Genomic DNA, 72089 nt, shown 5'->3' on the forward strand with positions numbered 1-72089 from the left:
TATGATTTTTAGAAGCTCCTAACTGGTGTGAAAATGTCCATATTCACTTATAGGTCTGAATTCGTAGCTATAGTGATAGGTCGTATTGTAAAAATCACCATAAATTGTAGAAAGATCGTATGGACATGTGCAAGTAGTACTTTTAAAGGTATAAACCTGAACTATTTTCACCTAATACAGTTTTGAAAACTAAAAAGCTTAAGATGTCCAAAATAGTTCGTGATTGAACATTAACTTTTCTGTTGAAGGTTGATGTTTGAGTTTAGTTAAGTAGTTGGTGTTTTAACTTGTATTCTCCCCTAAAACTTGAAGAAAACATGATAATATGGGGGTATGAACTCACCTTGTGTGGTTTTAGTAGGTGGATGATGAGGAAAGGAAGTGTTCAACTCAAGAACACTTTAGAAGATGCTTGAACATTCGAAGATCTAACACAAATATGATGATGTTTGTGTAAGATATCCATGATTTAAGTAGAAATAAAGAGAAATAATCATGTGAGGAGTGATATTACTTACTAGGAGTAGATGAAGAACTTGTAATCAGCCTTGAATTTTCGAGATTAGAGAGGGATAGTGAGAGAGAATGAGTTTTTGCTTCTTGGTGGAGAATGAGTGAAATGGGAGGAGAGATAAGAGTTTTCTAGCCTTTGATCAAGAGTGTGGCTGGGAAAATGGTGGGAAAAGGATGATGGAATGACCAGGTATGCTGGAATAGTGACTGGGGATGGACATGGAGTGGGTATGGGAGGTAACTTGTGTCCTTGCCCAAAGGATAAGTCAACACTCCACCTAAATAACTTACCCACTATATTTTAATCTTAGATACTGATTACCTTCAAAATGTGATTAGATTATGGAAATATGGGGTCTTATATGTAAAAATATAAGTTTGGGTGAAAATTCTGCGTTAAAATCATGAAAATCGGGCTTAAAACGTGAAAGTGGTCGAAAACCAGGGAAAGATGCGAAATCTACGAAGTTCGAAGGGGAGGACCAAAGCTCGGTCCTTGGTTGAGTAGAACCGAAGTTCGGTTGCTGGTGAGAACCAAAAGTGGTTTGACCGAATGGTTTCGCAGGCGGGAAGGGAGAGGAAGCGAAGGCGAGAGTGGGAAGGAGGCGAAAGCGAGGCTCGGTTTTGGTCTATGCGAGGTTCGGTCTAGGCGAGGTTCGGTCCATGCGAGGTTCGGTCCTAAGCAGCTTTTGGTTCACTCTCTTGGTTTCGGTTCCTGCTGTTTCAGTTCCCTCCTCTTGGTTCGGCTTCAGGTCTTCGGTTCTTAGGGATTTGCTTCTTAGGGTTTCGGCCCTAAGAAGGTTCGGCCCTAAACGGGTGATTTTCACGTTAACTCCCCGTTTTGCATAGTTTTCGGCTAAGTTAAGGCTCGGGATGCCCCCAAATCATTATAGAAAGTTGAGGGAGATTATGAGAGAGATTTGGGAGAGAGAGAGAGAGAGAGAGAGAGAGAGAGAGATTGATAAAGAGAGATTGAGAGAGACTTCGTTTTTGAACTTTTTGGATGTTTAGCTTCGCAACGCAAGGTTCGTATGCCCCGTTAAGCGTCGTTATGATAGTTATATGCCCCCGAGGGGTATGGAATAATGTTTTATCGAATATTTTCATCACTTACCCCGGTTAGGGTTTAAAATTTCTGAACGAATGAACTTTCCAAGTGATAACTTCTTATTAAAATAGTGGGTTGTACAATAGTAACATAATGTAAACGCTAATATACAAGGGTTAGATGAGTGGACCGGTTTGACCTTTTGACTTATTTGACTTTGACTTGATCGAAAATTTGGGGTTGTCACATCAACAGAACTAGAGACTTCGGGATCTGGAAAGCAAGTTAATTATGTATATGATGATTTATTTCTTCCTCACAAGCTAGTCATCCAAATAACTGGTAATTTCTTCTTTCTAATTTCGTATAACACCCTACTATAAAATACATTTTTTTTATAATATAATAAGTCAGGTTAAACAGCCGTATTTATATCTATCTACATAGTGTTTTTCATCATTTATCATCACACATTATTCTTACACATTAAAGTTGACATAATCCACATTATTCATTAGTATCACTTGATGCTTTCATACTGTTTATGGTTAAATATTCATCATATATTTACCCGAAGAAGTTATTAGAAGAGAAAAAGAAAAGGAAAAACAAATTAAAAAATGTGGATTTTGGTTTTGTTTGATAGGGTCCAATGCATAATAAAACTATAAAACTCATTATTCCTAAAAGACAGCTGACAGCATAGTTATCAATAGAGATTTCAAATTCATTTAGAGGAACCAATTTATTGGATCTTAAACGGTCACTTATAATATTTTAACATGTACACAGCTTCGTTTAGATACACATATCTTACCATGTTGAGTAAATAATACCAAGTTTTTTTAGAAGAAATCATAAAAGCCAACACATTACATAATACACACCCAACACTATTTATAAGAAAAATTAGCCTACTAATTAACCCCCCCCCCCCCCCACTCTAAGTATTCAAAACATACAACCAAAATTTACCCTAAAAAGAGGTACAAATTTAAGCACAATTACCTTCCACCAAGCAACTTCAACATGACTATTGACTACTCTTACTATCTTGACTTCAACTAATTACTGGCATCTACCAATCCATTGTAATGTAAAAAACTACTATATCATAGAAGATCCCGTACAACAGTCCCTACATCCTCTTTCTCTTCTTTCTACCCTTTGACTCACTCTTTTTACCCTCGGTTGACTTTTCTGTAGCATCACCATCATCTGATTCTTTTTCATCAACATCTATTGACTTTGACTTTGACTTTGATTTGGTGGAGTCACTTTTACCCTTTGATTTGAAAATAAAATGTTTGGATAATGTCTCACCATCATCATCAGGGCTTTGAACTTCAGCAAGTTTCTTCTGTTATTTAAACATCACCCACATCAATAAATATTAAATAATATTTAAAGAAAAAGAGAAATTAACAAAAAAATCAGCATACATAGAAACAATACAAACTTTCTTGACTTTATTTACAAGTGAAGCTATATATATATATATATATATATATATATATATATATATATATATATATATATATATATATATATATATATATATACATATATATATATATATATATATATATATATATATATATATATATATATATATATATATATATATATATGTGTGTGTGTGTGTGTGTGTGTGAAGATCTGTATATTCATAGTGTTGGTTGACTTTCTTGACTTTATTTGCAGGTAAAGCTATTGAACAAACTTGCATCAGCTAGAACTTCAGGTCAAATTGGTGGAAGCTAAGTTTTGACCGATTTGGTGGAGGAACTACAGGAACGTATAGGGTGTTGCTGGTGAGCTTACATTAAAAAAAGATCAAAATCATGCAGATTTGAAAGGATGGTATGTAGACTATAGATTTACTTGGTGCATAGTGATTGTTAATTATATATGTCATGAGGTCTGAATGTATTCAAATGTTATGGTGTCTACATTTACTTACTATTGGAATGATTATTTGTATTTGACATATTAGTGAAATGAATTATCATTCTTACTTATGGTATTTTATTTTGTATTATGAGACTTTTAATGTGTTATTTAATTTGAAAATTAGTAAATCTATCAAAATATATAACTTTTAAAACATTTAAAATTATGACACGCAAAAAGGTGTGTCATCGTTTTTATGACAGGGGTTTTAATGATACGCAATGTCAGTCGTAAATGTGTGTCACAAGGTTACGACGCACAAATGTGTGTCATCTTCCTTTATGACAGGGGCTTCAATGACACACAATGTGTGTCGTAAATGCAATTTGTAAGTTTACGACGCACAAAAGCGTGTCGTCTTCCTTTATGACAGGGCCTTCCTTGACACGTATTTGCATGTCATCTGTGGCTTTTACGACACGCAATGCATGTCATTAAAGGGTATTTTTGTAGTAGTGGGAGATTCACGAAGTCAGAACCGGACAAGAAGAAGTATGGGGGTAGCAAAGAAGCCAAGTGGTGTGATAAGTGCAAGAAGAAGCACTTCAGAAGATGCGATGGAGAAGTGAATTGCTATAAGTGTGGGAGGATCAGTCACTATTCATGATATTGTACATTTGATAACAAGAAATGTTACGCATGAGGAGAGGGTGGGCATATTTCGAAGAACTGCCCAAAGAAAAACGAAGCAACAAGGAAAAATGTGACACCGAAGCCAAATGCAAGAGCATTCCAGATGATCCTTGATGAAGCAGGCGACAATTGCAAGGGATTAGGAGTAAGGATCTATATATTTGAAGATCGAGATATAAAGTAGCCATATAGATAGTATGATATGGTGTAGCCTAATATAAAAGGCATAGTGTAGGGTCAACTTGAATATCTATGTAATCGTTTCAAGAAATAATTTAAACCTTGGTTATGTTATCTGATGTGTTAAGTTGCCACATGATTTTTCTTATGTTGTAACTTGGAGAACTGAGAGGAAATACTTAGGACGAGTATGGGTAGGTGTGAAAGGTAGTAGAGGCCTTGGTTATAGGAAGCACATGACTCACACTTGTATCATGGAAAGTCACAAGGTTACCAAGGCGCTAGTAATTGATTCCGTTTTGTTCATGTCAGTCGTTACCATCATTTCAGTAATGACGAAGAAGATGATTGTTTTTCTGACCCTAGTTATCATATCAAATTGAGTCTGGCTAAGATAAGTATGTTACATGGTTTAGAGAACCAAGTTCGATGTAGCATCCAACTTAATCTCGAAGACTAAACTAAAAGATAATAGAAGCGATCAATAGAAGTATTGTAATCGTCGTTAAAGTAAGAAGCTTGTACCTAGAAATGCTACATGCTAGAAGGTGATTATATAACATTAGAACATGAAGGAAGGTATCTTCCATTTTGGAATTTGACTCAAAATGACTTGAGTCTAAGCGTTGCATCATACGATGATAGGTCATTAGAACATGACCCATCGGTCTGTTATGGTAATCAAAGTGAAGAACTTATCTTAATTTAAGTCTGCTTAAGAAGGAGCATAATTCTCTAGTAAGGATTGAGTTTGTAACTCAAAGGTTACGATTGAAAGTCCAACATTGGATAAAGAGTGGGTGCAAGACTGATTAACGTCGGCAGTCAAGAAGTCCAAGAGTTAGATACTCATTTAAATAAACATAATAGTTATTGTTGTTAGTTAGGATGAAAAGATAACGAATGAAATCATTATACAAGCCCTTTTTTTATGATTTTGAGACGAAATCATCCTAAGGGGAGATAATCGTAACGCCCGCAGATTCGGGTACTCAATTTAGAGATAATAAGCGTTAAAACTGACTTTTTGATAGAATATTATTTACGATAAATAATTTTAACCAAAGTTATAGTATGTTTCACAAGGATTCCATACATATAAAGAATGTTAAAATTCGACTTATAACAAAGAAGTTATGACCCGTTGAAGTTTTGCGATTTAAACCGGCACGACTCTGCATAACGTAAAAAGTAATTTTTTGATAAAATACCTTTTAGCCTTAGTGAACTAAATGAAATTTGTAGTAGTTATTAAACCGAGAGCGTGCACATACAGAACGTCCAAATCTGACTTCATTAGAGGTAGTTATGATTTTTCTAAGATTCAGTATAGCATTGTACAGCTCGGAAATAGAATTTTACATCGATCGATTATTAGCCGATGCCACCTAAATGAGAATTGAAGATACATTTATAGGAGTTCAATGATATAAATCTGGTAAGGCTTATCTTTCTTTATGCAAAGTGCTCTATTCAATTCTTTGGGAAAAACTTCCATTACTATCATCAAAGCCTTTCTGACTCGACCTGGCCCAGTCACCCTACGCGACTGGCGCTTCAAAGGCGAGACTCTCGTCGTACTTTGGAGATCTAAGGGGTGGACACTTCTTGTTATCTAAAGACGAAGACTCTGAAGTGGGCGAACACTCGGCCCAGCCGGCGAACATGCCGGGCTCCGGCTCCGCGCACCTGCTGACACCTTTCGAAGCACTTTCTAGTGTGCGCTTTAGTTTACAAAGGCAATATAGCTATTGATTCCATACGTCTTTTTCCCTGGCATTTCGAAACGGATTTTGCTATGGAATTTAGAAGATCGACTCAAGATCACGCTGAACAGCAAAGGAATCACCGCAATGAAGGTCGCTTCTTTTATAGTTATCCAATTAGTTGAACCAAGCAGGACAAAAGCAAAGAGCTAGTATAAGTCCCCTGCTCTTAAAAGGTGTGGATTATCTGCTCCAACTTGAATCGTATCTGGTCCGGTTAATGATGCTAGTAACTCAAATCTGGGACTAGGAAGAAGAGCCACGAAGAGACCTCTTTCTTTTTCTGTTGTTCGTGGAATTGCTTCAAGGGAAGGAAGTTGGATGACAAAGTTATGGATTTTTAACGCACTTTAACTGTCTAAGAATGTTAAAATATAAATTTTAAAAAAATTCAAAATTAGCTGACGGAATCAAAAAGAAAGTCGTTGATCTTGTCGATAACTACATGTGGATATAAATAACATAAAAAATAGAGCTTGTTTGCGAAAGTTATGGATTTAACAAGATAATTAATTTTCGAATTAACAAAAGGGTGACACGTGTTGTGATCTGCCACCACACCTTCCTCCCCAAGGCTTGTGATTTGATGGCGACACCTGGCCCCAGAATGCCCATCGTAATGTTTAGAACGTCTAGTGTAGGTTTAGGAACGCCCAACATTCGGGGCGCTGACCAACCTATAAATAAAGGTCGAAATTCACTCTTTTCTTGACACCTTTCCATTCTATTCTCTCCCAAAACCTCCCAAGGCCTCAATTCCTTTCTCTAGAACTTCCTAAGTGTTAGTAGTGAAGCTCCGGAGTGCCAGAAATCCCCGAGAAATAGAGCTTTCGGTTTAGAAGTTCTGATCACACAAAGTCTGGTTTCTCGCTAAACCACCTATAAGTTGAGTTATGCTTACCGTACTTTAAGTATAACTTATGTTTAAGTTTATTATATTTATTATGAACCTACAAAAAGATGTATTAGTGATTCCAATTCGTTATACTGATCGATCTGTTGGATTAATGTCTAAGTCCATAACTATAATTGGTAAGACTTGACCCGACCCGGCATGATCCATTTGGGTTGCATGGCATCATGCATTTGGATAGACTATAATGAGAGAAATAACACTTAAGGTTGGTTAATATATTATAAGTTCTAATATATTAATAAGGTTATTTAATTAGTATTGATCAAGAATTAATTTGGAATTAATTAAGTGATCAAAAAGGAGACTAATTAAATATATGGGTTGATTGTGTAAATCATTCATTCTTATATATGTGGGCTTGTGATCCAAGATTCCTTATGTTGGACTAAGTCCATGGGGTGACCCATGGATACTCCATGGAGGTTAAAATCCATGGAGCATAAGGAATGGGTAAAGTTATGAGTTACATGGTGTAACCCTAATAGCCACCATATAAAAGAATCCCATGGCTCAAGAAATCGTGCACTAATGTGTGAGTGTGAGGGCTAGACGATTTCAAGGAGTGTTCAAGTTTCTCTCAAGTTATTCCAAGTGTATTTGGTGTTGTGTGAACCATTTGAGGTGTCACACTTGGGGCACTAGGCACTCAAGCTTCATGAAGACATTCTACATCAAAGAGGTATGTATTCTATCTTGTTATATTTATTATTTTGTATGCTAGATTAGGATAATACCTTGGATGTTCATAATTGTATGTATAATAGAGAAAACATAGATCCAAGGTATTTAGGGTTGCATGTACACTTAGGAGTGTTAGAATGCTCATAACCCAACAGTGGTATCAGAGCGTAGGCTTGTTTTCTTGTTATACTTGCAAAAGTAGCTGAAAAATCGAGTTGGATGCATATATTCGATTGTTTTGGCTGGAATTGGACTAGGAACATTACCCTAAGATGTTTTTGTAAACTTTTTTTTGATGTGGTAATGTTCATGCTAATCCAATTTCTAAGATAATTGTCATAATTTCAAGATTTGTATTAGTTTGTATGTTCATGCTAATTTCTTGAAGATTGATGATTTGAATTATCTTGTTCTTATAAGGTTCTTAGATTAATAGAAAAGTTGTGTGAAATAGTTGTTTTCAATCCATTTTAATCTAAGAGTTGATTCCAAAGTGTGTTTTTGTAACTTGTCCTCAAGTTATATGAAAAGTCACATTTAAGAATCATAAAACTCATAAAAGTTGGCAAAGGTTACAAAATGAAGAGTCTAGTTCTAATTAAATGGTTTTATGACTCCATAACTTGTCCTCAAGTTATGGAGGTTCAAGAGTCTCTTCATTAAATTAAAAAAAAGTGTAACCTTAATTAGTTCCATAAGTTACAATAAAAAAAAGTTATTTTTTTTATTAATTAGTTTAAAGTCTTCCATAACTTGTCCTCAAGTTATGGAACTTGAAGAGTTTTTTGTTTTTTTTTAATTAAAACTACTTTAAACTCATAAGTTATGGAATTTATTAGTTTTGAATAGTTTCAAAACTTGCCCTCAAGTTTTGGAATTTGAAAAGTTTTCACTTATGAATACTTTAATTCCAAGTTAGCCCTTAGAATTTTAAAAGTTAAAATTCAACCCTTATACTTTATAATATTATAAGTTAATAATATTTATATATATGTATAAGAGTAAAGTCAGTCTTACCGTTAGTAGGCCTCATTCACGAAGCCGGTCTATAAGGGGGGTATAAGGTTACTGCCTATAAAATGGCAGTTTAATGGGTGTCCACTCTCACCCACCGCTTCCTTGACTGGTGGAGGGTCGTTAGCCGAACGGGTAGGACAAGGACTATAATTCTCCTTTCATTAAAAGTATTAATGATAAATACTAAGTAACTAAACTCTTATTAATACCCAATCTTAGTTACTTAGGAAAATGTGAATTTGGTGCTAACCCATGAAATTACACTTTGCACTTTGCTTAAGTCGTTAGTGGAGCGTGTGTGGTTAACCGGCACACTAACCTGGACTTAACAAGGTAGGCAAAGGGTAACTTAATATTTATCATAGTATCGGTGGAGCGTGTGTGGTTAACCGGCACACTGATTAAAGGGTAAATATTAAGGGTACCAAGTATATTTGCATGGTTATTCACACCTTGTTTTGTGATACTCGACATCCCAGTCACAAAACCTGAAGGGCACACTCCAGATTGACACATACCTTTGAACAGTTCAATGAATCTCAAAGATCTAGGACTTTCAAATCCAATTAAAACCTAATAAATTATTTCGTTTTTCATGGTGGAAATTGGTGAATCGTCATTCACCTACCTTCAAATATTTTATAGCTTGGATTACGGCATCCCTCTTCTAAGTTATAAAATAGTTTGTTGGGTCCTAGCCTTAATATTTCATATTGGGTGTCATATTAAGGACTTTAAATCAACTATCTTGAAATCTCCCAAAAAGATGTCTGGTCTAGACATTTATGATCTTCCCAAATCTCTTGAAACAAGCTTTCCTAAATGAAGATGATGTCCCATGGATATCATACTTCTTTCACCTCCTCCAATTATTCTCCCTAACCCACAAGTTCCTAAAAAGTTTAAGGTCACTCAAGCCCTATTGGAAAGGCAAGGTCTAGGTGTGATCACATCTTGGAGATGTAGTCACATATTGACAAGCCGGGAGAGTTGGGTGTCGAAGTCTTGAGAAAGTTGGTGGCTCAACTACTTTCTAAGTCACATAGTGAGTTCTTTTGGGAATCCTATGAAAAAGACTAAGACAAGACCCTTAATTATCTTATCTATTTGCTAAGATCAACTTCCTAAAACGCTATGGACAATGACAATGATGACATTGGATATCCAGTAAAGCTCTCTCTTCACAATGGAAAGGGATCGGCCATAGTCAACTCGGTTGACCCAATGGTAAAGAGAGAGGCGAAGTCTGAGATAGTCCCATTATCAAGGGTCCATAGGTAACTATTGCCAAAGGAAGGGGCATTGGTTACGAAGCTGCCAAATTTACCTAAGGATGTTAAAGTCAATAAGTTTGGCTCTACTTCAGGTAAAGTCCATTGTCTAACTCTATTAAGTACATGCTGATTCTGATCGCGAAGATGGATTTCAATCGCATGGTTCGGTGATCAGAAATTTGGGCTATTACTTAAGAGTTATGATATTTATATTGCTTAGGAATAGATAACAACAAGGTTTTCATATGGATTGTAAGGATAAGTTTTTCCGCAAAGTTTTAAAATAAAAGAAAAAGGTTTTGATTTTATTTATTTTAAGTATCCTTACAATGGCATTTGTGAAAAGTTGTTGCTTATAAGATTCCATTGATAGCAATATTGGAAAAATGGATTTGATTCTTTCGGTTGTGGTAGTGTCTAATATTACCAAATAAGGAAAGATTCTCATCACCCAAGGTTCAATTGGACCGAAACTTGGAATCATGCAAGTTGTATAGTATGATGAATGAGAACTTTCAGCTTGGAAAATTAAGACTAATTCCTTATGTGAATAAGGAAAGGACTAGGGATCGAGTACACATTCTTGTGCACTGGTCAAGTCCACCACAAAAGATCAAGAAGACTATTCGTCATGATTTACTTAAGTTCAGTAAATATGATTATACTTATAAGTTTAAGTATAAGTCTGTAGCATTGGAGAAGTTTCAATGTGAGACAGAACGAATAAGAAGAATCAAAGTATGGCAGAAAGATAAAAGTTTCTCAAATCTGAAAAAATGGGAGAGTACTTTAGTATCATGTTTATGATCATCTTAATGATTAAGATACCATATCACAATTGGTCCTCTAAAGTCATCTTAGTGCATTCTTATGACTAAGAAGAGGAGTCATGAATTGTTGAAATGGTTAAATCAAAAAGATGAGTCATACTTCGTTCCAAAACAATTCTTAGAGTCATACTCCAAGATTGTAACTTGAGTGACATATCTTAAAGAGGGTTTGTTAACACTAGTCAAATGTAAGAGTAAAAGGTTATCTACTCTTGTACATTTGAAATTGGTAAGTTGTGATGTTTTGGAGAAAACAGAGACCAACTTAGGCCAATTGTGTAAAGTGTTAGTCTTGATAAAGAATCCGCACTATCTCTTGAATATTTGACAAGGGAGTCTTATATGTCAAGAGGACAGTGGGAGTCATAAAGCTCTTGAAAGTTTCAAGACTTAATCAAGAATAAAACCTAAAGTCCTTCACTAGCACACGACTTGAGGTTTATAACCTATCGTGTTGAAATTTTTGTGCCTATTCAAGTTGGCTTTGCATAGGAGTTCTGAGAGTTCTCAATTGGTTGCACAACTACTTGGAAGCAATGGCAGGCACCTGAGCTGCCAAATGGCAAGAATTTAAGATTGCACAAGTTTAATCAATATGACTTTGGATTTGTCACTAACATTGTCTTGTGATTATGGTTTTGACAAATTCACATGGATAAGAACACATACACTATTAAATCTAAGTGTCATAAGGTTTCTCTCCGATTCATGAAAATGATGGTGAGGAAACACTTTCACTAAGTAGATTTTAGCTAGATAGCAATTGTGATATTTGCATTCTCAAAGTCGTTAGTGGAGCGTGTGTGGTTTACCGGCACACTAACATGGACTTGTGAGAAGTGGCAAAGGTCTAAACAATTGAGACTATGATTACGGCATCCCTTTTCATAGTTCTAAAATTGTTTAGACACACATGTGAGCTATCTAAGAGAGGTGTATGATTTTGATAAAGTTTTATCAAAACAATCTAGTATCAGAAATCTGAACTTTGGTAAGAAAGTCAGCTGATTTCTGAGTACATGTCAAAGCTAGTGGGAGCATAAGTGTTATGCTAATAATCATCATGTTAGTGGGAGCATGATAATTATGACAAAGGTTGCAAGTTAGCAATGTTAATTATAGAAAACAAAAGTTTCAATTCGTGAGGTTGCAGGGGTTGAAAAAGTTGTTTTGCTATAATTAAGGGAGAGGAATTTATACTTCATTTCAATTCTAAAAGCTTAGATTGAGATTTTAATTGTATTTAATCAAGGATATATATATGAATTTCATGTTGGAATGGCTCAACATAAGGAAATTCTATATATGGGTCCATTATTTGCGTTCTAAAATTCGATTATGATTACGGCATCCCTTTTCATAATCTGAATTTTGAGAACTTGGCAAATTGAAATGGAAATATTATAGCAAAAGACTGGTTTAGTCTTTATGTGAGACATCATGAATCGTGTCCCATATGCTTCGGATATAGGATCGATTACATGTGCTATATTCATCCTTTCTAAAATTTTCCAAATGCCTGGGGCATTATGAAGAGAAAAGGTCTAGAATTGGATATGACTAAAATGATTAAGCAATTGTCGAGGACAATCTAAGGTTTACCAAAGATTGGTTGCTCAAGGACAGTTGGAAGTATAATGTTAATTCTGGAAGGACCATATTGACATAATCTGTAAGGAGGCAACTCTTGTTCAGAAGTGATAGTCAAAATGGAATATGGAAATGTTTCAAAGTTAGAAATTATTCAATCTGTGTAAGATTAGGAAACTTAATGAAAGAAGGATGTTTCCAAGGAGTTGATCTCCTTTGGAATGCTCTGTAATGATTGTTGTCAAGTCTTTCTGACTTTGTGCATAATCATTAAGAGGATCAATGCATATAAGTTTAGAATCTAACAGATTTCAGTAAATGGCATGAATTTGGAATTCTTGCATTTGCAGTAAGGATTTGGGACTGTGAAAAGAGGATCATTGGAGTGATGTTCAATTGATCTATTTTACAAAGTAAAGATCATAGACAAACATAGTATGCATACTTGGTGTATGGCATGACTAGTGTTTAGAAAACATAGTGTACATGCTTGGAGCATGGGACAACTATTGTTTTAAATTCAAGTATAAAGTTGATAAAACCGAAACAATGAATAATGAGTAATCACTATGGTGATAAATAAAAGTGTTTATTTATATTCATAGGGTTTGATACCATATTTGATTCATTTATTCTTGTGTTTCACTTTGCATGTTTTGACTTCCAGAATAACTAAGTCGCTCTTCCTGAATGATTAAGTTATTCAAACCATCCACAGTCGGTCATATGTTGGAAGTAGATATGAATCAAGACTGTCATGGGTTGGTTTGTAGAGGTCCAAGTTGGTGGACAAAGTGGTGCTACAACACTCATGAGTGCTCATAAGTTTTGAGTATTGGATTCAACCCGCGCTCATTTGAATCACTTCATGGATTTTATCACGAGTGATCATGACACGATAATATCTTATATTCTTCAAACCTAGAGATATGAGTTGTTACTATGAGTTGGTTATACATTGATTGCACGAAAACGCATTGGTAACTCGATGTTATAAAACGTGCCTTTGTGTATGATTCAACAAGTAGTAGAACAAGTCATATGAGTCGAAGTTTATCCATTCCTTTTACCTTCGGGATAAAAGCGATATATGTGGGCCCCTCGATGATTTAAAGATTATACATGTGAGTGCTTGGCCAAGCCAGGACTGATTTGATTTGTTCAATCAGTCAGTCATCATGAATCGAAAATCGGGAAACAACAAATGGACAGAGAGAATGATTGATAATCCATGTCTCAGTCCATATGATATCTAGAATGGAGGAATATATGATCCGTTATCTAATGGACAAGTCATTGACAAAGGTCAGAGTTCATCGACAAGGTCAGAGTTCGACAGAAGCTTTTGAGAGCTACGATTGCTGATCGGTTCCTGAAGTCATACGCAATAATAGTTTTAGACTTATCCAAGTGGGAGACTGTTGGATTAATGTCTAAGTCCATAACTATAATTGGTAAGACTTGACCCGACCCGGCATGGTCCATTTGGGTTGCATGGCATCATGCATTTGGATAGACTATAATGAGAGAAATAACACTTAAGGTTGGTTAATATATTATAAGTTCTAATATATTAATAAGGTTATTTAATTAGTATTGATCAAGAATTAATTTGGAATTAATTAAGTGATCAAAAAGGAGACTAATTAAATATATGGGTTGATTGTGTAAATCATTCATTCTTATATATGTGGGCTTGTGATCCAAGATTCCTTATGTTGGACTAAGTCCATGGGGTGACCCATGGATACTCCATGGAGGTTAAAATCCATGGAGCATAAGGAATGGATAAAGTTATGAGTTACATGGTGTAACCCTAATAGCCAACATATAAAAGAATCTCATGGCTCAAGAAATCGTGCACTAATGTGTGAGTGTGAGGGCTAGACGATTTCAAGGAGTGTTCAAGTTTCTCTCAAGTTATTCCAAGTGTATTTGGTGTTGTGTGAACCATTTGAGGTGTCACACTTGGGGCACTAGGCACTCAAGGTTCATGAAGACATTCTACATCAAAGAGGTATGTATTCTATCTTGTTATATTTATTATTTTGTATGCTAGATTAGGATAATACCTTGGATGTTCATAATTGTATGTATAATAGAGAAAACATAGATCCAAGGTATTTAGGGTTGCATGTACACTTAGGAGTGTTAGAATGCTCATAACCCAACACGATCTACTTTCGGGATAGGTGTCTAGAATGATCACGTTGGCTTGGTTTTTGGATTTCAGAAAAGCTATATGCCGAAATGATCGTGCCTCCCAACTATCATGCATGGCGGATCCTTACTCGATAGATATTGACGTAGACATTAAAATTAATGATGAATCTACAAAAATAATTAGTCGGAACAAATATTAAACTAAGACTTAGTGATAATGATACTAGGTTACGTCAAAGGAAAAGACAGTTGCTAGAAGTGAAGCGTTGTCTGAATTTTGAATCCTCACTTTAACAAGTGAATGCATAGTTACTTTCATCTTACACATAGATATGAAGTATCTAGATAATTACATGCTTATGTGCTTATTATCTGTGCTGAGAATAGTATGTGTTAGACAAGATATTATGAGATGATGTTTACCTGATTTAATCATATAAGTATTATATATCTGTAAATATGTATTGGGTAGAAAAAGGTGATGGCAGATAGGAGATTATAGATAGGTGATGGTAGATAGGTGATGATAAAATAGGAGATCATTAGGAGATGCCCTAACCTTGACTTGCGATGTTGCAATGTAGTCATCTACAAGAGTATAGATGGTGACCACTAACTAATCTATACAACTCATGTGGAAACACCTGCAGGCTTATAACCTGTGTGAGATGAATTACAAGTTTAGGCGATGTAGTAACTACGTGTTCATGCGATGATGCTCTAACCTTAATGAACACATATTGGGGGAGTAATCCCCGAATCTGTGCTATCTATGCAATGATCCTTATGAAATGCCCTTATCAATAAACATATAAGGAAATGAGATGTAAGGCGATGATAGGTGAATGCAATGAAGGAGATGACCGTTAGGATAAATCCTTAGGGAAGAATAAACAAAAAAATGGGATGGGTTATCGGATTAATTGTTTGACATGAAATATGTGAAGAACAAATTAACTAAATTATTATGGGTTGAAAACCCTATGTACTGTTTCCCAACCTAACCCACTCAGCTTATTTCTATCATAAGTATTGATGTGAAGATATATTACACTGAGATATTAAAAGAGATGTAGATATTTATTGTCAATTAATGTAGGGTCAGTTTATGCTTATGTTTTGTATCAGTTATGACATCCCAAGTTTTGAAAAGATATCTATATCGAACATTTCTTTGGAAATGTTTAATGTTAATATTATCTCGCATTGAAATAATATTTTTGGGAGCAATTCCGAAACAAAAGAAATACTCTGTTTAAAATAAGAAAAAATAAAATTTTTAAAATGACCGTGAATTTGAGGATGTCGCAAAAATCGAAGACTACTTCTACCAGAATAACTTACATGAACCATGGTCTGAAAGTAAACCTGAAGAAATGAAGCAGGAGGATTTGGAATCATTAGATCGGCGAGCATTTGGTGTGGTGAGATTGTCCTTAGCAAAGAATATGGCTTACAACATTATCAATTTAATGACTACTCATAGGTTAATCAAGGCACTATCTAATATGTATAAAAACCCTCAGCAACCAATAAGGTTCATTTGATTCAACAATTGGTAAATTTGAAGGTGAAGGAGGGTGGAACAGTGATTGATCATGTTAATGAATTGAATTCAATCCTATCAAGGTTGATGTCGGCTAAGATTAAATATGAAGATGAAGTCATGACATTGCTACTATTATCATCTTTGCTTAATAGTAGGTCTGGTACAATGACAACAGTTAGCAACTCAGCTGGGAGTGCTAAGATGACATTTGAAGGCATTCACAATTTAATTCTTAATGAGGATGTGTGCAAACAGAGTGTCGGAGAAACTTCTAGTAGTCTTCTGAGTACTGAAGATAGAGGAAGGGAGTCCAATAAAGGAGGTGTGGTAGTAGAAGATCGAAGTCAAGAAGGATAAGTGGACAGAACAATAGGAGGGACGTTACCTGTTGGAACTAGAAAGAGAGTGGTCATGCCAAAATTCAATGCCCAAAGCTCATAGTAGATAAAGGCCAAAAGGAGATGAATATGGCAGTAGATTTTGAAGATGACAAACTTATTTTTTCAATTTGAAAACTCAATTGAATCGTGGATCTTGGATTTTGGTGCGTCATTTCGTGTTAGTCATTCCACAGATGTAATGCAGAACTTCAGGCATTAACAAGGGAAGATCAAACTAGAAGATAACAAGTGTATGGACATCATGGGTGTCGGAGATGTGGTTCTCAAGATGACTCTAGGTATGGATTGGACTTTGAAAATGTAAATTTCATTCCAGATCTAAATAGAATGTTGATATCAGTTGGGCATCTTGATAATGAAGGTCGTCATGTTACATTTGATGACCACAAGTGGAAAGTTAAGAATGTAAATTTGATCTTTAGTGAGGGTAAAAAAATAGTGTAACGCCCGCAGATCTGGGCTAGTCAATTTAGAGACAATGAGCGTCAAAAATGAGTTTTTGATGAAAGATTATTTAGAAGGATTATTCTTAACCAAGTTGTAGTTTATGTTACAAGGGTTCCGTACATATAAATAACGCCGAAATCCGAGTTATAAAAAAGAAGTTGTGGCTCGTCGAAGTTTTACTGCAAAACCGACACGACACCGGAAGATGTAAATAGTGAATTTACGATAGAGGACTTTTTAGCCTTAGTGATCTAAACAAAAGTTGTAGTATACGTTAAACCAAGAACATACAAAAAAAAAGAACGCTCAAATCTAACTTCGTATGAGGAAGTTATGAATTTTCTAAGATTTGGCATAGCAGCGCACGACCCGAAACTCGAATTTTAGTTCGAGCGGTTTTTGGCCGACACAACCTAAACAATAATCGAAGATCTCGTTAATAATAGCGCAACGGTGAAAACACAGACGAAAATGGACGTCGGATGAAGAAGTTCTGAATTTTTAACGGACTATTCTTGTCCCAGGCTGTTAAAAATATAACTTTAAAAATAAAGTAAAAATTAGCCAACAGAGTCTAAACGAAAGTTGTAGAGCATGGTTCCGCCTACGCGTGGATATAAAGAACGTCAAAAACGGAGCTCGTATGCGAAAGTTATGGATTTTAGAAGATAATTAGTTTGTGGGGTAATCTTCAAGTGACACGTGGCGCAATCTGGGCCACAGCTTCTTCCCCATGGCTTGGAACAAGATGGCGACATGTGGCAACGAACGCGCTGCGTTCGTCTAGGGAACACGTTGCGTTCGCGAACGAGCTGCGTTCGCACCGAACTCAGCCTATAAATAGAGGCGTAAATCACTGCCAAAACTCACACCTTCACCCTTCTTTCTCTCTCAGTACTCCAAATCTCTCCTCCTAAATCCCTAGCAACTTCCAAGTGCTAGAGGCGAGTCCCGGAGAGCCAGAAGGCTCCGAGAAGAAGAGATTTTCGGCTCGGGAACGCTGCTCCAGCGAAGCCCGGTTTTGCGAAAAACCTGCTGTAAGTGAGCTACGCCTACCCTATAGTTAGTATCTCTTATGTTTTAACATAGTAATGTTATTAGGAAATTATGATAAGTATTTGGGCTATTATTATGAGTTTTATAAGTGTCGTTATAATATCTTTTAACCAGTCGCGATACGGGGAATCTAGTTTAAAGGGCCGCATAGGGTTGTTGGATTTCAGAAGTGCTATATGCCAAAATGGTCCTGCCCTCTAGTGTTTTATGTCTGCCCCTATCTGTATATAGTGGTTGAGAAATATTGTTTCGTGCTTATATAATAGTAATAATATCAAGACTATTAATTAGTCTCGGTGAATATTAGACTCAACTCTAGTGGTAATGATACTAGGTTTTGACAAAGGAAAATTGTGTTAAGAGTAACGAAGTGTTGTCCGAGTGCCGACTCACCACCTTTTCAAGTGAGTGCATGTTCCCTTTCATCTTACACATAGATATGAAGTATTTAATATAAATTACGTGCTATGTGTGCATATTGTCTGAATACTTGCTGTCTATGTTGGGTGAAAGATTTTTATATAGGTTTTAAATGATTTAAACTGTATATGTATTTTATATCTACAAAATATGTTGGGTAAAACATGGGTAGATGTAATAGTTGTTGTGTGACCAAATAAAATAATGAGAGGCCTCGATATAGATGTTATTGATGCTCCAGTCATCTATCGGAGTGTAGATGACGACCACGGACTATTCTAGACAATTCAGTGGAACGCTAGCAGGCTTGCAACCTGTAGGTGTTTATTTGAACTGTGTCCTCACCCGCAGTACTCCATCCCCCAAATGGTTGCCTTTTTGACATGAATTTCTAAGGAACCCCCGAAGCATGTGTTGTCACCCCGATGAAAGTCCTTAGACTAGGTCCCTTGTGTTAGATGATTTAGGGATGTAAAGTGAGGATAACGGGAACAGGTAATCGGGTTTGTTTGGTTTGATAAAGTTAATAAACTTATTTATTGTGGGTTAAAAACCCTATGTACTCACCAGGTTTCCCAACCTGACCCACTCAGTTTATTTATATCACAACTGTTGATATGAAGTCACATTACACTGAGAGATTAAGGAGATATAAATCACTAGTGATAATGAATGTAAGTTCTGTTTATGCTTATGTTTCTGTATTGACGATGACATCCAAAATGTTTTAAAATGAATAAAAATACTTTTCTTCGGAAATGCTTTGATAACGTATTTATCATGTTTTACTGGGAACAAATTCTGCAACATTTTTATTAAAGGAGGTACTCTGATTTTTATAAAGCATAAAAATAATTGGTCTTTTCTGGACGTGAAAATCGGAATGTCACAAATAGGGTACACCATATATATGGTAGAGGTTTCTAAAGAAGAAGCACACAATGTTGAAGGAGTTGGGACATCCACTCTATTCCATAAAATATTTGTTTAAATAAGTGAGGAGAGAATGAGGAAGCTTGTATCCAATAGGAGAATGCCAAATTCGAAGATTGTTACAAATGCTTTTAAGCCATGTTCTATTGGCAGACAAAAGAAAATTAGTTCAGCAAAGATAGACAATTCGCCTAAGTTTGGGAAGTCGGTTTTAGTTCACCCTGGTGTTTACAGTCCCACTACAGTTTCTTCAGTGGGAGGATACCTTAATCATGCATGACCTATCACTAGTCAAAGGATAGGCACATGTTCAAGAATCAGTAGGAGATTTGATAAATCTAGAAAGAGTGGGCACTCTGATGATAATAGTTGTGAGGGTGAAATTGTAGGTATTTTAAAGATCAAACCTCTTATTATCCAGGGGACCACTAAGTAAAGTAATCCAGTGAGGTATTCTCCCTCAACCAACAACTTGTTGATGTATGAGAATGATTCAAAACCAGAGGCCTTGAAGATGAACTCAATATAGTATGACAAGGCTATGGATGACGAGTTGAGCAGAATATAGAACAGTCAGATGTTTCAAGTTAAGGATAAGATAGATGGTAGAAAAACTTGTAAGGGGAGATTGGTGGTTAATGGAATCCAAGAGAAGATAAAGGACGGTTCTCCAGTTGCAAAGATGACTACAATAAGTTCCATCTTGAATGAAGTGGTCTTTGATAATCTCCATCTAATGCAGCTAGATATTAATAGAACTGATCTCCATGATGATAACCTAGAAGGTGACATCTAGAAGGTACAACCAGAAAGTGCTCTTACAACTATTAATATAAAGTTGGTAATCAACAAGACGAAAAACATGTATGACATGAAGCTAACTTCTAAGTAGTGGTACTTAAAGTTTGATAACTTTATGAAAAGGAACATATTAAGAAGACGTGAGGTTGATCATGGTTGTTACTTGAAGAAGTTAAGCTCATCTTACATCATCCTCATGTTGAATGTTGATGTCATGTTAATTGATGGTTCCAACATGTAGAAGATTACTGTGATTAAGATGTAGCTGACCAAAAACTTCAAGATAATGAATAAAGGGGTTGTTAACCTAAAGAAAGTCATTTGTATGGTGATCGTAGCAGATGACTGTTTAAGGAGGATGTTTATCAGTTGAATATGTTCAAGGAGGATTCTCATCAGTTGAAGGTGCACAATGAGGACACTCATGAACTGATGATGCTCAAGGAGGACGCTCATCAGTTAAAGATGCTTAAGGAGGATGCTCATCGATGATTCTCACGGGTGATACTCATAAGGTTTAAGGTTCCAAAACTGCCTACATAGCATTCCATGATTGGTTGGAAATTACGCCATCCCCCTCATAGGCTAATTATGGATGGGAATGGCCCATCAGAATTAGGGTTTCCCATTCTTGCCTATAAGTTGCTTCATATCCCCATTCATTATTCTTTGTGAGTACATGCTTGTGTGTGTAAAATAATAGAGCAATCATTGTTAGGTTAAGAGCACATCCTTTGGAGTAGTTAGTAAGCAAGATATATTCTATATTTTTGAGAGCTCAAGTGAGGTGTAACCTTTATGAGTGATTGTAATCGTTCTAGGAAGTTTAGTAAAATCCCTCTCTCTCCTTCTCCATTGGACTTAGGTCACCTTGATCGAACCACATTAAATAATGTGCTCAGATTTGATTTAAGTTTTTCAGAAGTTTTATTCCATAAGTTTCACCAATGTTTGTTTAACATTTTTCTTAAGTGCTTAACTTGTTTTGTTGTTATCCTAACTCCCATAATTATTGTTCATGGAAGAATCACTATTTTCATTAGAATCACCACATTCGTTATATTGCTTCATTCTACTATCCCCTCTTGAAGTTGATTGTCTATTAGGTAATCCCGTTCTTCGGAATTTAATTGAAGTTGATTGTCGATTAACTAATCCCTCTCTTCATAATTTAAAGAAATTATGTCTGACTTTTCTTATTTATCATCTTTACCATGTGAGTCATTTCAATTTGCCAAATGTCAATGTGTTCATTTGGGACCTATAGTCAATATCATATGGGACCTATAGTCAATAAGAGGGTTACTCCTCCTTTTTAGTTAGTTAATTTGGATGTTTAGGGTCTGTATCTTATTACTTAGGAGAGTGGCTTTAAGTATGTTGTTACCTTTAATGATGATTATACCCGAACCACCTTGCTCTACTTTATTAAAAATTGATCAAAAGTGTTTACACATTTTGTCCCTTTTCTGTTGAGATTAAAACACTCTTCAAAGGTTCCATCCAAACTCTACGTAATAATAAAAAAAAGAGAGAATATTTGCCATGCGCCAACATGGAATTCTTCATGAGTCTTCATACGTTGACACACCAACTCAAATTGGCATTTCAAAACGGAATAACATCATTTAGTTGAGGTAACGAGATCTTTTTATTCCAAATGGTTGTTCTTAAAACCTTTTGGTATGATGTTTCTCTCCTCAATTATATGCCTTCTGTTGTTTTGGATCGTAGAATTCCACTCTAAACTTTATTCCCTACAAAATCATTATTCCATATATTGTATCTCACAAAGATACGCTTCATGAAAAATTACCCTTATTTCCAATTTACGAATCACAGATGACACCGGTGGACATAAATGACTTTTTGGTATATACCATACTAGTTCTTGATCTGTGTTCACCTGAGGCATCTAGCCTATTTGTCTCTACAAAACCTAAAGAGTCGGCTAAGATAATAATTGTTCAAGTATACCATGGCGATAACGTCCTACATCATATTAACATATGTTACCATCTTCGTCAACAGATTCACCTAACAATGATCCTTATTCCCTTGGTTATCCATCACCCTAATGTTTACAGGTCATGGCCTTAATTTCCTTATTTCCTTGTTTGTTTTTTATGATAAGTTATCTACAAATTATGATTCTTTGTTTTCTACCTCGACTGGCCAATCATAGATGTTGGATTGTTATGATTGAAGAAATTAATGCACTTGATCGTAACAGTATATAGGCCCTCATAGATTGGCATGTAGGTAAACAGATGATTGGTTGTAATTGGATATTCGATCTAAATGTTTGTCCAGACAATTCGGTGGCTTGACTAAAAACACAGTTAGTTTCCAAAGCATGTGCTCAAACCTACAGAGTTGATTATTCAAAATCTTTTTCTCTAGTGGATAAGTTATTATCCATTTATGTATTTTTTTCTCTAGTTTCTACGTATTATTTGGCCATCATCGGCTAGATGTCAAGAAAACATATATGCATGGTTAGTTACATAAGGAAATTTACATTAAGAAAGCAATCAGATTTCTTGGTAGGGGGAGTATGACAACATCTGCGAATTACAGAAATCTCTATCTGGTTTAAAGCAGTCCCCTTATGCTAGGTTTATGTTAGGATCGAGACACTTAACACACGACTCTAAACACACACACAGCTCACGAAAAACAAGAACACAAGGATGAACACGAGGGATTTAACGTGGTTCGGTCCTTCTCTGACCTACGTCCACCGGTAACTAGGAATTTATATTTCTTGGTGCTAATCTGCACTCTTTCTGTGTTACTCTAGATACAAGCTTTTACAAATACAGATGAATCTCTTATATAGAGATGGAAACACACATGGTTCCTGGTTTCCTGCCATTTTTGACCAGTTGTGGCTTCACACATGGTTCCTGGTTTCCTGCCATTTTTGACCAACTTTTCTATGGATTCACACTCAACAACCTCCGTGGATTCACACTCAACAATCTCCCACTTGAAGCCATAGAAAAATCTTCACCTGTGCTTCAACTGTGCATCTGTATTTAAAAAAAAAAATTGATCTTAACTCCTTCCTAGTTACCCTGCCTTCTCTTCAATTTACCTGTTCTCTGTCTCCACCGGCTCCCACTGAAATGAACTGCCCGATCCTGGAACATCCTGAGAACAAACAACACTCTCCATGTGAAGCAGATAATCTGGAGAGACTTTTACAGATGGAATACTGGTTCTCTTAACCCACTGTGTTCTGGGTATTCTAGCTGAAACAAAGCCCATGCTCCCACTGCTATGAATGCCGTTGACTGGTTTTTCTGAACCGTTCCAAACACGTTCAACCTGAATCTGACCTGTGACTCTGGGTTTGCCATCTGCAAAGCAAACCTTCTTCTGTCCACGAGACTCTATGAACCGGATTTTGTTTTTCTTCTGAACTGGGACGGTTACTCCCTCAGATGGTAATCTGACCATATATAATGAACCCTTCTTATGTCCACGAGCTATCACAAGATTTCCTTTGACAACCTTCCACTGCCCATTCCTGAACTTAACCTCGTGTCCCTGTTCATCCAACTGCCCAACAGAAATCAACTGTTTCTTCAGACTTGGAATTACCCGGACATCCTTCAAAGTCCATGGACCGACTGGAGTCTTCAGATCTAAGTCACATATGCTCGTCACATTAAGAACCTCATCGTTCGCCAGTCTTACCTTACCAAAATCCCCTTCTTTCAGATTCCGCAGTGCTTCACGGATGTGGGTAGCGTGAAATGAAGCACCCGAATCCATAACCCAGGAATCCACATTGCTCTCCACACTACAGATCAAAACATCATCATCTGAATGGTCTACTGCAACGTTAACTTCTTTCTTGTCTTTTGGACATTGATTCCTGAAATGTCCAACCTCTTTACAGTTCCAACAAGTCACATCATTTCGAGTCCTCGACTGACTCCTTCTCCTGTTCCCGCTCCCACTACCTCTGTTATTTCTTCTACCTCTGACCGCATTCAATTGTTCACTTGATGATTCCCCGGAATTTCTTCGTCTGACGTCTTCGCCTAGAATTAAATCCCGAATTCCCTCAAAAGTGAGCTCTTTCGATCCTGCGGAACTAGTAACGGCTGTAACTGTTCCGGACCAACTGTCAGGTAATGATGATAACAGTAGTAAAGCTTGAACTTCGTCCTCAAATTTTATTCCCACTGACCCAAGTCTGGATAAAATCGAGTTCAAATTGTTGATGTGTACTGTAACTGAACTTCCTTCCCTCATCCTCGTGTTGACTAGTTCCCGAATCAGGAAGACTTTATTTGCTGTCGACGGCTTCTCGTACATATTAGACAATGCCTCCATGATTCCCTTTGCCGAGGTCTCCTTCAAAATATTGAAGGCAACATCCTTTGACAACGTCAGTCTAATAAATGCCTTGGCCTTCTTATCCAAAGTCTCCCAGTTTGCCTGTGTCATCGCCTCCGGTTTTTCACCTAAAACTGCGTCCAAGTGTTTCTGCACGAGCAAATCTTCAATTTGCATCTTCCACCAACCAAAATCTTTCCCATCAAACTTCTCAATCTGAAGCTTACTGCTTTCTGCCATTTTCTGAAAGAACAATGACCTATCTTGCAATATTCTGGAAATTCAGGGGCCAAATTGCAAATTTTCAAATCTGCTACAGTGTTGCTACAGTGCCTGCTACAGTGTCTTCTCCGGCGGACTGCTACAGTGTCTGGTGCTACAGTGTCGTCTTCTCCGGCGAACTGGTTTTCCCGGTCACTATTCCGGCAAACCTTTGACCGGCGATTTGGACGTCTTCCGGTGGTCAAAAAATTCAGAAAAAAATATTTTCGGAATCTTCGGAACGAGACCTTTCCAACGGTATACACCAAAATCGTTTTTGACGAAAAAAAAATTTCGACCAAAAAACAGAAAATCACCCTCTGGAGCTAAACCAAGGCTCTGATACCACTTGTTAGGATCGAGACACTTAACACACGACTCTAAACACACACACAGCTCACGAAAAACAAGAACACAAGGATGAACACGAGGGATTTAATGTGGTTCGGTCCTTCTCTGACCTACGTCCACCGGTAACTAGGAATTTATATTTCTTGGTGCTAATCTGCACTCTTTCTGTGTTACTCTAGATACAAGCTTTTACAAATACAGATGAATCTCTTATATAGAGATGGAAACACACATGGTTCCTGGTTTCCTGCCATTTTTGACCAGTTGTGGCTTCACACATGGTTCCTGGTTTCCTGCCATTTTTGACCAACTTTTCTGTGGATTCACACTCAACAACCTCCGTGGATTCACACTCAACAGTTTAGACAATCAAACATGGTGGTAAATGATTTGGCTTACAACGAAGGTCAAACGATCACTTAGTATTCTTTAGTTAGGTATGCTTTTCAGATGCACCTTGCTTATTATGTATCTTGATGATATAGTGATTAGGGATAGTAAAAAACTGGAATTAAGAAGTTAAAAGATTTAAGTCTCTCGTGCTCTAAAAGGAATTTGTTTATCTCAACATAAGCATTTCTTGGATGTATTTATCATACATTGATGATATAGGTATGCTTTCGGATGCATCTTACTTATTGTGGTTGTTGAGGATATAGTGATTAGGTAGTAAAGAGCTTGAAAGTAAGAAGTTGAAAGATTTTCTTACATGCCGATTTCAAACAAAAGATATAGGTCCTTTTAAATATTGTTAGGAACTGAAGTATCTCGTGATTAGAAATGATATTTTTATCTCAATGGAAGCATAGCTTGGATATATTGAGTAAATTTGGTATGATTGAATAAAACCATGTGAAGCTCCTAGGATTTCGAATGTTAAGCAGCACATGATGGAGATCCTTCGAGAATCCGGAAAAGCACAGAAGAATTGTGGGAAAGCTGAACCATTTGACAATTAAACAACCAAACATTACTTTCCCAGTGAATATTGTAAGCCAATTCATGCCATCTCAAATAACTTCACATTGGGATGTTGTTGCCCATATTTTAAAATATCTAAAAGGTGAAATAGGCTTTTGGAATTTTATACCAAAATTATAGCCATCATGATATAGATGCTTACTATGATGGTGATCCTACAAACACGTGGTCCGCTACAAGATACTATCTTTTGGGGGGGGGGGGGGGATCTAGTTTCTTGGAACTAGAGAAAGAAACTAAATGTTAGTTAAGTATGGAATATGAATAAATGATTATGATCCAAACCACCAGTTAACCGATATATATGGTTATATCACCTACTTGGTGAGATTGGTTGCCCTCAAACTAACCAATAAACTAATGCCGTGACAATCAAACATCCATTCACATTTCAAACAATCCTGATTTTCATGAAAGGACCAAACACATTGAGGTTGACTGCCACTTTACTCGCGAAAAGATTGAAGATGAAACTATCACTATGCCTTATGTTAGAATAGAAAGTTAACATGGTGTCTTCACTAAAGCGTTACTTGGTAGCAGAATTTCTAATATTTTTAACAAGCTAGAGATGGTTAATATTTATGCTCTACCCTGAGGAGGCATATTAGAATGTATATATGTAATATTTCCTAGTTAGGCTTGTTTGTGGGTCATCTTTTCCTAGATTATGATTTCCCTATGTCTATATTTTGTATCCCTTATCTATATCCATATTTATATATACTTATAAAAGAGACATTTTTACTTGCAACACATACATTTGAAACCTCCTAGACTTTCCATTTATTTCTAATAATTCTTATAAATTGGTTAATAATGTTAAATTAATGGAAAAACTAAATTCTAATTATAAATTAACTAAACTATAATATTAAAATATCATATTTTACTTCTATTTATAAAATTATGACTTCAGCTTTTTAAAATATTATAATTAACTTATTAGTTTAAATATATTCTTGTATATGAGCAATTGTCATTTTAAAATTACAATTTTTGTATAATTTATGATTTTATGAAAAATAGCTAAATTAGAGTAAATTACATGAATGGTTCCTATGGTTTGGGTAATTTGCACGTTTGGTCCCTAACTTATTTTTTTAACTTGGAAAGTCCCTACTATTAGTTTTTGTTATGCGTTTGGTCCCTACTATTTGTTTTTGTTACGCATTTGGTCCATGTCTTAACTAAAAAAAATATTATTTAAAAAGGGAAAAATGATGGGGTAAGTAAGGTAAGGTGAGAGGGTGGGCTTGGGAGTGTGTTTATTTAAATAAATTAAAAAATCAAGGGCAAAATAGTCTTTTTAGGTAAGATAGGGACCAATCGCATAACAAAAGCAAATAGTAAGGACCTTCCGAATTAAAAAAATAAATTAAGGACCAAACATGCTAATTACCCTAAACTATAGGCACCATTCGTGTAATTTACTCTAAATTATTTTATTAATAGTTATAAATTATAGTGTTAAACCTAAATTGTAATCCTTAATTAAAAAAAAACCATGGAACCATTTTTTATAATCATTAGGAATTTTCAAATAAATAGTTTAAAAATAATTTACAATAAAAATAGTTAAAAGTAATATTATATAAGAACAAAATTATAATATTATCTTTAAAAACAAAAACAATGTTTGTTGTTTTAAATACTTACAATAAAAAACACTAACAATATTCATCAAATGAATTTTAAGAAGTTAAATTTCTGAAACCAAATTAATATAATTAAGAGTTTTCAAATACGTTATTTTAAATAACTTACAACAACAACAGTTAAAGGTAACATTATATACAAAAATTATATCGTTACCTTTAGAAAAACAAAAACAATTTTTGATGTGTTAAATAAATACATTGATAGAAATTAAAATCTTAAACAAATAAACTTTTTAAAATTAATTAATCATAACAACAGCTATAAATATCATTAAACCATATATTATATCTAATTTTATTCATGAGTAACCAACAGTTAGAGGTCATTGAGAAAATTGATATTATAGAATTTTAAAAGATGTCTACATTATCATATAGTTCATAAAAACAATATTTATACCTAACTTTTTAAAAAATTTATTATATAAGGGGTAATAACAACATCATTAATATATTAAAAAAAAACATATATTTGTAAAGATTTCAAATATACTTTTATATTCTACGCAACGTATGTATATTCGTCTAGTTTCATAGGAGTATAATGATAAGACACACAAGAGTTTATGTGTCTTTGACTACAAGTACTTAGACTCCATTTTCGTTGGATGATTCAAAATGGCTTCCATGGTCATTTTCATATATCTAATATATAGAGACCTCTAGGCTCTAGCCACTTCAGTTCTAATCATTCTAGTTCAAAGAGTGGAAGCAAATATTATACTCCTGATTAGAAGTGTCAACTACTTCCTTTCTTTTTTTGGACAACGATCAAGGTAAGAGGATTCTATTCATATTGTAGTGATTTAGAGAACTTGTAACTCACGAATCGATTCTATTCATATTGTAGTGATTAAGAGAACTTGCAACTCACGAATCGTTCATGCAGTCAGATAAAATATCTAAAGTATACTTTCAAGGTATTCATGTGATTCATACTCACAATGGAATCATTGCTAATGGAATGTGTTCTCCACACTTTTGACGAAACAACGATGCTCGACGGTCTATGTGACTAGTCAAGGACACACGACACTCTCAAGTAGCCAGGTATTCAAATATCGATCATGTTATATGTGCTAACAGTGGAAGATCCACTAAAAGATGGTGCATGCCCCTTATTTGGTAAAAAAAACTTTGGAAAAACAAGATGTGGGTTTAACTAATAAGCAAGTAGCCATAGGTGGTCCTTGTCTAGGGAGAATCTAAATATGGAGCATGGCTGATATAACATGCCGACTAAAATGAGTATGATGGGAATGTAAAGTGATATTTTTTTTTGAAGTAGCAAAGTGGTTAACCTACTCCTAAATATCATTTATATTTCCTAAGAGACTTGAACTATGACCTCTAGAGTCACTTCTTACGATCAGGTCAAAGGCCGTTTGGTGAATGCAAAGTGATAACGAGGCTGAAACTTAGGTAATATCAATCATGTTGCATGTCCCAACACTTTAATCCTTATGTAATATTGAAAATTACCTTCGTTAATGTATCACTAAATTCAGAAAATGTGGCAGATTTCATTTTCTCCGCAGGTGTGTTGTATTTGAACTGCAAAGTTTGATCTGCCGAAGATAATTTTGACATCTCTGCAATCTTGTAGATTTCCTCCTATTTGATTTCCATAAACACGAGATCCATATTAGCACAACCCGATAATTACACCAAATTAGCATTAATTACCAAAAGGTGTAAAGGGTTGATAAATCTTTTGTCATATGTGAACTCATGTAATATATTTTTTTTAAAATAAAAAATAAAAAAATAAAACCCGACAGACTTTTCTATCGAACATAATTGTATCATATAATGCAATAGGAATGGGGATTTGAGAAGTATATCAATTGTAATTGAATTATATAACCCCATTGGGTTTAATTTTTATCAATGGCAAGTAGTAAGAATTGTTATGATGAACCAGATCACAAAGGTCCTATTCATCTTATACCAACCGCAAAGGCCGGGTACTCGAGTAGAAGACAACTGTATAGGCCCTTCATATTATTAATCATGCAATGAGTTCATGCGAAAAAAAACAAAGCTTACCAATTCCGGACCATGGACGATGCATCTAACTGTTTTTAACTCTGTAAATGATAGATTCATCTGCTTAGGTCGACCTGTCTTTCTCCATCCTTGTACCTCTGTACGTAACAAGGTATCATAAGATGAACTATCTCTGTGTGCAGCATAAATCTTACTACTAATGCGTAAAATTAGTTTGACAAGATTGACATACCTATAAACTCAACAGTATCACCAACTAGAATTCTAAACCAGTCAGGAGTCAGTCTGTCAACCTCCATTAACCCAAAGAAATCACGGCGACAAAGATAGTATGATCCTGTGCTTAGTTGAAATCCAGACAAATCTCCTCCAAGAATTTCTACCCATCCCTTGTTATTTTCCAAGGTTTCCTCAACTACTTTATCATCAGCGTAAATAAGGCTTACACCACATTCGTGTACCTCCAATCCACCCTTTACAACAATAGAGACATTTACTGTATCTCCAACATCTAAAGTGTTTCCAATTGGCCAATAGCTTAACCATACACCAACTTTATCATAATCAGATTTGCCGAAAACTTTGGGGTTGTACATGAAATCAACACCACGAGTCGTACAGATTTTACAGAACCATGCGCAATCATCACCATATACTGTATATCTGAAAGTTACATCAAGTCCTTTGAGCTTCCTATTCCTGGGATCCGAAGGCACGTTAAAATACAAAGACGATAATTCTGATACATACTTAGGCTTCATGTTTGGATCCTTTATGTCTGGCAGAGATGTGCTCATTATATCGAATTCATACAACATCTGTGCCACAAAATGTACTAACGTATACTCAGTTTGTATATATGCATGTGGTATGTGTCGATGTGCTTGTGTGTGTTTATGCATGTGCTTGCAAAAGATTCAACTAACCTGGACACATGAACTTCTGCCTACAGTGAGCTCATCATCCCCAACCAGGCACACCTCATGATTTTGATATTCTTTTAGCCACTTCATATGCCCCAAATCATATTCTTCAAGTTTAGCTACAGGCACCAATTTTATAAAGCCTTCAACTTCGTACAAACTTATACAGCCTTCATAGCCAAACTCTTGCAATGTGAATCTAGGTGATTCGAAAGTTATTCTCTCCAGTGATTTACAGTAATATACATACAATTCTGCAAGTGTACTTGGCAGACAAAGAAGCCATTTAAGTCTTGTGCAAAAACTCAAGTCCAGGACCCGAAGATGTTTAAGATGATTATAGTAAGGCAAAAACTCAAATAGACTATTGCATAAATTCAAGTACTCCAAAGACAGTTGCACGCTGAAGCTCAGAGGAAAAGAATCAGTACTCTCAAGATTACAGTCCTTGAGGAACAGCTGTCGTAATGAATGTGGGAAGGAAAATGTAGGTTGTTTGGCAACTCCTCCACGAAAAGTAAAAGCCTCTATCCCTACTAACATATTTGTTTGCTCCTTCTTGAACAGGTTTTTACACCCTGTCATGTTCAGTAGTGCAAGAGACTTCAAGTCTCCAATGGCTTCACAAACACGAACCAATCTGTGACAGTTCCAAAGAATCAAAATCTCAAGATGAGGGATCCGGGATATGTTGCGGATTTCAAATAGATTGTATGAGTCTTTAAAATTCAGAATCTTTAGTGCTTGAAGAACCTGTAGCAAAAGTAAGAAGATTTATGTAGCACTAGATGTCTGCATAAAGACCATTAAAAAGTAAGAAGTTAAATGGAGAAGCCTTAAAAAGAGGATACCAAATTCCCTACCATAGGTGGTTCAAATACTTCCAAGTTGCTATAGCTCATATCTATGGCCACCAACTTTCCCATGGATAAGTCAGAGGGTATGGTTTTTAAATGGAAGCCAAACCAGCAGAGCCATCTTAAATCTGGTGAAACATTCTCGTAGGACCCGTCAAGATACACAAATTTTAAGTGGAGCAATTTTAATTTATCCATCTTGTTAAGTGCGTCTGTCTTGAGCTCTGTTGGCTGCAAATTAAGCAAGAAGAGGGATACTAAGCTTACACCATATTTAAAAATAAGTTCGGCTAAGATTACATTTGTTGGGTACCAATCATACATTTCCATTTCTTAGATGGTTGTATGATGATTGGGGTTATAATTGGCGCTGCACACACACATAATTGGCGCTTGTAGTACACACACAAGCACGGTACGCGCGCGCACACACACACCTGTGTGTATAAAGAGCAAGGTTGTAAAAAGCGTTCGACTAATCGGTAGACTGGGCTTAAGGGAATAATCGGTTAAGCGGAGATTAATCGGGGGCCACTAACTGCTAATTTGTTGAATTTAAAAAAATTAAATATGAGTAATATCATCACAAAGTTAGTAAAGACCACTAATATCGTAACAAAATAGGTTAATAAGATTAATACAACACTAATAATTCGTCAAATAGTTTCTATTGAGATAGAATTTCTTCAAAATATTAAAATTTCATCATTTTCTATTGCTTCACTTATTGCGTATACAGTGATTAATCGTTGGGCGCCCTCTAATCAGTCGAGTAGCACCTAAGGATTAATCGGAGATTAATCAGGACCTAGTCGGAATTTTTACAGATAAAGAATGAGTTAATTAGAATCAATAGATCATCTTTGTACTACATATATAATTATCATAACTATGTACATACAAAACAAAATTAGTGAAGTTTATTCGATATGACCTTACGCTTTCATACAAAGTTAGACTAGGTTAAATGTTTAAAGATATCATGTTTCAACCTTGCATTTTCATCCATTGCACATTTGTACAAAATTTGAAGAAGAATTGTGTACTAAAATCACATCACCGGTATAACTAATTCTTACCATTTTAGAGTTTGATTTGGATATTGGTGATCCAATAAATAACCTGGGTTAATAAAACAAAATTTCCAATTAGGGATGAGAATTTGGCCCGAAAACCCGAACTGAACCGAAAACCGAACCGAACCGAACCGAATTAGACCCGAATAAGCAATTCGATTCGGTTTTCGGGTATCTTATATAAGGCTTATTCGGTTTTCGGGTTATTCGGTCCGGGTTACCTGAATAAGGGCTTATTCGGTCCAAAAGGACCGAACCGAATATGAAAAGTCACATTTTTTTTTCCACTTGCACGATTGCTTATTTGGTCTTGTGTTCTATCGATTGTTACCCCAAATACCCACGTAATGTTTAATGTTTAACTTATATACTTATAGATAGATTTTTGGGTGTTTTAGATGTTTAATGTTTAGTATTTAATATGTTGCTTAATAACTATATCTTAAGAATGTGGTGGTTGAATTTTACATTTTATATATCAAGAATAGTTAATCTGTGTTATTTGTGTTTATCATAAGCTACAAAAGTCATACAAAATACAATATTTATAATCACATTGTAAATGTTATTTGGGTTATTCGGGTCCTTAATCATCTTGTACATGTTATTTGGGTTATTCGAGACGGAACCGAACCGAATCGAATAATACCCGAACCGAATCGAACCGAACCCTTATTTGCTTATTTGGTTCGGTTTTCGGTTCATATAATTACCCTAATTCGGTTTTCGGTTTATTCGGGTTCGGGTCGGTTCGGTTCGGTTCGGTTCGGTTCCGACCCGAATAACATCCCTATTTCCAATTATACACTTTGGATTGGAATATATGGTTCAAATATTCACATTTTTTATTGGTTTTCAGCAACATTGAGTTATTATTTTATTATATTATATTCATTTTGGTTTATAAAAAAGTGAAGCAACCAAAAAACCAAAATTTCATAAATTTATATTTTTTATTTTGTATCTATACTTTTAATCATATATTGATTTACCAAATCATCTTTGAATCGACTAAAAAAACTCAACCAATAATAAACTTTAATATACTTCTCAAAAGTTTTTTTTACGTATAAGAAAACTGAATTATAATAAAAATATCTTAGTAGTTGTTTATGTATTTTAATTCAAAAGATAAAGTATTTGTTTTTATATCGTTGGCTACCATTGAATTTATATATTTTTTAAAATGCACATGCTCCTAAAAATTGAATTGTAAAAATTGTAATTTGGGTGGTTTGGATTGAATTTAGATTTTATTTGGATTATTGATATTTATGTTTTGAAAACCGAAACCAATTGGATTCAATTGATTGGATTCAATCGTACTGAACTATCCAAACGAACACCGTTAAACAAGACAAAAAACAAAGTGATAAACTTTGAATGACAATTTTTAAAGGGATAAGTGTTTGGAGTACGTCGAGGGTCGTTAGTCCCGAAGCCGTCCACGACAAATACTTGTCCTATGGGGTGAGGGGGTAGAGGGTCTGTCATTTAATTACAAGGGTTTACGATTACATGTATTTGTATCTCATAACTTTTTGTCAATAGTCGAATAGTATAAAAGATCCCCTTCCCGATTCCTGTGGAGGTAGGTCACATCGACCACACAATGTTAATCACTTATGTCGTTTTTCTTGATTGCACTACTTGCTTGCACACCAAGTGGTATGAAAGCTAGGTTATTGCAGCGTCTAGATTTCTTGGTTGATGTGATATTGTCTTACAATTTTGATTTGGATAAGTTCAACGGATCAAATGACTACACATTATGGAAGTTGAAGATGAAATATCTTCTAGTTCAACAAGGTTGTGTGGCGGCATCATAGGGAGAGGTGCGCCTATCAAAGGAGACGATTTCGGATGCAAAGGACAATATTCTGGCAAAAGAGCATATCACAGTTACGTTATGTCTGTCTGACTTATGAACTGCTACAAGAGGTTCTGGATCAAACTACTATTATTAGGAAATGTACGTACCAATTTATGTGCATATCATAATAACTATCTCACAAATCAGATGTATCAAAAGAAATATTTGTATACCCTCCCGATGACAGAAAGTACTCATTTGGAAATTTTTAATCATATTATTCTTGATTTATCAAGCGTTGAGGTTAAAATTAAATATGAAGATCAAGCCCTAAGTTGTGTTCTCTACCTAATTTATATGAGAATTTTGTTGATTCCATGTTACATGGTAGAACGATACTATCAGTGATGTGAATGATGCTTTACTCTCCAAGGAACTATAATGAAACATTTATGGTAGCGACGAGGGTTCTGTTCAAGTCCAAGTCTGTTTGTAGGGAAGGGAAGAAGACAAGTTAAAGAGGGTAACAACATGGGAAAGTCATGTTCCAAGTCTAAAGCTTAAGCTAAGGTTAAATGCTAGCAGTGTTAAGAACGATGTCATATTAAAAGAGATTGTCTACAATAAAGAAAAGGAAGCGGTAAGGCAAGAATCAAGTAATGGTTTCAGTGTTGATGTGATTTTATAAGATAATTCTTACAAGGGTGACATAAGTGATATTCTAAATGTACTTGTAATACTAGTTCCGGATACACTTGGATCTTGTACATTAGTGCATCTTATCATATGACTTTTTAACAAGATTTATTCGTTTCCTTTTCGAGGAATGGAATGGTGAGGTAAATTTAGGTGATGAAAGGATACGGCGTATCAAAGTAAGTGGCACGATACCAAAGGGCTCATAATTAACCTTGTGATATCAAGCGTTTGAAAATATGTCCTTCCCTAAATGGTTGTGGGTTCAAGTCTCATAGTGGAAAAAGGTGTTGTTTAGGGGTAACATTTATGAGGTTTGTATTATTCGGTTCTGGAAAAAGGGAATGTGCATATTAAAATGCATGAATGTATGGTTAGAAATCTACTAAAAAATATTGATAGTATGTTCCTGATCTTAGGAAGAATTTGATGTATCTTGGAACTTTAGTCAAACATGCACTCATGTATTCCAAGGAAAATAATTGGTTAAAGTCTCAAACAGTGCTCTCGTTATAATGAAAAGGAAACTACAACATGAATTTTATTTTCTAAACGGAAGTTCGCTAAAAAGAACGTTGGTTATTTCTCAATCTTTGGAGAGATGTGATTACAAAACAGAGTTCGGATATCGTGTATTGGGTCACATTACCAAGAAGGGAATGTTAATCTTAAGTATACAAGGATTACTTGGTGGAGAAGTAATTAGGAAGATAAATTTCTATAAAAGAGTGTCAAAGGAATGTAATGCAAGTGAAGTAAATACACTCGCAACACTTAATGGGTTAGAGTTTTGCAATACACTATTTGGTAACTTCTACAAAAGGAAGGTATAGTGAGGCACCGCACTATACAACACACACCACAATAAAAAGGGATTGCAGATTGAATGAACCATTTACAGCAAGATGTATATGTATATATGCTAGTCTGTCGAATTAATTAAAGGCAAAAGCAGTGATGTTGAGAAAGAAGAAAGGGATTCAAAATCTATAGCAAAAGGGAAGCAAAAAAGAAACATTTAAAACCCCTCGGATATGCAATACAGGATGTGTTAATACTTGTCACATTGTTTCAGTTATGTATACATTGACAGTTAGAGATGATATTGGTTCAAATGAGCCAAGATTATATAAAGAGGCTATTGTGAATAAAGAAGTATACGATTGCTTAGTTATAATGAATGAAGAAATGCATTCGCTTAAAGAGAATGATGAGTTCTATCACCTTTACAAAATGGAGCAAAACTAGAAGGGCGTAAATGGGTCTTCAAAAGAAAAGAAGGGGTTTTGGTTGAATCAGTGAGATTTAAAGCAAGTTTAGTGGTAAATGGTTCTCACAAAAGGAATGGATAAACAAATAAACTATCATGATGTTTTTTCATCTTTTATGAAACACAAAAAAATAGGTTTTATTGGCCCTATTGAGTGCATTTAGTTTGGCGCTTGAGAATCTTGATGTAAAAACTTCATTTATGTATAGTAACATAGAAGAAAACATGTATATATATCTCGAAAGGGGTTCCTTGACACCAAGAAAGTCATGTGTTTGTTAAAGAAATCTCTTTATGGTTTTAACAGTCTCTAATAAAATGTTACAAAAGGTTTGATTTATTTACCATTTTATCATGGCTAAATTCAAAACAAATTTTATAATTTTGTGTACTCGAAGGAAACGTCTGATGGTAAGCATGTATGTTGTGGTATATACTAGACCTAATCTGCCTAATGAAGTTTGTGTGGTAAGCAAGTTTATGAGCAATTTGGGGAAGGCTTACTAGTAAACAGTCAAGTAGATTATGCCTACTTGAAAGGAACGCCTAATATCTGAATAGCTTATGATGCTAGAAAATGCAGTGATGGTTTGGTTGTCTATGTAAATTCAGATCACGGTGGAGGCTTGGTGAAGAGACAATCACCTACATGTTATATTCTTACCTTGTTTGGATGTACGTATCAAGGATATATAGCCCAATCCAAAGTCGCAGCAGCCCAAATGAATCCCAATAGCCCAAAGCTATACAACACGTTTCCAATTCCCTGTATTCAATTTATGTATTCAAATATATAGTCAAACAGATCCTATAATTTCTCCTGTAGATTCATTCAAATTAGAAGCTTGTAATATGTTGTAATCTGCCTATACAAGGCATGTAAATCTGGGAATACAATCAAGTCATTCAGTCACAATAATTTGCCTTTATATGGTATCAGAGCTATAATAGCTACTAAGAGTCTCAATTTCAATCCAACTTATCCTCCATTCTCATCCCACTTTCAATCACCCTGTTAAATGTCGTTGAAGTCACAACCCATACCCAATTTCCAATAAAACTTACTGCCAATAATTTTCCTGTCTGGAGGAAACAAGTCATTACAACCCTAACTGGGTTAGGTCTCGAAGACTATGTCGACGAGTCTACAGTAGCTCCATCCAAATTTCTAACCATCGAAAGCACATCAAAGGCAAATCCTGTATATACCTCTGGTATGGACAAGATCAAATCATTCTTGGTGCACTACTAGGAAGTTGCTCAGAAACCATTCAACCTATTGTCTCCTCTGCTGAAACTACACATGAAGCTTTCAAACGCCTCACAGAAAGTTAAGCAAGTGTTTCTAGGTCTCGAATTATTTCATTAAAATCAAGATTAGCAAACAATCCCAAAGGCACACGTTCCATTACTGAATTTCTCCGTGACATGAAAAATATCGCTAATGATCTTCCATTAGCTCAAAGTCCTGTAGATGAAGAGGACTTAATTGTCCATATATTAGGTCAGCTAGGTGATGACTACACGCATATTGCTTCTGCCATTAAAATTCGTGAAACACCCATCAAATTTCTTGATCTCTTTGACAAACTACTTGACCATGAGCGAACCCTAAAAGAAACCCAAACCTCATCAGTCATAGCCACAGTCAACAATACTCAAAAATACTCCAATCGCTATCCACCAAAATCAAACTATGATAATCAAAACCAAGCCAGGTTCAATAACAACAAAAATTCAGGCACTAGAACATCTCGTTCCCCGGGAGAAAACAATGGAGGTAACAACTACCAAAGAGGCAACAGAAACAATAGCTACTGTCAATACTGTAATATACCTAGACATGAGACTAAAGAATGCAGGAAGCTTTCACGGTTTCTTAAAGAAAACAATATCAGCATCTCCATGAACTCCACAACTAGCCCTATGGTCAACACCACTACAGCAAGCTCCGCCTCCACCACACCACCATGGATGTTTGACAGCGGAGCATCTCATCACATGGCATCCAACCCAGCTTCATTCCACACTCTTTCAGAATATGGAGGACTTGATGAGACCGTGTTAGGAAATGGTAAAGGACTATCCATCTCTCATACTGGTCACTCTATTCTTCCCACCTCTTCTCTTCCTTTAAACTTACATAATGTTCTATTCGTTCCTCAGCTGCGAAAGAATCGTATTTCAGTGGCTAAACTCTACAAATCTAACAAAGTGTTTGTTGAATTTTTTTTCCTTACTTCCTTCTTGTAAAGGACCTACGCACGGGCACAATTCTCATGCGGGGAGTGAACATCAATGATATCTACTATGCAGCTATCTGCTCACTTCAAAAGCTTCCAAGAATAAACTCTATTGTCTTCTCAAATCAATCCATCAACTCCTGGCACCACAAGCTTGGTTATCCGTCTACCAAAATTTTCAAGTTTCTTTTAAATCATTTAGGACTATCATGTAATAAAAATTCAGCAATTTCTTTTCAATGTGATTCGTGCTCTATAAATAAAAGCCACAAATTACCCTTTGGGCCAAATTCTTTTACACCCACCAAACCATTACAACTGGTGTACTCAGATGTATGGGGACCAGTACAACCTTCAAATGATGGTTATTCTTATTATGTCACAGACACATAGTCAAAATCGGACTCTCACTTCTCCATCATGCAAATCTGCCTCTCACCTTTTGGACCCATGCCTTTCAAACTACTGATCACTTAATCAACCAACTTCCTACACCAGTCTTACACTTTAAATCACCATATGACAAACTTCACAATACACCTCCCATATATCACAAACTCAAACCTTTTGGCTGTCTTTGTTATCCATGGTTACGCCCTTACTCCATGACCAAACTTCATCCAAGATCTACGAAATGTATCTTTCTTGGTTACTCATCCTCAAAATCAGCTTAAAAATGTTATGAACCAACTTCTCATAAACTCTATCACTCACGCCATGTAGAATTCATTGAGCATATCTTCCCTTACCAAAATGAAATCGCAACTACACTTCCCAAGACTGATGATTTTTGTTCCTCACCACTCTCACACATCGATACTACTACCAGATCCTTATATTTCCCATGTTGCCCTATGCCACCCATCACTCATACAATACCTATTGACACTCAAATACATGCATCTACATCAGACCCTATGCCCAATAATCCACCCTCCCCACCATCTGGTCCATCCCCACCACTCTCACCTCAAATTGCTCCATCTCCGCCACTCTCACCATCTCCGCCACCTTCTCTTGTCCACTTAAATTTCCCATCTCCTCCTCCATCCCCTCCTCCAACTCATCATTCCTAAAAACCAAATCCTAAATACTTCAATGAAAAGCTTGTTAACCCCACTACTATTCATCCTATACCACCTACACTTGAACCTTCTACTCATAACCAAGCACTCAAAGATCCAAAATGAAATAGTGCCATGGATTCTGAATTTAATGCACTTCTGCAAAATCAAACCCGAGATCTTGTTCCACTGTCATCTCACACACACATTGGTTGCAAATGGGTCTTCCGCATCAAGTGCAACCCGGATGGCTCTATATCCAAATACAAAGCTTGCCTTGTTGCAAAAGGCTTCCTCCAACAATACGGGAAAGACTACTTTGACACCTTTAGTCCAGTCACTAAACCTGTTACCATTCGCACTATCCTTTCCATAGCTTTATCAAACAATTGGCCCCTGCGTTAACTCGATGTCAATAATGCCTTTCTACATTGCACCCTCCATGAAGAGGTTTTCATGTCACAACCACCGGGATATGTTCATCCTCAATATCCCACTCACATTTGCAAACTCAAAAAATCTATTTATAGCTTAAAACAAGCTCCGAGAGCTTGGTATATTGAACTCACTAAAAACCTCTAGCCGATGCCTCATTATTCATTTACAAACATAAAAATACTACCTGTTACTTTATGGTTTATGACGATGACATAGTGCTAACAGGAAACGACACCAAATTTCTCAACCACTTTATCACAACCTTAAGCACAAAATTTTATCTCAAAGACCTTGGTATGCTTCATCACTTCTTAGGAGTTGAAGTAATTCCCACACCTACATGTCTATTTCTTTCTCAACATCGTCATATCCAAGATATTCTAAATCAATTTCACATGGAAGGTGCCAAAGATGTTACAACACCTTTAAGTGCAAGTGAACCTTTATCTATCACTAATCAATCACCCACAGTTGATGCAACTCCCTATCGTAAACTGGTTCGTTCTCTTCAATACTTAGCCTTCAATCGTCCCGATATCTCCTTTGTTGTAAACAAACTATCTCAATCCATGCATAATCCTCGCCAAACTCATTGGCAAGCTCTCAAACGTGCACTACGTTATCTAAAAGGCACGATTCACCATGGACTAGTTCTTAACCAAAATTCCTCACTCATGCTCTCAGCCTTCTCCGATTCTAATTGGGGTGGAGTTCACAGTGTCGGACGCTCTACAACAACCTATTTGTTGTATCTAGGTACCAATATTGTGTCATGGAAATCCACATGCCAAAAGACAGTCGCTCGCTCATCTATAGAAGCAGAATATAAAGCCTTAGCCAATGCTTCAGCTGAACTTATTTGGCTCAAAAACTTACTACATGAGCTCGGTGTATCTACAACCACTACCCCAACACTATTTTGTGACAATATCAGTGCTACGTATCTCTGTGCAAATCCTATCTATCACTATAGAATGAAGCATGTGGCCCTCGATTATCACTTTTTCAGGGAACAGATTGCCTCGGGTCTTCTCAAAGTATTGCATGTTCATTCTCAATATCAGCTAGCAGATATGTTAACCAAGCCTCTTACTCGAGCACCATTTCTGAAAAACAGATCCAATATTGGAGAGTCCGATGGATCCTCCATCTTGCGGGGGCGTATCAAGGATATAGAGCCCAATCCAAAGTCACAGCAGCCCAAATGAATCACAATAGCCCAAAGCTATGCAACACGTTTCCAATTCCCTGTATTCAATTTATGTATTCAAATGTATAGTCTAACAGATCCTATAATTTCTCCTGTAGATTCGTTCAAATTAGAAGCTTGTAATCTGTTGTAATCTGCCTATATAAGGCATGTAAATCTGGGAATACATTCAAGTCATTCGGTCACAATAAATTGCCTTTATAGTACGGTTAGTTGAAAGTCAACATTACAACCAACAGTTTCCTTATCCACAACAAAGGCAAAGTACATCTCAATGACCGAAGAGATAAAATATTGTTCAGATGAATTTCAGTTGTGATGCACTTAAAGAAGACAAGTTCTCTATTGAGAAGATAGTTATTGAAGAGAACTCATCAAATAGAAAGAGCGCAACTACCAACAAAGAAGTACAAACATTGCTTGAACTTGTTGAATCTCCGCAGGAGGTAATTAGTTGAAGAAAATTCAAGACGGGATGGAGATTGTTAGAGTGTTACTTGCATTTTGATGATCCGAATAAATAACCCGACCACAAACAAAGTAAAGAAACCTGAATGGAAATTTTGAAAGGATAAGAGTTTGGAGTAGGTCGAGGGTTGTTAGCCCCACATTTGCACACGACAAACACTTATCCCATGGGGTGCAGGGAACAGAGCCTCCTGCAATATGGGCCTGTTTAGTTATTTCAGATTTACATGTATATGGGTTGGCCTTATAATTGCTAGGGTTTACAGTTATAAGCATTCGTAACTAGGGATCCCGATGTAACCATTCATGTAAAGAATCAAATAATAGAAGAGTTCTCCATCATTTTTCTTTCTTTTTTTGCTTGCTTGCGCAACATACCATGCATTACTTAGTTTTATTCTAGAGCGAAGTGCAGATATATCCAACTTAAAATTATGTCTCTTTTACTTTCAAATAAGTCTGTAAAAGTCATACTCATGTTTAAAACATTAAAAAGTTCCTCTTACTCGGTGAAGTAGGGCATGTTATGTGCCACTTAATATTACTTCTATCATTTAATTTGTTACAAAAGTATATCATTTACAGCAAAAATACTTTAAAAAGAAACCTGCTTAACTTAAACAGATTTCTTCATCTTCCTTTTGGACTTCATTTTTCATATATATGCATGAAATAGTATAAAATCAAAATAGATAGATAATTAAAAAAATAATTGGATCTACACCAAAAACAAAACTAAAATCCAAAAACTTTAGTTTTTAGTTATTCTATCTTACCTTAACGGGAAAATCCTCTGTCCTTAACATTTCCAAGTCAAGTGCTAGACCTTCCACTGTTTCTGAACCCTAAAATGAAAAAAAAGGATAAACTTAAGAATTTAAATGAAATAGGAGGGTATGAGCATAAAAGTAGGCGTAAACATACAATATAAGAAGCATATTACCTCTTCTTTAGTTAATATCGTATAAGAGTCACTATTAAGCCAGACTCGACTACGTTTTGCAGGGAAGTTTAATGCTTCTTGACGAACAATGTCTTTCCCCATCTCTTGAAGCAAGCTATGCATCATCAATTTATTTTTTGGTGAAACAGAAAGAAGGAATCTATTGGATAGGATTTTGATCCCAGAGAATGCATAGTAATCGGGCTCCAATATCTTTTCCACATAATCCTTGTCTTTACCAACAAAGAAACAAGCAATATGCAAAAACAACTGCCTATTAGACTCATGTGGCAACGAATCGTAGCTCCTAAGAAGTATGCACTGAATTCCAGAAGCAATTTGTTTTTCCAATGACCTCAATGTACTTTCCCAAAATGGGATGCTATTATCCTCTGCTAGCAATCGGCCCAACAATTCAAGAGCCAGTGGATTCCCTTCACAATAACGTACTGCCTGCAATGCGTGCTTCTTGAAACCTTCTGTGGGAAATTTGGATATGAAGGCATGACCACATAAAAGCTCAAGTGATTCGTCATCATTCAATAATCTCATTTTGTATTTTCGACACCTCCAAGATCTCGACTCAAACCATTGGTCTGAAATTAGAACTCGGGATGTTATTATAATCTTACTTTGTGCATTAATCTTCCCAGTTCCAAGTAAAGTGACTAAGTGCCTATGATCAATAATGTCATCAAGAACAATAAACGCTCTTTTTGTTTGTAAGGCTTCCTCAATCTTACATGTGACTTGAGAAACACTGGGTATTTTTCTATTCTTGCCCCCTAGAATATCATTCAAAAGTTGTTCCTGTAGCTGAAGCAAATCATCATATCTTCTACATCTATCACCAATCTCTGCAACAAAACTCGTGTTTTCAAAAGATCTCCAACTTGAATTATAAATATACTTGGCTAATGTTGTCTTACCACTTCCACCCATGCCGTAAATTACTAAAAAATTAACATTCGGTTCATTTATAAAGGAATTGATATCCTTGTATCGAGTGGCCATTCCTGTTAGATTGGATGGAAGATGAAGTTTTTTAAGATCCAGTTCATCGTAAACAGTATCAACAATTTTCTTCAGACACTCTGTTTCAGGCCTGCAACTACACATGTAATTTGAACTAGTTCATGCGCTGACATTTAAAGATGCTTTGATGTAACTTTCTAAAAAAATTGAATAATAATTAATATCCAAATGTTAATATATGTTCAAATTTGATTACAATTAAAGTTTTCCCAGAGAGGAGGGTGTGTGAAATTTTATTTTTGATTTTTTTAATTAAAATATCCTAAAAGAAAATTTAAAAAATTTAAAAATAATTAGTTAATGACAAATTCGTCATTTTAAGTTAGATATGAACTAAAACTACAACAAATGCATATTATATTGACCAAAACCATATAAAATATCTAAAATTGACCTCATGTATCATCAAACATTTTTAGACTTATAATTTTGACAAACACATACTATTTTTACAATTTTGTCTTTTATAATAGTATACCTTCAATATTTATAAACCCTCTTTAACTCTTTAAGAGATTAATATATACGTTTTACTTAGCACTCCTTTGTTTATTCAATCTATGTTTACATGAATTCATTTGTCATTTATAAATAATAACATTTTATTGAAAAAAAAATCAAAACATCCATTAAACATAACTAGTGAAATCTACTACAAACTAATAAATTCAATTAATAAGAGTTCATAGGTTCAAGTCTCTTAGGAGATATAGATAGTATTTAAGAATAGGCTTAGATAATTTGCCGTTTAAAATAAAAATAAAAATAAAAATAAAAATAAAAATAAAAATCAGTTAATAAAGCGTTGGACTAATATTACTTGATTTTCTTATTCATCACGTCTAAATCAACTCAACATATATTCAACCAAATAATTTTTCCTGTTTCGACCAAATTTGTGGAACCAGCAATGTTTCGTCAAATTAAAAAATAAACTTTATTCAAAAATAAGTGAAAACATTTTTTATGGTTGTGATTATACTAAAAAAACAAATATCAATAATATCTAGGGAAAATGACATTTTAGTCCTATAAACAATTGAGTTTTGTTTTAAAGATCACCGATGTCATTTTAGGGCATAAAGGTATGAAACCTTTTTTATCTGGTTTCATAAATAAATAAAGGTGATGCTAACATACACGTGGCATCTTCTTCGGATCCTAACTTTTAACTCTAACCCTACTACGAGAGTGTTTGAATGATCATCTAAAAAATCTTTATTAACTTATTGACTTTTTTAAAGTTAATAAGTAAAAAAAAATGTTTGGATATCTTACTTTTAAAACTCCTTTTTATTTAAAGGAGTTTTCAAGAAATAAAAAATTGTGACTTTTTGAAATAAAACAAACAAAAGACAATTTTCAGCTAAATAATTTTTGACTTATTGACTTTTGCCACAAAAAAATTAATCCAAACGTTTTTTAAAAAACTCATTTTCCCACCTTCATAAATCAATAAGTCCTTTTTGGCAAAAGTCATTTTCAACTTCAAAATGAAATTCAAAACACCCTCTATGTACTCTCACATATCTATCTTCTCTATTCTTTCCTTTCTTCCATCGACCAAGACATCGAGAATCCTAACCTTTCCCCTTTGTGTGAACTAAGACACAAGGGTGGATGAAAAACCAACCCGCCCTCACATCGTCCATTGTCGTCCCCTCAAACCCTCAAGACCTTAACGGCCACTGCCTTTGTTGGAGATATACTTGGTCTTCTTGCCATACCTTAGCAAGTTGCATTTGTTGACCCCTAAGTTGATTTTGAACTTGAATCATGCTTCAAGTTAATCGTTCCTTTTAGTCCTACTATCAACTTCGTCGAGCCCTGCTACATCTCTCTACTCTGCTGGAAAATCTACGTAGATTGGTGATGGGTTAATCGAGGGTTGAGAAAAGAAGATTGGTGGTGGGTTAATTTTCTTGCTTTAGGTTTGATCTATTTTTGTTTATCCTTTCTGATGGTGATACTACAAAGATACGCATAAGAAGACGTCGACTATTGATTTTTCTGATTTGCATCGAGCTTTCCGATGAGCTAATATAATATATTGTGAGCATGTATGAATGGATTTGATGTTTCTAGAAAGAGCATAAGTTTATTGGATATTTATAACAAAATCGTTTGGAGTTTGACAGGGATATAATGTGAGATTAATTGTGTGTTTGAATGTGTGTGTTTTGTTTTTGTGTTAAGGTGATCCATTCAATTGAAAACGTAATAGAAATTGAAAAGGTAATTAGATAATGATATAAGATGATGATGACGACATTGTGGGTTGTGATGACAGTGGTGGCAGTTGTATACGAAGTTAGTGTGAGATGATTAATCCAATTATTAACAACCTTCCCAGTCAACTACTAATGTGCTAATTAGGCGTCTAAATTTTCTAAAAACTTACCTATGTGGCAACAATACCGTTATAATAGGTTAAAAAGATTTTTTAACAAGTAAAATTTGCAAATACGCCTGTAGAATGCCAAAAAAATAAAGTTAACGACCTTCTAAATAAACAACTCATATGCATCCTATTTTGAAAGTAAAACTATTTTTTCTAAAAAAAATCCTATTTAACAGCTATTATAGCTATATCAAGACCTCAAAAAATTCAAACATAAAAAACTGTATAGAATTTTGACATCTTGTAAATTATATACATAATAAATCACATTAATATTAAAATAACTAATAACAACTTATATTTTAGAGTAAATTACATGAATGGACCCTATGGTTTGGAGTAATTTGTATGCTTGGTCCTTAACTTTCCTTTTTAACTCGGAAGATCCTTACTATTTGTTTTTGTTACACGTTTGGTCCCTACTGTTTTGTTTTTGTTACGTGTTTGGTCCATGTCTTACTTAAAAAGACTATTATTTAAATAGGAAAAAACGGTAGGGTAAGTAAGGTAAGGTGAAGGGGATAGGTTTGGGGTTGTGTTTATTTAAATAAATAAAAAAAACCAATAGAAAAATAGTCTTTTTAGGTAAGACAAGGACCAAACGCGTAACAAAAATAAACAACAGGGGCCTTCTGAGTTAAAAAATAAGTTAGGGACCAAACACATAAATTACCCCAAACCATAAGGACCATTCGTGTAATTTACTCTATATTTTATCATTAAAAAGATAGATTAAAATTAATCTAACCATCTAATAAATTATTTCTAACTTTGGTTATTATTTTAGGATTTAAAATATGACTTTGGTTATTTCAGTCCAATCTCCGTCATCATCGTTGATGGCTAGCAACACCGCCGTCGGAGGCATCGTCGTCTCAGTCGGAAAAGAGAAAAACGTCAAGAGTGAGAGAGAGAGAGAGAGGAACAAGTTATGGTAATCATCGCCGACAGCGAGCATCACCACTGTTGAAGGGATCGTCTAGCTCTCTGCTGTCGGAAAAGAGAAAATATGGTCGTCTTGGCCGTCATCACCGACGGCGAGCATCACTACCGCCTCAGACAAAGATGGATAGTGGCTATCCTCTGTTGACCGCCCGAAGAAACGGATAGAGGAGAGGTTCGTGGTGTCGTCGATGCTCCGGTGGCATGGACTCTACGTCGGAGGTCCGATGTCGGCGATGCTCCGGTGTCATCGAGTTTTCGGCGGTTGTTGTGCTCCGGTGGCAGTTGTTGCATTTTCACAGCAAAGAGATTGCAAATAACAATATTTTGTGGATTTAAGGTTTTTAGGGTTCTAATTGGATAAATGAGTTGGACATTCTAAGTGGGCTAACCTTTTAAGTGGTTTGAACACTTAAAATAAGCTAAACAATTTTTTAAAATAAATCAGTTTTTTCAAAATACCAACTTTATTTTAAATATATCGGTTTTTTAAAATAAATCAAATGTTGTTTTTGGGTTTTTAAAATAAATTATCTTTTTAAATAAGTGGACATTTCAAGCCGACGATGGCTGTGGCTTTTGGTTTTTTAAAATTAATTAGCTTTATATATATCAAAGTAGGCCTGTCGAAAAAACCCGAAACTCGTTCTATCCATCCGACCCGTTCCGAATTTGGGTAGAATGGGTAATGGGTATGAACATTCAGGTAATAGGTTAACCCGGTAATAATATAGGGCGGGTTTTAGGTATGAATACTTATTTTCGGGTATACCCGAATTCGTTTTTTAGATAATACCAAATATACAATGCAGTCACGTACGCACACTTCAAATAAAACAAAACCTTTTGTTTCCTTCTTATGAACGACGGCTCGACAGTCCACGCAAACTTGCAAAGGGAATACGACGCTGAAGAAAAAGAAAAACATCGAGCTTTTATTAAAAAAAACGTTCGTAGTATTTGTTTGACCACCGATACTTGGATTTCTACACAACAATCAAGTTATATGTGTCTCACCACCCACTTTGTAGACAACGAATGATAATTGAAAAAAAAAAGTGTTCAGTTTTTGTCCTCAAGAGAGTCATGGTGGGGTTGATATTGAATTAGTGGTTGAGAAATGTTTAATAGATTGGGAAATAATTTATTTTTTTTCATAATTTCCGTTGACAACGCAAGTGCTAATGACGTGACAATTGAGTATATATGTACTTGTTAATTGTATGGAGTATTTTCCTACCCAATTCTTTATTAAACCAACTAACATGTAAAAATTAAAAAAAAAATTATCAATAAGTGTCATTTAAGAAATTTTCGGGTATACCCGATAATTACCCGACCCGACCTCAAACCCGAATTCCCGAAACCCGAAAACCCGAATTACAATATAGGTCGGATATCGGGTATTATTTTCTTAAGGAAATACCCGTTCTACCAGACCCGTTTTACCCGAAACCCGAAAATTTTACCCGTTCGACACCCTATATCAAATGACTTCTAGTCCAACGGTATCAAATGGTATCCTTCCTCCTTAAAGAGGGTTCAAGTCCCGTCGTGGACATAGGTGGATTTAGGTATTAATTAAGAGTATATTATATATTTGCCGGTTAAAAAAAATTATATATATATATATATATATATATATATATATATATATATATATATATATATATATATATATATATCATTTTAGTTTTTTAAACAATTTTTTTGTTTTGTTCATAGTTTTATCGAAAAGATGACGAATTTTTACGGTGAAAACTCAAATGAAGGAAATAAGTTCTCCGGGATATCACCATTTTTCACCGAACGGATATAATATTTATCATGATATTAATTTTTTTTAGTCATTTTAATGTTCACTAGTTAATAACAATTTTTTGTTTTGGTTACTTATTCCTGAAACAACTATCCTCATAGCCAACAGATTTGGTGTAGTCCTTACTTTTTTAACCAAACAAGCCACTCTCACTTTCTTTCCTCTTTGGAAAGGCCCGAAAGAATTTTTGTACCATCGTGTTATTACGATTTCACTTTTATATGGTATTCATTATGTGATGGTACAATTAGAAGGAGATTGTCTGTTGCCTACCATTTTAGTTTTCTAGATCCGCCATAAAGCCCAATGTGCAGCTGGATGAGAAACTATATTAATGTTACGTTTGAAACTTTATAGACAACTAAAACATTAGAATCCTGAAACACCTTTTATAACTATAGAGGATTGTTAAAGGATATTAATTTTCTCTCGAATTATGCATTTATGTAATCATGGAGGACTGTTAATGCTATTTTTTTGCATTATATTTTTGTTTTTGTGTATTCATTTATATTTATATTTAATTATTAAATAATATACAGATATATATGCTATTAATCTATATTAATTAAAAAAAATAATTAATATTTATATTTAATTATTAAATATATAAATTATTTTCCTAGTCGATCGCCTTACTTTTGAGTCTAGGGCTTTCAACAACACGGAAAAAATCCAAAACGACCACCAAATCACAACTATGAACCATCATTGTTTTGATTTTATTTCGAAAACGAAGCCATTCGATTTGCAAGTTCAGGAAAAACGAGCCCATTCGATTGACATTTTGATTTCAATTTTGTGTGAATATTTCTTTTGATTTCTATTGCTTGGAGATTTGATTATGAGTCTACCCTGGGACAAACTCTAGTTCAATCGATGTTTGAATTTTGATTGTTAATGATCTCTATCTATCTCTTCTGCTTTTCTTTTGTTGAAATTGATGTTTCATGTTTGAGTTAGGCCCGGTCCTGACGGTGGGCGGCCCGGGTGGTCGCTCAGGGCCCACGACTCTAAGGGGCCCAAAATTATTGGGTTATATATTGTATATGTTCAAAAAAAAATTATGTATATGTTTCTTAAGGGTCTAATTTAATCAAACCTGAAATTAGCCCATTAAAATAAAAAACAGGCCTACACGCCTACACGCCACGTCTAGGATTCTCAAAGTGGGAACGAAGAGACCAAAACTTCGGGTGTTGTAAAATGTAAATCAATAAACAAATCGTTATCCTCCATAATTGAAGCATCATCTACAGCAGGCGGGAACGCTTGAATCGATAATAAACATCCCCTTGTGAATAGGCATCATACACTATCCAAGTATCATCAATCACATTTAGTCTTTTGTTGATGTTCCTAAAAGGATCAAAAAACTAAATCAACTATTCAAGAATCTTTTTTTCTACCATTCTTGCCTTCTGCGTCGACCATATCTGCTTCTCACTCTCATGAAGCTTGACAATTTCGCCTCCGACCTTCCCATTTGCTGACTTTTGGAGTGTATCGATCATAATTTCTAAACATATTATGAGTTTCTGCCCTGATTTTGTTAGGATCGAGACACTTAACACACGACTCTAAACACACACACAGCTCACGAAAAACAAGAACACAAGGATTTAAGGTGGTTCGGTCTATTTCTGACCTACGTCCACACGAGGGTAACTTGGAGTTTATATTTCTTGGTGCTAATCTGCACTCTTTCTTTGTTACACTAGATACAAGTTTTACAAATGAAAGGAAGAAGCCTATTTATAATATTTTGAGTCGTAAGCCTTTTCTTCCATTCACATACATGTGAAATTGATAAGGCCACCATTGTTGAAATTCTGCAGCCGTAACAATTTTTCCATGTTCACATGAGAGTCCTTGTTTCCTGCCACTTCTTTTGACTAACCCAATGGCTTCACACTCAACAATCTCCCACTTGAAGCCACGAAACAATCTTCACCATCGCTTCAACTGTGTATCTGTATTTCTGTAAAAACTTTTGATCTTGACTCCTTCCTAGTTACCCTGGCCTTCTCTTCAATTATCCTGAAGGCTAGTTGAAGCTATGCAAAGCTTCAACTTTTCTAAGGTGACAACCTTAGTCAACATATCAGCTGGATTTTCAGTTCCTTTGATCTTATTCAACTTCAGAGTGCCATCATTAATTCTTTCTCTGATGAAGTGATATCTCAGCTGTATGTGCTTTGTCTTCGAATGGAAGACGAGATTCTTTGCAAGATGAATTGCACTTTGATTGTCACAAAATAATGCACAATCATCTTGTTCTTTGCCAAGTTCGTTGAGAAAATTCTTCAACCATATAAGCTCTTTGCTTGCTTCAGCAACTGCCATATACTCTGCTTCTGTGGTTGAAAGGGCAACACTTTTCTGTAGTTTGGACATCCAACTTACTGCAGTGCCGCCCACTGTAAAGACATACCCTGTGGTGCTTTTGTATGAATCTTTACAACCACCAAGATCTGCATCTGCATAACCATTCAGAACTACGTCTTTTCCCTTAAAATTTAATGCCGTCTTTGAAGTCCCTTTCAAGTATCTCAACAACCATTTAACTGCTTCCCAATGTTCTCTTCCCGGATTTGACATGAATCTACTAACAACTCCCACTGCATGAGCTATATCTGGTCTCGTGCATACCATTGCATACATGAGGCTACCAACTGCGGATGCATAAGGAACTTTAGCCATTTCTTTCTTGTCTTCATCTGATCTGGGTGACTGAGCTTTAGAAAGCTTAAAGTGACTTCCCAAAGGTGTGCTTCTGATCTTGGCATCTTTAAGGCTGAATTTCTCTAATACTTTCTCAAGGTACTTTTCTTGAGATAGTGTTAAAGTACCATCTTTGTTTCTGAATATACTCATCCCGAGTATTTGCTTTGCAGCTCCCAAGTCTTTCATTTCGAACTCTTCAGACATCTGTTTCTTCAACTTCTTGATCTCTGACATGTCTGAACCGGCAATCAACATATCATCTACATAGAGTAGTAGAATGATATAAGAACCCTTAAACTTCTTGATGTAACAACAATGATCATTGTCACATCTCTTGTAACCAAGTCATGAAGTTATCGAACTTCAAATACCATTGTCTGGGTGCTTGTTTCAGACCATACAAACTCTTCTTCAATTTACACACCAAGTTTCCTTTGCCTTTATCCTAAAAACCCTCTGGTTGTGTCATGTAAATGTCTTCATCTAGGTCACCGTGTAGAAAAGCTGTCTTGACATCTAGTTGCTCTAGATGCAAACTTTCTGCTGCTACAATACTGAGAACAAGTCTGATAGTGGTCATCTTCACTACTGGAGAGAATATTTCATTGAAATCAATTCCTTCTTTCTATTGAAAGCCCTTGACTACTAATCTTGCTTTGTACCGTTTGGTACCATCATGTTCATCCTTGACCCTGAAAACCCATTTATTCTGAAGAGCCTTCTTCCCAACTGGAAGCTTTGTTAAGTGCCATGTGTTGTTCTTCTCAAGCGACTTCATTTCATCTTTCATTGCTAGCTCCCACTGCAATGAATCTTTCAACCCTATAGCTTCAGAGTAACACTGGGGTTCACCGTTTTCTGTCAAAAGAATGTAGTTGACAGATGGTGAGTATTTGTTTGGTGGTCTTGTGACTCTGGAAGATCTTCTTAGTTGAACTTGAGGTGTGACTGGGGACTCTGGAGTTGGAGGACTGGTTTCTTCATCTTCAGAATCATTACTGGAATTATCCCCTGAGCTCCCACTGTCAGTTGAATCATCCCCAGATTCAGGGATTTCGACTGGAGCTTCTTTCTTCTTTTCAACACCTTCAAACTCAACATACTCCTTCTGATCTTCTGGACTTTTGTTGTTTCTGTCTTTGTATAACTCGGCTTCGTTAAAGGTGACATTCTTGCTTCGGATTATCTTTATGCTCTCACTATCCCAAAGCCTGTAACCCATTTCATCTGACCCATAACCAATGAATGTACACTTCTTGGTCTTTGAATCAAGTTTATCCCTGTCACCATCTTTTAACAAACTGTAAGCAGTACAACCAAAGACTTTCAGGTGTTTGAGACTTACTTCCTTCCCTTGCCACATTTCTTCTGGTAATTTAAAATCCAAGGGAACACACGGTGAACGGTTGATCAAGTAGGCTGCAGTATTAACTGCATCAGCCCAAAATGTCTTAGGTAAACCAGAATTCAACCTCATGCTTCTAGCCCTTTCATTCAGAGTTCTATTCATTCTTTCAGCTACACCATTCTGCTGAGGGGTTCCTGGGACCGTCTTGATCATCTTTATCCCTTGCTTGGCACAATAGTCAACAAACTCCTTGCTTATGTATTCACCACCATTATCCGACTTCAGACATTTTACCTTCAAATCAGTTTCATTTTCAACAGCAGATTTCCATATCTTAAAAGTATCAAATACATCAGATTTATTTTTAAGAAAATAGACCCATACCTTGCGTGTTGAATCATCGATAAAGGTTACATAGTAGTTTTTGCCTCCTAGAGATGAAACTGGTGTTGGTCCAAATACATCCGAGTGAACAAGCTCCAACTTCTGAGCTTTCGGTGTCTTCCCCGTTTTTACAAAAGTAACCCGCTTTTGTTTCCCGAGAACACAAGATTCACAAAATTCAGTTTCGACTTTCTTCAAGTCTGGAAACTTTCCTTTCTGAGCCAACATCTTCAATCCCTTATCGCTCATGTGTCCGAGTCGTTGGTGCCATAAATTAGATGGACTCGGATTGGTGGTTACTGCATGAACACCATCACCAGGTATCTCTACCATGTATAGAGTGCCTTTCTTCTTTCCTTTGGCAATCACCAAGTTGCCTTTGATCACTTTCCATTTTCCACCCCCACAGTGAACATTAAACCCTTCATCATCCAATTTTCCAACTGAAATCAACTTTCTCCTTAAGTTTGGGATAACCCTGACATCTTTCAATGTCCAGTTGGTTCCCATGGAGGTCTTCAAATCTACGTCTCCTATACCCGTAATATCAAGCACTTCATCATCGGCCAAACTAACTTTGCCAAAGTCACCTGTTTGTAGGTTCTTGACCATATCTGGGCATGAGACAGCATGGAAAGAAGCACCCGAATCCATAATCCAGGATTCCATTGAGCTCTCAACACAGCATATGAGAAAATCTCCCGATTCTTCAGAGGATACATTGTGTACTTCTTTCTTTTCAGCTTGTGGTTTTGGACATTGGTTTCTAAAGTGACCTTTTTCTTTGCAATTCCAACATTCAATATCTTTTCGGTTCTTGGACTGCCCCCTTTTTCTAGACTTTGATCTGCCTCGACTACGTCCTCTTTCGTTTCTTCTTCCTCTACTTTTTGTATGCAATAAAGAACTAGAACTAGAACTAGAAGTCTCACCATTGCTTCTCCATCTGATATCTTCATTTACAATCAAGTCACGAATACTCTCGAAAGTGAGTTTAATAGTGCCGGATGCACTACTAACAGCTGTGACGGTGCCTGACCAACTATCGGGCAAAGATGATAAAAGGAGGAGCGCTTGTACTTCATCTTCAAACTTTATTGCAACTGAGGCTAAACGAGAGATAATCGAGTTAAACTCGTTTATGTGAGCGGTAACTGACATGCCTTCCTTCATTTTGGTGTTAACCAATTGTTTGATGAGGAACACTTTGTTGGAAGCGGACGGCTTCTCGTACATGTTGGACAAAACCTTAAATACTCCATAAGTAGTTGTTTCATTAACAATGTTATACGCAACACTCTTTGCCAATGAAAGCCTAACTACACCCAAGGCTTGTCGATCCAACAACTTCCATTCTTCATCATACATGTCATCCGGTTGTTCGCCCAACATAGGCAAATGCAAACTTTTCTGATACAACATATCTTCAATTTGCATCTTCCAAAATCCATAATCGGTTCCATCAAACTTGTCAATTTTGATTTTACCATCTTCTGCCATTTTTGCAATTTTCTGAAAGAACAGGGACCTGTCTTGCAATTTTCTGAAACTTCAGGGACCTGTCTTGCAATTTTCTGGAACTTCAGGACCGGTCTTTGCAATTTTCTGAAACTTCAGGGACCAAATCTGAGTTTTTCAAATTCTGCTACAGTGACGCTACAGTGTCGCTACAGTGTCGTCTTCTCCGGCAAGGCTCCGGCGTACAGTGTCGTCTCTCTCCGGCAAGGCTCCGGCGCTACAGTGTCGTCTTCTCCGGCGAACTGGTTTTCCCGGTCACTATTCCGGCGAACCTTTGACCGGCGATTTGGACGTCTTCCGGTGGTCGAAAAAATTCAGAAAAAAATATTTTCGGAATCTTCGGAACGAGACCTTTCCAACGGTATACACCAAAATCGTTTTTGACGAAAACAAATTTCGACCAAAAGACTGAAAATCACCTTCTGGAGCTAAACCAACGCTCAGATACCACTTGTTAGGATCGAGACACTTAACACACGACTCTAAACACACACACAGCTCACGAAAAACAAGAACACAAGGATTTAAGGTGGTTCGGTCTATTTCTGACCTACGTCCACACGAGGGTAACTTGGAGTTTATATTTCTTGGTGCTAATCTGCACTCTTTCTTTGTTACACTAGATACAAGTTTTACAAATGAAAGGAAGAAGCCTATTTATAATATTTTGAGTCGTAAGCCTTTTCTTCCATTCACATACATGTGAAATTGATAAGGCCACCATTGTTGAAATTCTGCAGCCGTAACAATTTTTCCATGTTCACATGAGAGTCCTTGTTTCCTGCCACTTCTTTTGACTAACCCAATGGCTTCACACTCAACAGATTTGTGGTTTATGTTTATGATTTTTTAATTTGTTAGGACTTTTTGAACTTATTTTCTGTTTTGTGCTCCTGGTTTCTGAATAGATTAGCAGTTACCGAACTGATTTCTGATTTGTCTTGCTAATTCTTAATAGATTAGAAGTTTTCGAATTGATTTCTGATTTGTGTTTCTAATTTCTGAATGTATTCAGACTTTCTTAACTGGTTTCTGATTTCTAAATGGATTAGGAGTTTTTTTAACTGCTTTTTGATTTGTGTTTCTGATTTATGAATTAATTTTTGTTTTGTTTTTTCTGAATTCTAAATAGACTAGAAGCTTTCTGAACTGATTTCTTATTTGTGTTTATGATATTTGCTTGTATATCAGATTTCTAAAGTCATTTTCACCCAAAATAGTTAAACTTAATGCTTCAAGTTTCACATTTTCACTCGATAAGGTAAAATGTTTGTATATTTTTGTAAATAATTGTATAATTAAATGCTTTAAATTCCTAATTTATTGCATATAGCATCTTATTTATTAACAATTCTTGTAACTTTTGCATTGAAGAGAGAAGTGCCAAAAAATTTTTAAAAAACTAAAGTTATTAAAGAATTACATAAGGTTATCAATATCATAAGAAAAGTTTAATGGTTTGGCAATACTATATATAGAAAAAGATATATTAGATAAAATTGATTTTGATTATCTTTAGATAAAATTGATTTTGATAGTATCTTTAATGATTTTGTATCTAAAAGAACTACAAAAAGCCTTTTTATTTAAATTAGTTGCTTTTTTAAATGTTCTTTTGATATTTTACGTTTTTTGATAATATTATTATTGATTTTTGTAGTCGGTATATCTATTTTTGAAGTTGTATTATATTTTTGACTTTTTGGGACTTTTTTTTTTCGTCCTGCCCCCAAAATATGTTTGGACCGGCCCTGGTTTGAGTTTTTTTTTTTAGTGTTTCTAAATTTTATTTGTTGGGGTAAACTTTGGTTCAATTGAGGTTCCAATCGATGTTTCACTACTTCTTTTCTTTTCTTTTTCTTTGTGGTGATTTGCAAAAATGACCGGATATGATTGGCAGAGAAGCTAACTGGAGAAGATGTCGGAGATGGTTGTGCCGTTGATTGAGAAATGGGTTGTTCTTTAACCTAAATCATTTTTAAAAGAAATATCGTAGGAAATTTTGTTATTTTATGTTTGCTATGGACTAAACCCTAAATCAAATTAATGAAATCACAGGGATGGTTAGCATTACAATTAAAAAAGCTGGGAAAAAGTAAAAATAAAAAATAAAAAATAAAAAATAAAATAAAATAACCACAGGGACCATTTCTGTAATTTACTCTAAAACATATTTCAGTAATGATGTAATTAAAAGAAGAGACAAAGAGGCATACCTGGACAGAACCTCGCCGGCCAAACCAGCAACCTCCATAAGAGCTTCCTTCCACAGTTTCACGTTCTGATCTGTCCACCTTAAAGAGGATTCTTTGACTTGGAGTGCGAAAGTTTTATTTTGTTTCCCAACATTAGAAGGATCGACGTGATAGAAGACAGGTAGAACAAAGTGATTGCCTTCCTTCCTTTTTTGGAGGATCAACACAAGCTCGTCTAGGCACCAAGTGGAAGTTGCATAGTTTTGTGACAAGACAACTATTGAAGCTTTAGATTCTTTAATTGCTTTTTCAATCTCGGGCTTCACTTCTTCACCTCTCTTGATATCTTCTTCATCCCTAAAAGTAAAGATTCCTGCTGTCATTAATCTTTTGTAGAGATGATCCGTAAAATTATAACGAGTATCTTCGCCTCTAAAGCTCAGAAAAACATCAAACTTGCTAGCATCAGCCATAATACTAGAGGAAGAACTGGAAGCCATTGGAATTGGATTTACGAGGATTGGTCTCCCTATCTTATATAAAAAACAATCAAGTGGGTGTGGTACTTATAGTCACAAGGAAAATGTTCAATCATGCAAAGTGATACCCCACTAGCCATTTACTTAAATGGAACACCACAACTTTTGATTTTTGTAATTCGCTTTCCACGATGCTTTCCACTGAAGATAATGACATATTAGTTTTTGAGTAATTTACAATTTTTGTCCTTGTGCAAAATAACTTTTTTATGGATATGGTATAGAAGTTTTTTTTGCTTATAGAAGGTTAAGTTAATAAGTTTGAACATTTTGCTGTAGTGCAGGGTTAAAATATAACCCTTCAAAATTATATATTTTTACTCATCAAAAAAATTTGCCCCCCTTAAAAGTTATAAATTTTTTTTCCCCCTCTTCGGAAAATTCTTAGGTGCGCCCTGTAGTGTCTCCTTTTCCTTCACCAACGACCCTTGAAATTAATCTCCAATAAACCCTAAAACACAAAAACATAAATCAAAACCTTCTATTGGATTGCCTGATTTGAGCTGGTGATGTCAGGCATCTACGTCACCCCTGTCGCACTTCCACTTGCATTCATATCTTTTTTTTGAACGGGGGATATATCCCCTTCACTTCCACTTCCATCAAATGTATCTCCTTTCTAAAATGCTAGTCTTACATCCCTAAATTAATTGAAACAGCGAAGAAGAGAACGGCAGTAGTAAAAAAGTAAAAACGTTTTTTTTCACATGAAGATAACAGGAAAGATGAAAATCTATAACGTGGAATCAGGAAGCTTCAATGGGCTAGCAGAAACCTATAATTAAGCAGCCATTACATTCTCGTAGCAATATGAATTGTTTTGCACAATAATGGTAATTAACTGGGTTTTTCCAAAAAATACAGAAAACAGAAAGGAAAGCGGCCGAATTTCCATTGACAACTGTAATTCCATCAGATAGCTACAAGTTCATTGTTTAATAACCCTCTAAGGTGTCGTCCCTTTTTTTATTTAATCAAATTTAGCAGATACAACATGGCGACATGAATAAACTGTATAATCTTTTCTTTTCAACTTAATTGGTTAAGTGTGTCTTAACGGCTTAATGAGGAAATTGGAAATGGAGTGTAATCAAATAGTCACTTTTTTTTTTCTCATTTTTACCTTTTTTTCCACCAAAAATAGGACGAGCCCCCAGTTTTCTTGATTTTTCATTTTTTTTTTCAACTGTTGATATATTTTTTTTAATTCCTTTGTTCTTTTCCAATTGTTGATTTTTTTTTCCCACTATATTACAAGGTTTCATATGAGTTTGTTTGTATCGTTGATTTAATTTGCTTTTTCACCGTTAATTGTCCATTTATAGAGATACTTTCTGATAGAAGTGGTAAGTTCTTGATGTTATTTGGTCTCCGAATTTGGTTTATATACACAATATCTATAAGGAAGTATAGATTGACTATAGTTCAAACTAATCAAGAATAATACTAATCTAATAGTCCGAAGCAATTGAAGTTGGACGTTGACAAATGAAAAGATTGTTGTGAAAATCGTCAAAAAGAACAGCTGGAACGCATTTGGTGAAGATGCCGATAATTTGATATTAAGATGGAACATGTAGAATCATACCTCACCTTTTGTAAGTTTTCCCGGACAAAATAGATGTCTATTTCAATATGCATTGTGTGTTGATGTTAAATCAAATTTCCATTAAACAAATAACACTAATATTATCACAATAAACAATTATAGCTTTGTGTAGCGGACAATGAAGCTTGCAAGTAATAAAAACAAGAGAAATTAAACATCTTCCTACTTATTGTTCCTACAAATCCTCGTATGATAAGGAAGGAGTAGATTTCCGGTAGGGCCCTGAGCAGTAGTCTGCGTTCAAGACTCTTCAACAGAGGTTATGTGAGGCCCCGGTATTGACCCTCCCGGAAGGGGGTAGAGGATTTTGTGGTATACTATGAAGCATCCATCACAGGTTTGGGGGCGGTCCTCATGCAGAGAGGACAAGTGATTGCTTATGCTTTACAGCAGCTGAAGCCGCATGAGACGCGATATCCCACACATGACCTGGAGTTGGGGGGCAATGGTGTTTGCCCTCAAGATTTGGAGACATTATTTATATTGGGTCCGTTGTACTGTCTATAAGGATCACAAGAGTTTGAGATATTTGATGGATCAGTCAAACCTGAACATGAGGCAGCGCAGGTGGCTAGACGTATTTAAGGATTATGATTGCGAGATCCTTTATCATCCGGGTAAAGCGAATGTGGCAGTGGATGCTTTGAGTCGCAAGTCGGCTGGATCTACGGTTGGGGAGATGTGTATGAGGATATCTGTTGATTCTCCGCTTCTGGGATTGATCAGAGAGGCTCGGGCAAAGGGAGTTCGGAAGGACAACTGGAAACAGGAAAGGATCAGGGGTGAGATCGACAGTTTTATCACGAATAGTCAAGGGCTATTGACTCGGTATGTCGGGTTTGGGTTTCAGTTTCTGGTGGGATCAGGCAGACAGTGTTGGAGCCACCAAGAGGTATCGGGACTTGAGATTGAGTTACTGGTGGTCGTGTATGAAGAGAGAGAGAGAGAGAGAGAGAGAGAGAGAGAGAAAGAGAAAGAGAAAGAGAGAGATATCATAGTATGTCGAAAGGTGCTTGACCGGCAAGATGGTCAAGTCCGAGCATCAGAGGTCGCATGGCAAGCTACAGCCTCTGGAGGTTCCCATGTGGAAATGGCAGCATATCACCATGGATTTTATCACCAAGTTGCCAAAGACGGCAAAGGGTTTTGATGTTATATTGGTCATCGTGGATCGATTGACCAAGAGTGCCCACTTTTTGGCTATTCGGGAGAGTTCTTCGGCCAAAAAGTTGGTTGGTCTTTATGTCCCAGATATCGTTGCTCGCCATGGGTTTCCTGTTTCCATTGTTTCTGACCGAGATGTTCAGCTTACTTCCTGATTCTAGCAGAAACTCCACGAGGAACTGGGCACAAGGTTAAATTTCAGCACTGCATATCATCCGCAAACCGACGACCCGAGTGAGCGGACTATACATACCCTAGAAGATATGTTGCGGGCCTGTGTTATTGATTTTGGTAGGAGTTAGTATTCCTACCTACCTCTTGTAGAGTTCTCCTATAATAATAGTTATCACTCCAGCATTGGTGCTCCGTCTTTGGAGCTGTTGTATGGTCGAAGGTGTCATACCCCAGTTTTTTGGGGAAAGGTTGGTCACAAGATTACAGGCAGGACCGAAGTAGTCCTTCAGACCATAGAGATTATCTAGCACATTAGGTTGTGACTGGGGACCGCTTATAGTCGACAGAAGAGCTATATCGACCGACGCCGATCATAGTTGGAGTTTCAGGTTTGTGATATGGTGCTCCTGAAGGTCTCACCGTGGAAGGGTGTGATACGCTTCAGGAAGAGGGGAAATTGGGTCCCCTGTTCATTGGACCTTTTCGGTTGATTGCCAAGGTGTGCAAGGTGACTTACAGGTTGAATTTTCCAAGCGAGCTCAGTCAGATCCACAACACTTTCAATGTATCTCAGTTGCGGAAGTATGTGTTGGAAGCGAGATAGTAGTTATGTTGGATGATATTCAGGTCGACGAGCGCCTGAAATATGTCGAGAGGCCGATAGCTATTCTAGAAAAATTATGAAGGTCCTGCGCAACAAGGAGATACCTTTGGTGAAGGTACAATGGCAGCATCGGAGAGGCTCCGAGTATACCTGGGAGCCGGAAGCTAAGATGCAGGAGCATTATCTTGAGTTATTTTCTGCAGCCAACTTCGAGGACAAAGTCTAGTTCAAATGGGGGAGAACTGTAACATCCCGAAGATGATGTACTTCTAAATTTGATCATATAAATGAATTATACTGCATTGTTGGTCCCTAAGTGTAAAAAAAGTGTTAAAAAGGGCCCATAGTGGCAATTTGATAAATTGGGAGTGTTTGATTACGCCATGCGTACGTGTGTGTACGCTAAGTGTACTAAGGCACACCTTAGTACGTTGGGCATACACTTCATACATGAGGCGTACGTGGATGGCATATAAACCCTAAGTTTAGGGCTTTAGCTCATATTTAAGCAACTTTATGGACACACGCCCTCTTCTTACCTAGCATCCTTCTGTTTCTTCGACCTTCAAGCAACCTTAGAGAAAATGGGAGCAATTTTGAGCCTTAAAGTGAGTTTTGGAGTGGCTTTGAAGAAAGAAAAAGGTGGTGAGAAGATCTTGGAGTTGAGGGCAGTTTGGATCTGGGATTTCTAGTTGGTGTGCATCATCTTGAAGGTATACAACTTGCATCTTTCCAACTCCATCTTGTAGATCTACCTTTTTGGTTCTCTTAAGTCACTTTTTGGTCCTAAAATGATGATTCGTGAACATAGCATATTCCTGGCCCATTGAGCTGTCCTTTCAGACCCTTGGGAGGGTCTTAAGTCATAAAAATGGATTCCAGGTGGTTGAGTTTGCTCCATGTATCATTTAGAAGGTCTTAATGGATTAAGAAGTAGAGATAAGCTCTTAATGGAAATGAAAAGTCATAAAGTTGGAGACTTTATGACTCTTGAGAGTATTTTAGCCATGGATCGGAAAAATGGACATGAGAGCTTAAGCCATTAAGCACTTATTGAATTTTGAGGCTTTTGGGAGTACGCCCCGTGTCCTCGGAGTATGCCCTGCGTATGAAGTCAACCACCTCGCTGGTGGTCAACATGAGAGTACGCTAGTATGTTATCGTGTTGTAGTGATCTGTTAGATCGGTATCCTAGTATACAAGATGATGTTATGCTTAGTGATCTATAGATCTACCTGACTGTCTGTAGACTGTTTATATATTTATCTATTGTATGTGTACATATTTGGTTGGTGGTTGAGGCTTTACTGCTTTGTGTGTGAGCCAACAGGTAGGGGAATTCCAACTCGATGGTTGCTTGGGCCTGAGGGCATCCCATCTCGAGGATGATAGGACCAGTTGTGAATTGGCATTCTAACCCAATGGTTGACTGGGTCGGGGGCATTCCAACCCGATGGTTGATTGGGTCTGGGGTACTCCAACCTGATGGTTGATTGGACCTGGCATGCTTTTATTGTATATGTTATATGTTTATGTGTTTGTACTTTGGGGATCTCACTAAGCGTTGGCTTACAGTTTTGGGTTATGTTTCAAGTACTTCGGATGACTGTGGGAAGGCGAAGGCGTGACCATACACATCCTCTTGTTTATAACTTATGATTTTAGGATACTCTAATGTTCAAAAATGTTTTGAAAACTATGTTGTCCTTAATGGGGTTTGAGCATAGCAAACAATCCTATGTGTGCATGCAACCCTAATTGTTAGATCTATGTTTTCTCTATTAGACATACAAGCATTGAACACAAAAACTAGAAACCCTAGGAGGCACATGTAATTTTCGAAATTAATAATAAACTAGGGTTAGGATATATACCTTTAAGATTGTTATTGTATACAATCTTGAATCCTTGCTTGAAAGACCTTTGGTAGCAAGCGCCATAATGTTGCTCCTCTAATGGTTCACAAACAAACCCTAGAAACCAAGGAAAAATATATAGATAGAGAGATGAGAAGCCAAAATTTCGTCCAAGGCACATAAAAGGAGAGCATGGATGAAATTCTACCCTAAGGAGGGTTTATATAGGTGATGGGAAGGTATGGGATAAGGTTAGTATCTCCAAGGTATCCGTAATCCCTTAACTTCCTCCCCAAGGAATCCAAGGCACCTTAGAGCCCAAGAAACCTTAGAGACACTTTAGATTTCGTTCCCCCCCTCTTTAGGGAGGTTCTAGAATTGCCCAATGCTCAACTATTTAACATTGTCACCTTTAGTCCCTACAGTTTTAATTAATTCCTTTAACCCCAAAATTAATTCCAAATTAATTTCTGAATAAATATTAAGTAAAAAAATATTATTTCTAATTAAAATATTATTTCCATAACACATTAATAAATATTTATTTTGATTTCTAATTAATTTATTAACCAAGTAGTAAATTAATAAATCATCTTTCTCTCTCTAACAATCATCATATTCAATTGCCAGGTTTAAAGGCAACCTAAAAGGACTGTGCTACTATCAATTCAAGTTTATACCAATTATAGTTATGGGCTTAGATACCTAATCCAAAAGTCCCATTTGGATAAGTCTGATAACTATAACTGCCAATATAACTACCAAATTGACTAGCAAATTGTAGCTACCAAAAGCCGTTGTCGAACTCTAACCTAGTCAGTGAAGTGTCCTAATATAAGTGATCAAATATTCCTCCGTTCTATAAGATATCGTATGGACATAAGACGTGGATTATAATCACTCTCCCTGTCCAAGATTTGTTTCCAGATTTTCGATTTATGACGACTGATATCAGACTACTAATTGAACACATCAATTCAGTCCACGCTTGTCCAAGCGCTTTAGATGTCATCATCAAATCATCGAGGGGCCCACAGATATCGCTTTTCCCCGTTTGGGAAAAAGGAATGGATAAACTTTGACTTATATGCTTGCACTATTCACTCATCAAATCACACACAACAATATGTTTTATAACATCAAGTTACTGATGTGTTTACGTATTATCAATGCACAACTGACTTGTAAAAAACAACTCATATATCTCCGTTTCAAGATTATAAGATATCATCGTCTCAAAATTACTCGCGATAAAATCCATGAAGTAATTCTCTGAGCGTGGGTTTATCTAATACTCAAAATCCCCATTTCTAAGTACTCATGAACATTGCAGCAAAATCATTGCTATGTCTAATCACTATAGACAATCTATAATTCAATTCATGACAGTCTTCATTCACTACTTACTTCCAAAAGTATGATCGACTGTGGATATTTAAATAATCCAATTATTAGGGAAGTAAAACATGCAAAATGAAACACAATAATAACCTAATTAACTATGGTCTCAAAACTATTGAATATAAATAAAACACTTATTATTTAATCACCATATTATTTAGACTTTATTAATTGTATAATGTTTCAATTATTCAACTAAAAAATTGAATTAAACATCATTCATGCCATGCAATAAACATGCATACTATGTCTCTTTATGGTCCTTCCTTTGTGAACAGATCGATTGGACATTATTGATAGGTTTTGAGCATTCTAACACTCCTATGGTGTACATGCAACCCTAGAAACCTTGGATCTATGTTTTCTCTATTATACATGCAAACTTTCATTTTTCCAAGGTTTCATCCTAACTAGCATAACATGGGGTATATGTAATATAAAAAAAAACTAGTAGAATGACATACCTTTCTTGTAGCTTTTATTCCTTAAGACTTTGTGAGCCTAGCATCCCAAATGTGATGCCTCAAATGATTCACACAACACCACCAACAATTGGAATAACTTGAGAGAAGATTATATTGGACAAAATTCAGCTAGCCCTCGCTTGTGTATCTTAAGTGCCAATTTTACAAGTATGAGGCTTCTTTATATAGTGTGCACATTATGGTTACACCATGTAACTCATGACCTTCCATATTCTTCATGATCCATGTGTTTTAACCTCCATGGAATATCCATGGGTCACCACATGGTTTTAGCCCAACATGAAGAATCATGGATCAAAAGCCCACTATATAAGAATGAATGATTTACCAAATCAATCCCCATTTATTTAAAGTCTCGCGTAACTAAGTTGTGACATTTTAGATAAGTGATAATATAATCCTCTGTTCAAGATATCAGTCGGACAAATACATGGAACAACGTCGTACTTATTGTCCAGCAGTTTGTTTCCCGATTTCCGATTTATTTGACATAGAACTTAATCGAACACATCAATTTAGTTCTGACCAGGACCGACATATAAGTCAAAACAAAATCATCAAGGGGCCCAAGATATCGCTTTTAATCCTCTAGGGACTAAAAGGAATAAATAAACTTCGACTCATATGCTTGTACTAACTAATCATAAAATTGTACATAACAACACGTTTTATAACATCAAGTTACTGATGCGTTTTTGTACTATCAATGTACAACCAACTCATAGTGAAAAATTCATATCTCTTGGTTTGAAGACTTATATGATATTACCGTCTCACGATCACTCGGATAAATTCTATGAAGTGATACAAGTGAGCGTGGGTTGAATCCAATACTCAGAACTTATAAGCACTCATGAATGTTGCAGCAACAATTCCTATGTCTAATACAATTCAGACAAATCTACAAACCCAATTCATGACAGTCTTATTCAATACCTACTTCTAAAGTATGATCGACTGTGGATAGTTTGAATAATATGATATACCATAACATAATTATTCTGGGAGTCAAAACATGCAAAATGAAACAATAGTAAATGATTGACACAAGACAGTACCATACTAGTAAATAAAAACACCTTTTATTTAAACCTCAAATGTCAATTACATTTCAACTATTACAAGTTTCGAAAAATATCTAATTACTAAAACTAATATCATCCTTCAGCCCAATGTGCCTTGCATGCTGTAAATGCTTAACCCTACACAGTCCCTTCGTGAGGGGATCTGTTGGGTTCTCATCTGATGATACCCTCTTTGTCATGAGGAGTCCTTCTATTTGATGTCTAATGAAGTGGTATTTTATGTCGATGTGCCTGGATCTGCCGTGATCCCTTGGTTCCTTGGCTAAGACAACTACACTCTCGTTATCACAGAAAATCTCCATAGGCTCCTTTATAGCTGGTACAACTCCAAGGTCTCCAATGAAGTTCTTTAGCCATATTGCCTCCATTGCTGCTTCACTTGCTACTATGTACACTGATTCACAAGTTGAATTAGCTACTATTTCCTGCTTGGAACTTTCCAAGTAATTGTTCCTCCATTTAGGGTAAAGACCCAGCCCGACTGAGAGCGAAAATTATCCCCATTTGTCTGAAAGCTGGCATCACTGTACCCTACTACTCTCAAGTCATCACTCCCACCAAGGGTAAGGATCCAGTCCTTAGTCCTCTGCAGGTACTCGAGAATATTCTTCACCGCAGTCCAGTGAGCCTTGCCAGGATTCCCTTGATATCTTCTGACCATGCTCAAAGCAAAGGCCACATCAGGGCGAGTACAAGTCATATCATACATGATCGAGCCTACAGTGGAAGCATATGATACTCAACTCATCTCAGCTATCTTAGCCTCTGTACTCGGGCTCTGAGTCTTACTCAGTTTGGCATTGCTCTGGATCGGTAAATCACCTTTCTTGGAATCCTGCATGCTGAACCTATTCAGCACCTTATCCAAGTAAGTACTTTGACTAAGTCCAATTAGTCTCTTAATCCTATCTCTCAATATCCTTATCCCTAGGATATAGGCAGCTTCTCCAAGGTCCTTCATAGCGAAACACTTCCCAAGCCAGGACTTAACCTCCTACAAGGTTGGGATGTCATTTCTTATGAGTAGTATATCATCCACATACAATACCAAAAAGCTAACTATTCTCCCACTAGCCTTGACATATATACAGGACTCATCCTCGCTTCTCGAAAATCCAAACTCTTTGACTTTCTCATCGAAACAAAGATTCCATCTTCGAGATGCTTGTTTCAATCCATAAATGGATTTCCTAAGCTTACACACTCTATTAGGGTACTTAGCATCGACAAAACCCTCTGGCTGACTCATGTAAACATCCTTAGCCAACTTTCCATTAAGGAAAGCGGTTTTTACATCTATTTTCCATATTTCATAATCATGAAATGCAGCAATGGCTAGCATAACCCTAATAGACTTAATCTTCGCTACTGGTGAGAAGGTCTCATCATAATCAACTCCCGGAGTTTGAGTAAAGCCCTTCGTAACCTGTCGCGCTATATAAGTGTGTACCTTCTCATACATGTCGGTCTTCTTCTTGAAGATCTATTTGCACCTGACTGTCTTATGACCTCATACATTGTCAACTAAGTTCCAAACTTGATTGTCATACATGGACTGAATCTTGCTGTCCATATCCTCTTTCCATTTGGCTGACTCAGGGCCTGCCATGGCTTCCTTGAAATTGTTAGGCTCATCCAAATTTAACAGTGTACTATCACTGATAAATGCATCACCATCTGTAGTAATATGGAAACCATAATAAAAATCAGTGTGCTCCTAACTCTTGTGGAACACCTCAGAGGTACAGACTCATCAATCGGCTTAACAGGACTTTCCTCCTCAAGTTGATTGCTAGTGTCTGAGGTTCCTTCACCGCTTGACTCTTGAAGTTCTTCAAGGTCAATTTTCCTCCCACTTTTTCCTTGGCTTATGAATTCTCTCTCGTGAAAGACTCCTCTTCTCGCCATGAAGACAACATTCTCACTCGGTCTGTAGAAGAGATAACCAAAGGATTTATATGGGTAGCCGATGAAAATACACCTCTCACTCCGAGGTTCGAGCTTGTCGTGAGTCTCGCGCCTCACGAAAGCCTCGCAACCCCAAATCTTGATGTGGTCTAAAGTGGGAAATTTCCCAATCCACATCTCGTGATGTGTTTTGGCAACCCTTTTGGTAGGGACTAGATTAAGGATATGGGCGGCACTCTCTAAGGCACACCCCTAGAATGAGATTGGTAATGAAGTTCGACTCATCATGGAACGAACCATGTCTAACAAGGTTCGATTGTGCCTCTCAGCCACACCATTCAGTTGTGGTGTACTAGGAGGTGTCAATTGTGAAACAATTCCACATTTCTTAAGATAGTCAAGGAACTCGATACTAAGATACTCACCACCCCGATCGGAAGGAGCATCTTTATCGTCCTGCCGAGCTGATTCTCCACTTCTTGTTTAAACTCTTTGAATTTCTAAAAGGTTTCTGACTTATTCTTGATTAAGTAGACATAACCATATCTACTGTAATCATCAGTAAAAGTCACATAGAAGCGGTTAGCATCTCTTGTGGCGGTCTTGAAGGGTCCACACACATCGGTGTGTATAAGATCCAACAAACCTTCAAACCTAGCACAAGTACCAGTGAAGGGTGACTTAGTCATCTTTCCAAGTAAACAAGATTCGTAACTATCATCTGATTTTAAATCAAATGACTCCAAGACTCCAGCCTTTTGGAGTTGGCCTACGCGCTTCTTGTTGGCATGTCCAAGACGACAATGCCACAAGGATGCCTTATCCAAACCAGTGGAAGAATCAATATGCATTACATTATTTCCTAATTTGTCTACAACCGACACAGTTTCATATACACCATCACAAGGTAATGCTTTAAAATAAGAAACACCATTATAAGAAGCATTAATACCACCACATTCACTATCAAATGAAAAAGTAAATCCCTGTTTATACAAACCAAGAAAGGAAATAATATTTCTCGCCATTTCAGACGAGTAACAACATTTATTCAAATCTAATATTAACCCACTACTAAGCAATAAAGAATAAACTCCAATCTTGGTGACAGGTGAAGCTTTTCTATTCCCCATGATCAAGTTTATTTTCCCGTGCTCCACATCCTCACTTCTTTTTAGGCCCTGTAAATCAGAACATATATGAATTCCACAACTTGTATCAAGTACCCAAGAATAAGTATGTGGTGAGTTGTTAGACAATATAGTGTAAATACCTACATGGGTGGGTTTCACTTTCCCATCCTTAACATCCTGCAAGTACTTGGGGCAGCTTCGCTTCCAGTGCCCTTTTTCCTGACAGTAGAAGCATTGTGCATCCTTTAGGTTGGAAGAGGGAGTGGTAGAACCACCTTTGGTTCCACTCGAATAGGAGCCATCAAGAGACTTTCCCTTGGTACCCTTCGAAGGGGTCTTCCTCTTTTTCCCTTTACCTTGCCCGATTGCCAGAACAGGGGCAGTAGTAGGAGTGGTATCAACATTCTTACCTTTGAGACTACTTTCAGGAGTCCTCAAAAGTCCTTGAAGTTTTCTAAGTGTGACCTTCTCCTTGTTCATATGATAGGTCATTCGGAACTGATCATAACACGAGGGTAAGGAGTATAGAATGATATCTATTGCTAACTCCTCATCAAAGTTCACATTTAACTTTAGCAAACGGTCCATGAATCTTTACATTTTCTATAGGTGGCCCGTGATGGACTCTCCATCCTTCATTTTTGTTGTTATCATGGAGGTGATGATTTCATACCTTTCCTGACGAGCACTCTGATGGTATCTTTCCATCACGTCCTGGTGCATCTCATAAGGGTAGAAATCTTCATAGGATTTCTGAAGTTCTACTATCATGGTAGCCAACATGATACAAGATAACTTAGTGTCATCCTTCTCATGGGTAGTGTACTCAGAAATCTCCTTGGGAGTAGCAGATGACTCATCGATGACCTTAAGCTCCTTGTCGAGGACATATTCCTTGTCCTCATAACGGGTGACCATCCTTATGTTCCTAATCCAATCATTGGAATTAGTTCCATCAAAGATGACTCTCCCATAAAGGTTAATGAGAGAGAAGGATCCACTAGGGTTTGAGCCAGAAGCATTGTTGGAAGACATCTAAAAATGAAGAAAGACAAGTTTAGATTCACTACTAGAAAAACAGCCTTTTACGACGTGCAATTTATAATACGCATTGATTTACGATACGCAAAAGTGTGTGGCCTAATAATAATGTCATCTCTGTATAAATTTTAAGGATTTAAGATGCTCATTTTTGCGTGCCCTTAAACTAGTGTCTAAAAAAACACTGAGGGCGCCTATATTAAAATATGTGTTGTCTGAGGGTGTCGTTTTATAAATTTTAATGGAAACGCGCGTTCCATCCTTTAATTGTAGGGGGAAATGAAATCCTAAAAAATTCAAACCCCGCCTTCCTTTTTTACTCCTTTCCCTCTTGCCCTAATTATCGACTCTCTTCCTTTCCCCTCCCGACGTTGACTGTCGCCTACTTCTTCCCTCGCACTTCAACCATCGATGCTTGCCATTCCTAGTCGTCGACGTCTGTCAAGGCAACATTAGGACACGCCATGTCCATATTTATGGAGCAACGACGATGGCTCCAAAGAAAAAAGACGCCATGCCGGACTTGAGCATCGATACTACGGAAAGATTTCTCCATTCAAATATCTAACTGCTAAAAATCTCAAATTTCTTTCATCTAAGCAGGCACTATTTGACTTAGCTGCTTTCCGTCAATTTTATCAGGTTTATATATGAATTTATTTTGAGTAATTCAAATATTGGGTTTATTTTCATAACATTTTAGCCTCCATGATCTTGTAGGAATCATTAAACTCAAAACTCAACAAAACAAAAATTGAAAATCCATGGTTTTTGTTTGGCGTTTCTTATGTTGGAGCTCTTAGTGCATGGTTTCGTTTGAAGTTCCCTCATCTGACATGTGGGAGTCTTGCAAGTTCTGCTGCATGGTTTCATTTTGTCATCAGGTCTTGCGGAGGATAAAGTGTTTTTTCTTCTTCCGATTAGCTTAGATATGGTTCAGGGGATTAATTTATCCGTTGTGAAGGTTAATTATGTTTATTCTTCACCTATTCCTTCGTATAGCTACTATAGGACGTCTCTCTCAAGGTCCAGAGCAAGCTCAAGGAATCGGTAGTGTACCTATTCCTCTTGAAAAGCTCCTTGGAATGTACCAAATTAAGGTAGATTTTAGGTTATATAAAAGAGCTCCTTTTTTTATTGGTACCACTTCTTTGTGAACATAATTTTCTTTGTAGTCTGAGCTTGAGAATTTGTCCTTCATGTACACAAATCCGCAAGAGTATGCTAAAGTCAAGAGACGAGTTGCAGAACTCTATAAAGAACAAAAGAAAGAAATTGAAGAAGTACTTTCCTGCAATAAAATCGAATCATTGTCATCTGTGAAATTAAATTTGTTAAACTCTATTATCATTACATCTGTTTTCCTGGCTAATTGTTATTTTTCTCTGTTAGGAAAATTAAATTTTGATTAAGAAGATTGAAGATGATCAGTTCTTAGACCTTATGACTATGAAAACTGAAGTGTGTTGTATCTGTAAGGAACCTTACAGGTAAGGTGATGGATCAAACTCTTTTAAAGTTGCATCTATATCTAGTTTTATTCTTCTAACATGCTTTTTGTCTTTGGTTTAAAAGTTGAGGATCATAATCAAACCCAAGCCTTGTGTTGGTGTAGGGCCTTTTCCAAATACGTGGTGCACAACTTTTAGAAGAACATTATTCCTTATAAATGTTATTTGTTGCAGATTTGATACCATGTCATTGGGCTGGTACATGGGATCTAGACCCCCATACCTCGAGCTGTGTGTATCTTGACCATTTTTCCCTTAATTCTAATTGGTTTCAGCTCATTGTCTAACTCATTTACACCTTTTTTCACAGATGAAAGACTACATTGCAACCCCAAAACCAAATGGTTATCAGAGCCTTTATACTGGAGGGCAAATTTGTCATTTCAATATTAGATGTACCGATACCTTTCTACAGTAATCT

At 36.2% G+C, this 72089-nt stretch overlaps 1 protein-coding gene across 4 annotated transcripts; it reads right to left on the reverse strand.

The window, feature by feature from the left end:
• Positions 1-2287: 2287 nt before the first annotated feature.
• LOC145125957 (disease resistance protein RPV1-like) lies at positions 2288-57682 on the reverse strand. 4 transcript variants are annotated; one of them, XM_079061367.1, is made up of 10 exons: positions 57180-57682; positions 43719-43900; positions 42790-43646; positions 42623-42691; positions 31575-31799; positions 30715-31464; positions 30021-30606; positions 29828-29925; positions 29261-29392; positions 2288-2921 (listed from the first exon to the last, which is right to left on the reverse strand). In XM_079061367.1, the coding sequence occupies exons 1-10, from the start codon at positions 57656-57658 to the stop codon at positions 2700-2702; spliced, it is 3600 nt and encodes a 1199-aa protein (XP_078917493.1). In that variant the 5' UTR covers positions 57659-57682; the 3' UTR covers positions 2288-2699. The 4 variants fall into 4 exon arrangements, with proteins under 4 accessions (XP_078917493.1, XP_078917494.1, XP_078917492.1 ...); XM_079061368.1 differs by having other exon boundaries at positions 30021-30451; positions 30539-30606; positions 42790-43900; XM_079061366.1 differs by having other exon boundaries at positions 42790-43894.
• Between the last annotated feature and the right edge of the window lie 14407 nt (positions 57683-72089).

This window comes from Lactuca virosa, chromosome 7 (assembly GCF_052849685.1).
Source record: "Lactuca virosa cultivar CGN04683 chromosome 7, Lactuca_virosa_CGN04683_v6, whole genome shotgun sequence".
In the NCBI taxonomy this organism is placed as follows: domain Eukaryota; kingdom Viridiplantae; phylum Streptophyta; class Magnoliopsida; order Asterales; family Asteraceae; genus Lactuca; species Lactuca virosa.

Bases quoted from the DNA above. Each gene is read 5' to 3' on its own strand.
- LOC145125957 (XM_079061365.1), bottom strand. From the start codon at position 57,658: ATGGCTTCCAGTTCTTCCTCTAGTATTATGGCTGATGCTAGCAAGTTT. The intron at 42,692-42,789 runs GTAATATGCTTC...TTTTCATTTTAG, and splicing joins CGATATTAACTAAAGAAGAG to GGTTCAGAAACAGTGGAAGG. The intron at 30,607-30,714 runs GTTAGTTGAATC...TTTGTGGCACAG, and splicing joins GCAGAAGTTCATGTGTCCAG to ATGTTGTATGAATTCGATAT.